General features: G+C 34.6%; 7 protein-coding genes across 9 annotated transcripts; 4 read left to right on the forward strand and 3 right to left on the reverse strand.

The window, feature by feature from the left end:
* Positions 1-2,624: 2,624 nt before the first annotated feature.
* On the forward strand, positions 2,625-2,921 carry LOC118348967 (calcium-binding protein KRP1-like). Its single transcript, XM_035691590.1, has one exon. It carries the CDS (start codon positions 2,625-2,627, stop codon positions 2,919-2,921), a length of 297 nt encoding a protein of 98 aa, XP_035547483.1.
* Positions 2,922-3,686: 765 nt separating this feature from the next.
* On the reverse strand, positions 3,687-9,433 carry LOC108997135 (nucleolar complex protein 2 homolog). Its single transcript, XM_018973279.2, has 13 exons — positions 9,131-9,433; positions 8,735-8,795; positions 8,379-8,487; positions 8,229-8,280; positions 8,039-8,130; positions 7,375-7,443; positions 6,576-7,082; positions 5,889-6,191; positions 5,408-5,731; positions 5,042-5,248; positions 4,720-4,809; positions 4,544-4,636; positions 3,687-4,032 (listed from the first exon to the last, which is right to left on the reverse strand). The coding sequence occupies exons 1-13, from the start codon at positions 9,237-9,239 to the stop codon at positions 3,862-3,864; spliced, it is 2,187 nt and encodes a 728-aa protein (XP_018828824.1). The 5' UTR covers positions 9,240-9,433; the 3' UTR covers positions 3,687-3,861.
* Positions 9,434-12,478: 3,045 nt separating this feature from the next.
* LOC108999687 (protein IQ-DOMAIN 1-like) lies at positions 12,479-17,610 on the forward strand. 3 transcript variants are annotated; one of them, XM_035692638.1, is made up of 6 exons: positions 12,479-12,836; positions 13,343-13,503; positions 13,606-13,938; positions 14,503-14,730; positions 15,212-15,331; positions 16,558-17,610. In XM_035692638.1, the coding sequence occupies exons 2-6, from the start codon at positions 13,432-13,434 to the stop codon at positions 17,281-17,283; spliced, it is 1,479 nt and encodes a 492-aa protein (XP_035548531.1). In that variant the 5' UTR covers positions 12,479-12,836; positions 13,343-13,431; the 3' UTR covers positions 17,284-17,610. The 3 variants fall into 3 exon arrangements, with proteins under 3 accessions (XP_035548531.1, XP_035548530.1, XP_035548532.1); XM_035692637.1 differs by having other exon boundaries at positions 13,415-13,503; XM_035692639.1 differs by lacking the exon at positions 12,479-12,836 and adding an exon at positions 13,162-13,309 and having other exon boundaries at positions 13,415-13,503.
* Positions 17,611-19,773: 2,163 nt separating this feature from the next.
* Positions 19,774-23,256, forward strand: LOC108997050 (mitochondrial import inner membrane translocase subunit TIM14-1). Its single transcript, XM_035691769.1, has 4 exons — positions 19,774-19,824; positions 20,844-21,022; positions 21,343-21,344; positions 22,783-23,256. The coding sequence occupies exons 1-4, from the start codon at positions 19,822-19,824 to the stop codon at positions 22,935-22,937; spliced, it is 339 nt and encodes a 112-aa protein (XP_035547662.1). The 5' UTR covers positions 19,774-19,821; the 3' UTR covers positions 22,938-23,256.
* A 1,577-nt stretch (positions 23,257-24,833) lies between these two features.
* Positions 24,834-34,184, forward strand: LOC109020687 (mitochondrial substrate carrier family protein C-like). The gene is made up of 7 exons (XM_035691576.1): positions 24,834-26,594; positions 29,892-30,309; positions 30,761-30,905; positions 31,095-31,210; positions 31,281-31,359; positions 32,511-32,744; positions 33,483-34,184. The coding sequence occupies exons 1-7, from the start codon at positions 25,472-25,474 to the stop codon at positions 33,831-33,833; spliced, it is 2,466 nt and encodes an 821-aa protein (XP_035547469.1). The 5' UTR covers positions 24,834-25,471; the 3' UTR covers positions 33,834-34,184.
* A 319-nt stretch (positions 34,185-34,503) lies between these two features.
* On the reverse strand, positions 34,504-37,143 carry LOC118348960 (ATP synthase subunit d, mitochondrial). The gene is made up of 5 exons (XM_035691577.1): positions 36,792-37,143; positions 35,963-36,044; positions 35,092-35,156; positions 34,910-34,996; positions 34,504-34,826 (listed from the first exon to the last, which is right to left on the reverse strand). The coding sequence occupies exons 1-5, from the start codon at positions 36,960-36,962 to the stop codon at positions 34,725-34,727; spliced, it is 507 nt and encodes a 168-aa protein (XP_035547470.1). The 5' UTR covers positions 36,963-37,143; the 3' UTR covers positions 34,504-34,724.
* Positions 37,144-46,821: 9,678 nt separating this feature from the next.
* Positions 46,822-48,343, reverse strand: LOC109020686 (LOB domain-containing protein 1-like). The gene is made up of 2 exons (XM_019003204.2): positions 47,938-48,343; positions 46,822-47,316 (listed from the first exon to the last, which is right to left on the reverse strand). Exons 1-2 carry the CDS (start codon positions 48,277-48,279, stop codon positions 46,975-46,977), a joined length of 684 nt encoding a protein of 227 aa, XP_018858749.1. The 5' UTR covers positions 48,280-48,343; the 3' UTR covers positions 46,822-46,974.
* Positions 48,344-72,089: the final 23,746 nt, after the last annotated feature.

The following is a 72,089-nucleotide window of genomic DNA, read 5'->3' on the forward strand; positions in this document are numbered from 1 at the left end:
TAATTAAGTGAGATGAAATATAAATCTGATATTTCCCCATCCCGACTTCTACCATTTTCCTATAAAAAAAATATATACAATTTGTCTCTATGCGTTCCAGCTTTGACAAATACTACATGATGCATGTGTTTTCTCAGCCTTTCAGAGCCTGCTTTTCTAGAAGCCCAAGCACAATCTAAGAGTACTGTTTTATAGCTGAATTTTTTTTTTCAATCTTTTGTTTCTTTTTCCTCTAGAAGCCATTCCCATCAACCGTCCTGGGGATCTTTTCTTTATTTATTTATAGCTCTTGTGCTCCATAGATTTATATACATGTGTAGTTCTTCGGGTCCATCAAATCGCCAAACCTTTTGGCTCTTGTGCTCCCGATATTTATATATATGGGTAGTTCTTCGGGTCCCTCAATCACCAAACTAGAAAGGATTATTTCAGATTTTTTCCTCTCATCCACTTGCTTCTCCTGCCACTCTTTCAGTTCCACGATGGTAGCTAAAGAACCTTACCAAGACCCAGTAGAAGAAAACACTGACTTGCAAGATCCATATGAGGCAGAAGAAACCCTCTCTCTCTGTGATCTTCCCATCTACAGCGATCCATCCGACCGGGATGACTACTCAAAAGACCAAGACCAAAGCTTGCCCCAAGACGACGATTTCTTTGAGTTCTTAAGCGAGGACTTCCCAGCCCCCACTTGTGCAGCAACAGCGCATAAGAACATCATCTTCTGCGGCAAACTTATCCCCTACAAAGAACTACCCGGCCCCGAAAAAACCCTGAATCATGAAAGCACAGATACAAAAGATTTCACACGAAGAAAGACTTTCTTTGATGGAAATCACTCTGTCGATTTCAACAAGAAAAAAAGTTCCTCAAAATACTCGAAGCTGCAATCGGATAAAGATTCGAACACCTTGTCATTGGCTTCGCCAAAAAGCCACGTTTATAAAACAAGGAAGTGCGATTTTGCAGTCGGGAAAGTATCATTAATAGCGTCTCCGGCGAAGTCACGGTGGTGTTTGTTTATGTTTGGGCTGACGAGGTTTCCCACAGAGATGGAGCTGAGAGATATCAGGACGAGACAGAGTCGAATGAGCAGTCAATCATCGATGTTTCGCTCGATTGATTTTGATGGAATGGTCAAAGCCAATGCCAATGGCGAGAGGAGGGGAGAGAAGGGATTGTGGAGGCGGCTAAGAAGAACTTTGGGAATGGGGTCCAAGCAGGGCGGAACAAGGAAATCTCATTTTGGTATAAAGTTATAAATTAATTAATTTTTATTAATTTTGATCTTATATAAAAAAAAAAAAAAAGAATATTTACAAATTAGATTTTTAAAGGGTTTTGGAATTTTGGGAGGGTTGTCCAAGAACCTTGATGGTTTTTATTATAAGAAATGATCTCTTCATAAATTTTAAAAATATATTATTTTATGAGAACTATTGCATATATAAAAAAAAATTATATAAAATAAACTCACAAACTGATGTGATTTTATAGAATCTGTTAGATCTATTTTATAATAAAAATAATTTTATAATCAGACGTACCACATCATTTTGTGAGTTTACTTTTGTATTAACGCATTTTCATTATTTTATTGATAAGTTGTAAATACATTGTAGTTGGGTTACATTCTATCAATGCAATTATAAAAACGTGCTTTGGTTGTATGTTTGAGATGTGTTGGTACTCGTTCGAATGTCTGCGAAGATTGATCACGTTCGTGACATCAATTCAAATGCATCGGTTCTATAGTAGATTCTATTTATTTTTAGAAAAATGCTACTTGCAAGCACATGGTGTAAACGACTTACAATTGGCATAGCCATGTCAGTGTTTTCATTTTCCTTCTCTCTTCGTGGTATGATTTGTACCTTAGTTGTCTTCCATGGCCTCTCATTCTTTGAAATCTCAACCCCTTCCTCATCCTACTCCTACCCTTTACACTTTCTTAATAATTTCATCCCAAATTAATAACTCTCTCTCTCTCTCTCTCTCTCTCTCTCTCTCTCTCTCTCTCTCTGTGTGCTATCAATAAACTGCAATGACATCTAGGGGTGGGCAGCGGGGCCCCCCGCCCCGCATCTAGGGCCCCTAGCGGGGGCGGGTGGCGGGGTTGCGCCCCCGCTTACATATATATAAATATAAATATATTATATACATATATAAACATAAATATATTTTTATATTTTACAAATTGTGTATATATAAATATATATTACAATTTATTACTTGTTCATAAAATATGTATTGATAAATTTAAAAGCTACATAGTTTTAAAATTAATACATTATAATTTACACAAAATATGTACTAGCAAATTTAAAAATTATATAGTTTTTAAATTATAGTCATATTTATAAAATTTAAATTTATAATTTGGGTCTAAAAATATATTTTTAATTATTTTTACACTTAGAAATAATTTTTAAATCGAATAAAATGTAGTATTTTTTTTAAGTAGAATGAGGTGGGGCGGATTCCCTGCCCACTAGGGCGGGGGACGGGGGTGAAAACCCCACCCCCCGCCCCGCATGGGGCGGGGTGTGGGGAAGGGGGGGCGGGTAGCACCCCTAATGGCATCCCAAAATTCGGAAAGCCAGTTCCAAGATTTCTTACCGACCATGGCCCACAAGCTTGGTGGGGACGGCTTCAATCTGTTGGTGGACGGCAACAAAAGGGTCATCACCTTCGATAGCCTCAAGAGGAACTCCGCTCTGCTGGGTTTGCACGACTTGAGAGATGAAGATATGCTTTCTATGTTAAAGGAAGGCGATCTCGACGATGATGGTGCCCTTAATCAGATGGAGTTTTGCGTCTTGATGTTCAGATTAAGCCCTAAGCTCATGGAAGAGTCCTACCCTTGTTTAGACGAAGCTTTAGAACATGAATTCCAACATCAGCGTTCTATCTCTCTTTAGAAATTTCGTTCTCTCTCCCTCTCCTCGCCTTCGATCGACCAGACCGATCCCTCTCCTTTCTCCTCCAACCGACCTCTCATTCTCTCTCGCCATTTCGTTTCTCTCTCCCTGTCCGTATAAGCAGACATCCACCATTCTAAACAAACTTCAATTACTATTTTTCTTTCTTACTTTTTAGTGTTTCTTTGTTTGCATTTGTGCATAAAGTAACTAAAAGACTGGATTTTGTTTTAACATTTTGGTACTTAGCATTGGATTTAAAGGAGTGAAGGCGAAGTCAAGGTTGAAAGAGCTCTCGATTTGAACCTATGAAGTTTCTCTAACTTTTCTTGATTCTGAGTTTAGGCTTTTGGACTAGCTCTTTGAGTGCAAGTGTCTGAAATGGAGGAACATCGAAAAGCACCCAAAGAGGGAGAGAGACATGGGTACTATCAACCAACCGATCTACTTTCTGTTTTATTTTTTTATTCCAAGTAAGACCCCGGTTACCTGCCGCTTGCACGCCCCGGTTGTACCCAGCATAACTATTATTTTTATCTATACCTAATATACCATTGGATTTAATAACCTCATAGATGATTAATGATTTCATTAATTAAAAAAAAAAAAAAACCCCGCATAGATGGAGCATGCTGTGGCCACCGTTAAAAAAACCTAAAGGTCCTTTCTAATATTAATGGGAGGTTGGCCAGAAACCCAGCAAGATATTCATCCTAGGTTGTGACCCCTTAGGATTTAATATCACAAAACAGAATCTAGAAGAGATTTCAGCAAACCTTACCTCTGCAAATATTAACATTGGCATTTGCATTTTAGTTTTACAATTAGAATTTCTAAATGCCTAAATTAGGCGTGTATCCAAAAATTTGTGAAAGATTGTCTTCTTGAGTCTCTCGTATAGAATAAAAAAGGAGGTCCCGGCTCGGGGATCAATTAATCCTCAAACTTTTAGTTTCTTACCATTCTTTGCATCTCCCTGGCCATCAATATGCTGATCTATTTTACTCTTCTTTCTTTTCTCTGAATTTCCGTTACGATTAACGCCCACATTGACCAAGCCATCTCCGGATGCTTTTGTATGTTCTTTTTTCACTTTTGCCGCTCCAGGAAACTGCAGCAAGTATTGTTGCCAAGCACAGTAACATCAGGGTGCATCGAAGAACAGTAATGGGATTTAACTAAGATTCTGTGTTTTCTTCCCAACTTTTTGAGAGTTTGTAACATGTAAATTGTGAACAAGTGAGAAAGTAGTTAATCACTAGAGAGGAAAACAGTCTCGCAGGTTTTGTGATGTAGAAGCAACACAAACAAAATGGAGCCATATTATGGCAGCGATTAAAACCCATTGCTAGAAAGAATAGCATACACAATCAGCTGATTCTAGTCACCCAAAGATCATGCATGTTATTCGCCTAGAGTTCACCTATATTTCCTGCCTCTAGCCCTAATGCCTATACAATCACTCAATCAATATATCATATGATAAGTTTTTTTTTTTTTTTCTTTAAACCCAATATCAAAAGGTAGCATATCCCATTCAGTAAAATGAATGAACAAGGAGAAAAAAAATGAGAACAAAGAGGGGCAAAGGGGAATACGAAAAAAGGTGAGACTTATCACACCTTTTCACTCAAAAACAGATTTCTAGAAGCAGCGTTGTCCATGATGCTTCTGTAATATTGTGTAAAGGGGAAGTTGCCATTATGCTTCTCCAGCTGCACATCAACCATTTAATATTTATTGAAGTAATTTGACTAATCCAATTCACAAAAACAAATATTTAGCAGTGTAAGGAAACCTGGAGGAACGATTCAACAGATTGTTGGTCTTTTGGTGAAAAAGCCACCTCATCTCTTTTCTTCTGCACAAACTCTACGTTCAGCTCAACCTACAGTACCAGAAAAGAGAGATACACAACTGCTTTTATTCGGTAGTTGGTAAACCACAAATCAAACACCAAAATTATCCAATCATTAGGTAATTGCCAAGGGCTACATGCATGGCAGCAACTTGATCCAAAAAGTGGGTGGGGCCTGGGAGAGAACTGCTACACCCGTAGTTAAATTTCTTTGTCAATTATAGACACCATACAAACTAAATTCTTATATCATAACTTGTACCTGATCAATAAAACGCTTCACCACACGCCTGAACCTCTCAATAGTAGTTATCTCATGAAACTTCCTAAGGTGGATGAGAGGAATAGTTGCCACTTCAGGAAAAGATATGTGGTAGCTCCATTGAGCAAAGTGCACTGAAAGCAGTTCAATGGCTGATGAAACGCACGCCTCTTGGAAGTTTTGTGATTTTAACCAATATTTTGGCAACTGTACAGATAACATCTAGTAATTATAACCAACATAAAGTAGTTTCTATTCTAGATGAGGATGTCAGAGACCGTATTAAACTACATGACGAAAAATGTATCATTGAAACCAAATCAGGAAGAATTGAGGGATAGAACTACATCAGTATTAATTCCTAACCTTGACAGCAGACGAAAATTTGAAGGCCTTCCCACGTTTTCCACCCTCCTTGCCAACTTTATATTCTAAAACATCCAATACCAAAGATGCAACAGGAATGAAAACCCCACTAGAACTGGAGAGATTATTCAGCCATTGGATGCATTTAATTCTCAAAGGTAGATATCTTGGTCCAGGAAACAGGAGAGCCACGCCATTTATGATTTGAATGAGCGTAAAAAGCAATGGCTGAAGATCGTAATCATGTATGCAGGCTGCAATAAACATCACCCAGAGATCAATACAATTAGTGTATTGCCAACTGCATATTTTCTTGAGTGCTTCCTGACAATCAACAACAAAAAGCAAAGCATCAGAAAAGCTCCCCCCACATCATGATATCATAACTCATGATAAACTTCAGACACTCGTGAACAAGAGAAACAAGATAATATGTCTCTATCCAACAAGGCGCTGAAGAAAAAACATGCTCATTGCATACCTTCTTCTTCGTTTGCAGACCCTGCTGCAGTATTTTAGCAAGCTGCTTAATGCAAATCATTGCTCTACTAGATGATTTCTGTACATCTAGGGAGCACAGCTCAACCAAGGAGTTTCTCAGAAACTGAAAATGTTTAAGCAGGACTGAATCCACAAATTGACAGTGACCAATAAATGCTTTGTATGTTTTAACCAAACAAGTGTCAAAGCAACTGGAGCTAAAAGCAGAAGCCACATCTTTTATGATGAGAAAGGAGTGTGAGGAGAGAGAGCCTCCACCAGTTGCCCATAAATGAACTGAGATCTACATCAATTTTTCAAAAAGATAGTGAGTGAAACTTTACCATAGTATGAGACTTGCAAATAACAAAAAAATGCATAAACCAATAATACAATAACGTGGATATAACTACGCATCATAAGGATATTCAGATTTGCAGGACCCCATAAGTTCAAGGTATGGTTTAATTCTCTTTGTGTGAGTCCCTGTGGTATATTCAAACAATGTACGGCAATACAATGATCACTATAATTTAATAGCCATCCCATCATAATGTCCACTGATAAACATTCATATTTATGCTATGTAACACACACCCACACTCACACCCACACCCACACCCACACCCACACCCACACCCCAAGGGTTTTAAGAAATAACAGTATCTTATCATTTAAACCGAAGTACCTTAACCAATCTGTGCAGTAAAGAAGGAAAAGCAGCAAAATATATTATCGACGCTCTGAGCCGGGCTACAGAGAAGGCCAAAATCTCATGGTCTGTAACTTGATTCAAGAGATACAGCGTACTCCTCAAATAAGATTTGATTAGTGGCTTCAGAGCTTTCCATTTTGCCGTATTCTTCAACTCCAAAATTGTCTCCTTCCTGCAATTGGAGCTTGATATTCCAAGTAGCCCCCGAAATATATTATCACCCTCATGAAGCATGAACATCAACATCTCGCAGAAAGTTTCACTGTTCTGAATTATATGATATGAATTAGCACCAAAAACATCAGTTGATTTGGTTCCGTAGTGGCACACAGTCCGATATCCATTTATAAGACTAGTTAGTGCAGGCAAACTCTTCTGCTCTTTGGCAAGTTGACACCAAAATCTAAGGGCAGAGATAGTCAAAAACTTGCTCTCATTTGACTGCATGCTTTCGTTACTTGTCTCACCCTCATCAGAAAACTGTTACAAGCAAAAACATACTGAAAAGTTCTTTAAATAGAAAAAACAAATTACATTAGTGGAATGATCAGTGTGAGTTTGAAGACTTTCATTTCTAATAGACACATTCTCGTTTGATCATTCAGCTACATCAATAATTTTTTCAGGCCAATTGGGATCCACTAAACTCTAAACATTTTCTTTTCACCATTAAATTGTCTTAGACTGTAATGTATTTTCTTCATTAATTTTATTAATGAATACCCTCATCATAACTACGTAAATAACTTTTTCAGCATTATGAATGACTTACAGTCTCTTCATTTCTGAAAGGTTGAAGACCCTTATCATAGCTTTCCAGTAGCTTAGCAAAATCCGGATCCTAGGGAATTTTCAAGTGAAATGCTTCATTAAGCAACTTAATAAACAATTAATTAATTAACATATAAAATAGAAAAAATTAACATCAAAGGAATAACGAAAGAACAAAAGAAAATGGTCAAACAGTCCAAGATCTATCGCATATTTCACAAACTCTGATTTCAGAACAAAAGGAAAACACACAACATATAAGATAACGAGGTAAGAATATCGTGTTGATTCAACATCCCCGTAAACCCTATGATTCTCAAAATAACCAGGCATATATTTCCCACTTTCTGAAAATCTCATGATACAAAAAATAATTAAAAAATATTTTTTGTTTAGAAATTGTTATTAAATTAAAGGAAAGATCACACGTATGCCTGAAGCCAGAAATTTCCCAGTCTGCAATTTTTCTTTTTGGGGGTTGGGAAGGAAAGGGGGGATTCAATTAATCCCTTGGACATAAACGGTAGTGGAACCAACCAATCATTGAATTTCTCATTATGATACTTGAATATATCCAACCAATATAACAATCATAAACCGAAAGGAAAAAATTATTCAGCAATTATAAAAAATGTCTAAAAGAAAAAAAGTCAATACATTAATACCTTTTCCTTCAACCTGTTCAATTTTTTTGTCTTCTTTGCAAGATCTAAATGAATTTCCACGTTTTGCATTGATAAAGCACTACCTCTGTTGCCTGCATATAAATTCCATCAAAACACAAACCAAAGAGGCAAAGGGGAGAAAGAAAAAATGATACAGGATTTCTGTAACATCATGTAACACCGTCCTCACCTTCAAGATAATCCTCACTTCCACTTTCAATAACATATGTGCACTTTGAGTCCTGATTTTCCCATTTCAAAATTCAACAAAAATAAGCCCAATAAAAAGCCAAATCAATACTTCAACAAAAATCTAAGGGATAAAAATACGTTCCACAACCTCTGAGAGATATCCATCGCTCTCTGAATCATCTCCACTCACGTCACTGTCATCTTCACTAAATATTGCATCCAGGGATATATCTTCAATATCTCCACCTTCGGGCTTTCTGAGGAGAAAATGAATGGAAATTTCGACAACAGTTTCAAGATCAATTCGTGTGAACTTCTCATAATAGTTCTCTAAAGGATTTAAATGCCATGACGTAAAAAATTTAACAAGAAGAGAATAAGGGAAAAGTTACAAACCGCATTAAGTCTTAAGAGGAAAATTTGAGCATGTTAATTTCGAAAGAAAAAAAAAATTATTCGATGGCTGAAAATGAGAAAGTTGCATCAATTTCACTTTTTTTTCACCTTCCATTAGACAGCTCTATAGCGTCCCCTTCTTGGTCTTCAGCAGCATCGTGCCCATCTCCTACAGCAAGAACAGCACGAAAATCAACACAAAAAGCCCGCATAAATTAAATTTGATTGAGCAAACAGTCTCCATTAGTGGAAGAAATGGAAGTAAACGGATAATAATAACACGTAATGAATCAATTAATATACCCAAGTTCGAATTAGATGGTAATTGTTAAATAGTAAGGTCACCCACGGCGTTATTCATTCTAAGACCACAGGTTTAATAAGCCCTATATACTCTACATGTCAACCATTGATTTTAAGCATACATGCAGGCATATATAAGACACTTAAAACGTAGCATGAACTGAAGATGGAAACACATCTTTTAGAGAATAGAACCCGTACTTTTAGAAGTTCTCTTTTTGAACACAGACTTCAGCTTCCTCTTTCTTTTGAGCACAGACTGAAGATTTTTCTTGGCGAACTTCCTTGCCTTCTTGCCCAGTTTCCCCATTGCGTATAAATATCGAAAATATTCTCAACACCCACAACGGACTCAAATTTATAAGTATGTAGGTGAAGAAAAAGACCTGGGAAAATTCAAGTGCTGCGTGTTCGAAGCGTACATATGAGAGAATGGATTGAGCTTTGTCGGAGTAAAGGATTGAGCCGTTGCCTCGCACTCGTCTCTGCTACCGGTCACGTAACTGAGCAAAACCCTAATTGGAGATTGAATTGGGCCTGCGGATCCAATTAAAATTAATGCTTTGTAGCCCTTCTCTTCTTGGGGGCCCATTTCGGTATAATTCGAAATCTTAAGTGGTTTTTATGGTTTGTAATGCCCTTAAGGTTGTGTTTGGATGTTGAAGTGAATTGAGTTGAGATGATAAAATATTGTTAGAATATTATTTTTTAATATTATTATTATTTTAGAATTTAAAAAAGTTAAATTATTTATTATATTTTATATTAAGATTTGAAAAGGTTGTAATGATGAGTTGAGATTGATTTAGTAACCAAACACATCCTAAATGCGCGTAATTCAAGGGCTAGTTTGGAGACTATAAATATCTCAGTTATTTTCATATATTCTTATAATTTTTTTTAAATATCATCCAAATACAGTATATTTTTTAAAACTCAATAAAAAATTATAACTAAAATCATTTATTACTATTTACAGATATTCTGAAATATTATAAGTGTACAAATGAAACCTTAGTTTAATTTCATATGATTTACTAGTTAAAATGGGTAGAACATAATAAGCAAAGGTATAAAAAAAGATAAGTCGGACAGCTGAATATGTTAATTTATGGTCCATTAATAAGATCATGTGTCTTGTTGAATCTGTTAATTTATTAAACTTGTCATTAAATTACAATAGAAGCCTTACACAATATTCCTATTGAGTGAAAAAGATAAAAATAAGTATATGATATATGACTGCTAAATATAATTTTTCTTTAAATTACTGCTCCCTCTCCACTCTCTAGCACTCGAGTTTATATTTACTATTAGGCTGGACAACAAGATGGCACCTCGCCTTTCGACATTTATTTGTAGGTTCTTCTATAGGGATTGAAGAAATGGTGCATTTCGTCACTGTGTTTATTCGGTTCACTTAACATTTTCCTTATTTGTATCCTAAAACATGGTTAATTTGATGAACAAACGTAACGGGGCGTACAAAATTGAAACCCAACATATGAACGAATATTGTAAAAATATAAAAATAAAAAGACTCACAAAGAGAAGTTGCTATTTTTTTTTTAACATTTTATATCCTTTTTTTTTCAACCATCTGAGATCGACATTTAAAAACTATAGCAACTGCCAACAGCTTTAATCTGGGTCATGTGAAGTGATTTTAGATATTTTATAAATAATAATAAAATATTAAATAATAATAAAATATTTTAAAAATACTCTTCCATCTAAACTAGCCCTTAATGGGACGGGACTAATCTATTGCTTGCGGGAGCAATGTCGCCCTTTCATTTTATTGATGAGCCCATGGTACATACCAACCCATTAAACGGACCTTTCTTGCGAGAATGTAAATTAAGTAATTATTTAAATTTAAAGATAAATTGAGATGAGTTATGAATAATAATAAAATGAGTTATGAATAATAATAAGATTTATAAATTATAATTATTAAATAATAATAAATAATAGTGAGATGAATTGAGATAAAATATAAGTACAAATTAGTTAGAGTAAAAAATATATTTAAAAAAAATAAATAAATAAAATACGTGTCTCAACTTTCGAGATGGTCACGTGAGAGTACCCTAAAAGAATAGTTTTTGTTTTTAGTTTTTAGTATTTTTTAAAAGGAAAATGCTGGAGCTCCCGCTGGGGCTCCCGCTGGGAGCTCCCGCTGGAGCTCCAGTGTATTTTTTAATGTGTATTTTTTAATTCTTTTTTTATATAGATGTTTTTAATGATTTTAAATATTTTTAAAAAATAAAAAAATTTATAATATTATTAAATAATATTTGCTTAATCATGAAGTAAAATATAAAATATTTTTTTATGATTTTTTATTTTACTTCGTGATTAAGGAAGTATTTTTAAATAATTTTTTTTTTACTTCTTGATTAAGAAAGTATTTTTAATGATATTTTAAATTTATTTTATTTTTAAAAAAATATTAAAAAATAAAAAAAATTTATATAAAAAATAACTTAAAAAAAAAACACATACAATTTCTAATACAGCCCCCAGCGGGAGCCCCAGCGGGGGCTGTAGCACTATCCTTTTTAAAAAGGAGGTAACATGTGATGTAATAAATGCAACCACCAAACACATGCCCTGCTCTTTTTTTTAATGTCAGGAAATATTGTTGTTGTACCTTAGGGGTTGCCTAAAACGAGGTGGAGAAGGAGAGCGGTATCTTGTCTCTTGACTCTTTGTTTGCGATATAGGTTTTTGAATTAAGAACTAATTAAGTAACGACTATTGCCAAAAAAAAAAAACAAACTCACGAGGCAACTCCTAACTTACTATTATAAGAGAATGATTTTATTTAATGAGAAACGATAATTGCAGAGTCGTGAGTATGTAAGTATCACATAATTATTTAAAAAAATATATATATATTTATATAAAAAAATTAATTTTTTAATAATAAATACTGTTTTTTATAAATTTACTGTATGATATTTGTGTTATATAATATTACTTATATTTAATTGATCGAATTTTTTTTCGTCATTTTTATTACTATTTTGCAAGATAGTTTGAGAGGTCTTGTATTTAGCCTTTAGGTCAGTCGGACCCACCTGTGGGCCCTGAAATCATCCCTCTGTTCGGAGCAAAGCCTAATCGATGGGGCCCTCCGGCCCTCCTCATAGTCAGACCAGATGTTTAAAGAAGGGGTGCCGCCCCATTTTGACCGCTGGGCTTACCGCCCAGCGTAAAATTTTTTTTTTTTTTTTTCCTTTTCACATTTTTTTATATATTTAAATATATTTAAAAAATAAAAAAATATATTAATATATTTAAAATCACTTTCTTAATTATTAAATAAAAAAAAAAAAATTTAACCAGCGATCAAAAGAGTTGTCACTTTGGAGAGGCAAAGTAGTGATCCCTTAAAGAAGACTTTGAAAACACAGGATCAATAGACGCCGAACGTATTTACGTGACAGTTTGCGATTGGCTGAAGAGTGAAACTACCACCTGAACACGTTACGGGCACATCATTATCCTTAAATAACTACCCATTGTACTTGTTTTCCAAGAAAGCAAACCCAAAAGAAACCAATAACAAAAACAGCAAAGGCCTTGTCCTTTTTCCAGTCGATTTGTTGCTCTATTTGCCGTTGCTTTGAGATCTTATAATAGCAAGCACAACCTGTTGCCTGTTGGCCCACCCTCGCCAACCTCCGCCAAGCTGTTATTATTCCAGTACCACAGTTGAAATATTTCTTCGGGAAGATCTGGTCCCCCTTTCCCTCCTGTCTCTCTGTCTCTCTCTCTTCTTTCACTCTTTGTTCACAGAGGACGCGTGTTCATCATCAAGTCCTCTGGATGTTTTCTTTTTCCTAGCGGAAAAGAGAGAGTTCCTTAATCAGTCGAGATCCCGGAACTCCTTGCAGAGGTATTAGAATGTTTTGTACTGTTTCCGCGTTTGGTTATGGTATATTTGTCTATTTTTGTACTCATTTACGCGGGTTCTGTGCGTGTATCTCTGTAAGTGGGCGCGTCTCAAAATGATCATAAATTGGATAATTTGATCTGGGTTTTGTTGTTTTCTGTAAAAATCTTTTGCCACTCTGGCTTTTGGGTCTTGCACCATTTGTTGGGTTGCAGTATTTAATTGGTGGAAAGTTTACGTTTTTCTTCGTTTGACTGGATGGTTCTTAATGTTAACTATTTTTTTATTTTTATTTTTCCTCTCCCTCTCATTAATGGCTTTTCATTGGCGTTGGTCAGATCTGCGTCCTGTAGTTTTAACATCCTTTTAAGTCTTCACTTTCCTAAGGCTTTATCTCCTAGGTTTTGGTTGTTTCTTTGTACAAGTTGATGAATCAACTTTCTTTTTTTGTTTTTTTGATGGAAGTATAAATTCATGTACGTGTCATATATTGTTCGTTTGAATTGCAGTGGGTTTGAGAAACTTGGTTCATTTGAACTCCTGAGGGACTAAAACTTTATACTTGCTTTGCTTTCCCTAAGGTGAATGAGCAGAGAGAATGGAGAAGAAAGGGAGCTGGTTTTATGCGGTGAAGGCAGCTCTCTGTTCTCATCCCAAAAAGAAAGAGAAGGTTTTAATGGTTTTTTATCCATGTTTATTGCGATCAGATTTGTTTTCAATTATTTTAACAAAGATTAGATTGCAATTAAACTACTTTCTATCTGTTTTGCAGAAAACCCATAAACCAAAGAAAAGTTGTTTTGGGAAGCTCAAGAAACGGGCTCCAGTTTCTTCATCCAAAGAAACTGCATTGACTATTCCCGCTCCTCCTCTTGCCATTCCTACTTCTCCTCCCGTTGAAGATGTGAAGTTAACAGAAACTGAGCATGAACAGAATAAGCATGCATATTCGGTGGCGATTGCCACTGCCGTGGCTGCAGAGGCAGCCGTTGCAGCTGCTCAGGCTGCTGCAGAGGTTGTACGTCTTACTAGTGTTACCTGTTCCTCTGGAAGATTGGAGGAAGTTGCAGCTATCAAGATTCAGACTGAATTTCGTGGGTACTTGGTATGGGTTCTTCTCGCATAGACCACAAGGGTTTGTATATATCATATCGCATTTTAGTGATGATGCTTAAATTACTATTCATCTGAAATGAGAGGTTTTATTTCCCACATGTATGAGCGACTTCTTTATTAGTTTTGGCAAATGCGGAGCAATTGTGACCGCTTATGTGCATAATTTATGGTTACTTAAGTTGTTTTCCCCTGTCACTGTTCCATGGTCATTTATTTGGCACGAGTGCTTGGGAATACATTAAGTGTTATATGTTTCATTTAATTTGAGCAGATTTTAACATATTGCATTTAATGGCAATGGTCTTGGTACTGAATTGATTTCCTTTTCTGGGAAAAGATTTATAGTTTGTGGTGTCGACCCTACATTTGTGTCAATACCTACAAATAAGGTTACGTTTTATATTCTCATCAAATGTTCCTAACATTTTGAAAAGGCATTCTTTTATGTTTCAGGGAGCTAGTATGTAGTGATTTGCAACCATAAACTCCAAAATATTGCATATGTAAAAAAAATCTGCATATATAAATTGGTTTTTACTACTGGGTCTCTCAGGCAAGGAGGGCATTGCGGGCTTTAAGGGGGTTGGTGAGACTGAAATCATTGATACAAGGGCAATCTGTCAAACACCAAGCAGCTACCACATTAAAATACATGCAGACACTTGCTCATGTACAGTTTCAGATTCGCACAAGGAGAACGAGAATGTCAGAGGAGAACCAGGCTCTCCAACGGCTTCTCCAACAGAAAAGTGAGAAAGAGCTTGAGAAGTTGAGAAACTCTGTACGGGCTCCCACCCTACACTTTTTTTTTTTTTTATGGAACTGTAGTGCAGAATCACGGGTTTACTGAATACGTAACTCAACTGTTGTTTTCCCACATAGGCTTTGCCTTATGGTTCGTGGTTTACTTGCCTTTTTATGAGTGAGTTTGTGTTGTCCTTTCTTTTTTGGCTTGTGTTTGGATTGATCAAATGGCATGTGATTTTGGTCAAAATTTGGAGTACGATTATGCTTTTTACATTTTTTCACCTGACTTCCCAACTTTAAGGCTTTCGTCTTCTCAATCTTTGGTTGTTTTAGGTGTTTTTTCACTCTCTACAAGACACGATATTTATACAGTGGATTTTTTTCATTAGGCAATATTTGTTATTCATTTTTATATAATAGAAGCCTTTTCTTTTGATCTTTAAAGGAACTTCTCCATTCTTGCCTTTTATTGTGATTTTTATTGCACGGCTCCAAGTGTAACACTTCTGAAACAGATGGTAGAAGACTGGGATGATAGCACACAATCTAAGGAGCAGGTAGAAGTGAAACTACAGAGCAGGCAAGAAGCTGCTATACGAAGAGAAAGGGCGTTGGCTTATGCATTCTCGCATCAGGTAGGTACTCTTCTTCTTATCATGATTGTCAACTCTGGAAATCTAATTTCAACTTTGATGAATCAAATTCTTATTGACTGTGACCAGTAAAGGGCACAGGTGATCTAAATGTATTTTAGGCTACCAAGGACAGGAAAATTCCAAAGAATTTGTCATGTCTTGTACTTCCTGCCTTTATTGTTCTCTTTCTTATTCTTTTGCCTTCTAGTTGTTAATCCTTTAAAAGATTTTTTTTTTTATATGTAAAAACCCTCTAAAAGAAGTTGAGCTTACAAGTTATATAGGTTTTGCAGTTGTTTTGGTTGTCCTTGATGGTTTGATTTAGGAAATAATGTCAGATTTTCCAAGTCTCTCATGCTTGTGGCAAAAGTTTAATGATGAGTTGTTGGGTCCACTCGTGCATGTATAAAGGGTTTTGTAAGTCCCATGTAACCTCAAGATGTATTGCTTTTTTGGCTTGGTAATTTGCGTCACCACTCAAGATGCATCAATTTATTATTCTTAGGATCTACTTTTGTTGCTTCCTTAAAAATGGTTCCCTTGGGATCTTATTGTTCATCTTATTTCTATAGACTGACAAAGATTTTGATCATGATGATGATAATTCAATGTTAAACAAGTAATTTGTCTCTTACATATGGTCAATTAACTTGAGTGCTTCTCCTTTCATGGGAGATTTAAATTCTTCTACCAACTCCAATGGTGAGTAAACTAAATGGGAAGTTGCCTTTTAAACTATAGACCTATCAGCACGAGAGTGATGTTCGTTTTCTATTAACTTCCTGAAGGACCAGAACTGCATCTGTTCACGAGGTTCAAGTGTTCTGGTGATCTTGGTATTACCAGGCTTTGTAGTAAAATAGAGCTTTTCACTGATCCATGGCCACAATGATTACATGTTTTCTGCAGTGTATTTTACTGGTGAATGTTGAAGAGTAAATGCTCTTGTTATCATCTTCTATCGAATGCCATATGGAAAAGTTAAAAAATCATTTCAAGTCAATTTTTGTTGGAGGAGCAACTAACTTTAGAATTGGGTGTGTTGTGGAGATGACTAAAATTGTGCCTCTCATTCCTCTCATTGTATGTTTTTAAAATAAAAAACATAGAGGCTTGTCTGAAGTGCTATATATACTTGCATTCCACACTCACAAAAGTATTAATTTTCCAATCTGAATTCAAACTATATTATGGGGGCTAAACTGCATGTTAATTTTTCCAAACAGCGAATCTTGGCGAATTCCTCAAAATCTGCAAACTCGACATTTATGGATCCGAACAATCCTCATTGGGGTTGGGGTTGGTTAGAGCGTTGGATGGCGGCCCGTCCATGGGAGAGCCAAAGTACAATGGATCACAGTGACCGTGTATCTGTAAAAAGCGCTGCAAGCCGTGTCATTTCTGTTGGAGAAATCACCAAAGCTTATTCTCGTCGCGATCTTAGCCAAGATAATAAGCCTTCCCCTACTGGCCAAAAATCAAGCCGACCACACAGTCGACAATCCACTTCAACTCCCCCTTCTATGGCACCATCTTTGTCATCAGTAACTGGGAGGAGAAAGCTACAAAGCCCCAAGGGTAGTGGCTGGAGTGGGGACGATGATATGAGAAGTATGCTTAGTGTCCAATCAGATCGCTGCCGGAGGCACAGCATTGGAGGTTTATCAATGAGGGATGATGAGAGCCTTACGAGCTCACCTGCAGTTCCAAGTTACATGGCACCAACACAATCGGCGAAGGCCAGGTTGCGGCTGTCAAGTCCATTAGGATCAGAGAAAAATGGGACACCAGAGAAGGGATCAGCAAGTTCTGTAAAGAAGCGGCTCTCATTCTCAGCCTCCCCAGGTGGATCAAGAATGCATTCTAGTCCTCCTGGTAAGGTGCATTCTACTCCCGGTAAGGACATTGGAGCAGCTTCAGCAGATAACGTTAACAATGATGGGAGCAGGTAGTACGGGGGGACAATAAAATTGTGAGTTTAGGCCGAGTGCAAATGAAGAAGATTGAATAAAACACGAGTTGCAACTTTTGAACTTTCATCATCTCATTCTCCAGCGACTGCTTTCTGTTATTGGTGCGAAGGAAGAAGAATGAATAAAAAAAGAGCGTTACTCTTGTTCTCACTCAATATCTTTTTCTTCTGCTGAAAATTTGCTCTTGTTAGGTGTCATGCATCATTATGATTTATGGGATTGGTTTGGGAATGATTATAGTCTTTGGCAACAAATTCTCGCATCTGTTGTCGTTGTCCTCTGAGAATTAATTTTCTTTCATTTTCATGCTTCTGTTTCATTTACATTACGTTTCTTGAGATTGTGACACAAAACTGTTTCACCATGTTCGTGTCATTGACATGCTGTATGGTTTCCAGCATCCCTACTAAAATGATGGAATAAAGCATAAATTGGACGATTTTTTATTTTTCTAATTGTTCGTCTTAAATATTTTACATATTTTAAGGAAGAAAGACAAGTTTTTTATATTTTTGTTTAGAGGAGTGTTATATCTACAAAGAGATTATATAAAAGTAAATTTATAAATTGACGTAGTTCTATGTAAGTCATCAGATCTGCATGACAATAAAAGTATTTTCTAATTTGATAGATCATATCAAGACACATCAATTTATAAAATGATTTTTATGTAATCATTTTATAATTTGAATATTTTTACAAGTTCTTATGCGGCATAGTATTACTGTACTATCGGTCATCGGTCGGAGCCAGACCGGAATTATTTCACCTAACAAAAAAAATAGGCTTAGTTTATTTTTTAGATGAGATTAACCGTAACTCATTTCTACACTGTAGATGAAAGCGACATTTTCCTCTTCTTTGAAAGCGACAATAATCAAAGAATACGGACACTATTCACAATTCAAAAAAAAAAACTGTATGACAATTTTCCATGGCCTGCATGGTCAAGGCTAGCGGCATTGGCTACAGTGCCAATGGTGCCAAATTAAAAACCGGAGTTTCTTGGCGCCAGATACGTGCAGTATTCCGTTTTTACTGTAACATAAACAGTATAAAATATTGGTGGGTCCCATTTATTTTATAACTTTTCATAAAAATATATCTAAAATCATCTTAACATCTAAATATATTTTAAACTCACTTTAAGTGGACCCCACTAAACTCATTTAACAATCTCAATTCATTACTATTCATAAAAAACTCAACTCATCTCAACTCCTCTCAACATCCAAACGCAACCTAAATAAGTTGAATTGAGATTAAAATTAAAAATTAAATATAATATTTTTATATAATATTTTTTTTAATATTTTTTTTTGTTTTAAAATTTAAAAAAGTTGAATTATTTATTTTATTTTATATGAAAATTTACAAAATTTGTAATGATTAAGGCTGTATTTGGATAGCCAACATACCTCAACACTTTTCAAGTATTATTGTACTATTAGAAATACTCCACATGCCAAACGTAATGAATCATCTTCGTATCAAAGTCTTTCCAAAAATTACTATAATATTTATTACTATAATATATAAATAAAAAATAAAATCACTATAATATATAAATAAAAAATAAAATCACTATAATATTTATCATTATTATATATAAATAAAAAATTAAAATCACTATAATATTTATCACTATTATATATTAATAAAAAATAAAATCACTATAATATATAAATAAAAAATAACATTACTATAATATTTATCACTATTATATATATGAAAATAAAATCATTATAATATTTATCTCTATTATATATAAATTAAAAATAAAATCATTATAATATTTATCTCCATTATATATAAATTAAAAATAAAATTATTATAATATTTATCATTAGTATATATAAAAATAAAATAAAATTGCTATAATATTTATTAATATTAAAAAATCACTATAATAAAATCACTATAATATTTATTATTAAAAATAAAATTATTATAATATTTATGGAATCTATATCTTTTTCAACTATTTATCTAAAAGTTAACAACTCAATATATTTCACACATCCAAATAATTCAAAATACTCTTAATAAAATCTATAAACTCACTCTAATTTCTACTCATAATTATTCATAAATATTTTCAATACTTTTTAAATATTCTCACTATCTAAACGTATCATAAATAACATACAATAAATTGAGAAGAATTGTGAACGAAACTAAGGCCTTGTTTGTTTTGAGAAAACATCTCATCTAATCTAATCATTACAACTTTTCTAACTTTTAATATAAAATAAAATAAAAAATTTAATTTTTTAAATTTTAAAATAAAAATAATATTAAAAAATATATTCTAATAATATTTTATTTAATTTTTTAACTTTAATCTCATCTCATCTTCAAAAACAAACGGGACTTAAAAGTAGCGCATACGTCGCTCAGAGAAAAAAAAACGAAAAAGAAAAAAATTAACGAAGCACGACGTTCAACTTCCCTTCCATCCCCAAAATCCCGAATGAGACGCCGGAACTCTGCTTCATATTCCGATGTCACACCGAAATGGTAAGCAACGGACTCTCATTTCTCGTTTCAATATTTTCACAATTTGTTCTGACTTCGAGCTTTGTTTGTTGCTGTGTGCGCGCGTGTTTGTTTAGCTTTTCTGTGTCAGTTTAATATATTACGGGTACGCAAGGGAAACGGATTTACACTCGGGCTCTGCCAATCAAACACTCCCTTGGGCTGGGAATCTACATGTTGATCCCAATCAGAAAATTGTTACCCCGAAATGGTGCTGTTTGAGGAGTTTTATCGAACTAGTAATAAACGGTATTGGGATGTTAAATTGAACTGTACAATTGTTTTCTATGTGTAATTGACCAGCCGTGGAGAATTGTGCTTTGGCTTATTATCTTGATTTGGGTATATTCGAGAAAAAAAAGGACACTGGTAGTGTTGTTTGATAAAGATTCGCATGTGCAAAGCTAGTTCTTTAATAAGATTCATACATTCGTAAGTTAAGAGTATTATCCATTTGGTTCACTACTCGAGAAATGAAAATCACAAAAAAATAATGAATGCTTTGAGTAGTGAGGCATGGGAAACCTTTGGTAATCGTTTGAAGGGATATTTTGTACGGTTCATATGGTGGTTCCGAGGTCTTTGGCTAGTGCTAATATAGTTTGAAGATCCCGGTAATTACTCTGGTCAGAGCTTCCCTTATTTGTTAATAGACCATTCTTTGCGTTTCACATATTGGGACATGATGGGGCTCCTAAAAAGCCTGATGGGGCTCCTAAAATGCCTGTCTTTTTTCCATTCATACAGTGTATTATTTCTTTCAGTGAAATGGAAGAAACACTCCTTTGTCATGATCTGGAGCATGGCATTTGGATGAACTGGGGCGCTTCCAAGTTGGAAGGAGTTGGACCTGAACTTGTTTAATTGTATTTGAGCTGCGTAAAACCTTTCTATCAGTTGCAACTTAAGTCTTTGTATTGCTCAAGTTGAGAACTAATTTATTACTTGATGTCCTTGTATTGCTCAAGTTTAGAACTAATTTATAACTTGATCTTTATCAGGCTACACCGTTTCTAGCTGGGCTTGCAGTAGCTGCTGCTGCTCTTGCTGGTAGATATGGAATCCAGGCTTGGCAAACATTTAAGGCACGCCCACCAAAACCCAGAATGCGCAAATTCTATGAAGGTGGTTTCCAGCCAACAATGACGAAAAGGGAAGCAGCTCTTATTCTTGGTATTAGGTAATTATCACTTCTTTCTTGCAACTGGATATGTAAGGACAACCTTATTGCCCATCTATGCTCACAGCCATGTAACTACAACTGCCATGTTCTAGATCATTATGGCTGGTGTTTATTGCTGTTGTAATATTTAGGACTAAGCTGATCCATCAGCAGAAAAATGAAGAGAAAGTATTGATGTCATATTTTAAAACCAACATGCATGGCAGGATTTGTCTGAACAAAAATCCCTTAAAGAGTTTTTTTAAGCCATGTTTTATGCTTTTTGTAGTCTGTGAAGAAATATTGTCTTTGTTAATTCAAGGTGGAGCGTATTTCAGAGGTATTTCACTCATGAAGTTTTTTCTTTTTCTTTTTTGTTTTACTTATCATAGGTTTTGCAAAAAGAATTATTGTGATGTCAATTTGTTTCTGTTAAAGGTTATACTTCTCTGCTCACTCCCCCGCCCTGTTCCTTTGTAATTATTGTGTGTAAGCTAGCTTCAAAGATTGGCAACATATATACTTGAGACTTAGAGGAAAGAAAAAGGGTTGCATGAATCATGTTGAGTGCACTAAGCCTTGTTTGTTTTCAGAAAATATCTCATCTCATCTAATCATTACAATTTTATCAACTTCCAATATACAAAATAAAATAAATAATTCAATTTTTTCAAATTTCAAAACAAAAATAATATTAAAAAATATATTCTAACAATATTTTATTCAACTTTTTAACTTTAATCTCAACTCATCTCATCTCATTTGCGAAAACAAATGAGGCAAAGGGCAGATTCAAAAATTTTGTTAGTTTTTTTTATCAGTAAATAATAATTTTATTAAAATAGGCAAAGCCAAGTATATGGGACATATACAAGAGCCACACCTATGCATGAGTATTTAAAGATACAAGGAAATCATGTACGTTCATGCCATTAAAGTCTATTACAATTGATCAATGAAATAAAGTATGAAGAAATAAAGTTATAATCTCGTCTATTGTCCGTTCACGATTCTCAAAACTTCGCCATTCCTCTCCATCCATATGCACCACCATAGATAGGTCGGTATCATCTTCCGCATAGTTGCAATTTGAGTGTTACCTCGGATGCCTTGCCAGCTAGCCAAAAAATCCACAACCCTTCCTCTCCAAAAATTTTGTTAGTTGAGACGAATTTCTAAACTGTTACTTAACATGGATAAAGTAATTACTTGGATTAAGTGAATACATCAAAAGTGAGAACTCTAGTTGTAGTAATCGGGTAAAGACGAACTTATGAAATTCATAATTTTGTAAACTTAACAAGGCTAGAATGTCATTTTTTTGATTGCCTGTTAGAATGTTGTAGTTAGAAAAAGTCCTAAGATTTACCCTCAAAAGACTTGGAGAGCTAAGATCAAGTTTTGGCAGTTTAAGGATCTGATTATATTAGTTGTTTTTATCTGGGCTATGGGTCATAAACATGCTGGAACTGACATGTTATGGGATTCAGTTCTGTAGTTCCATTTTATATTAAGGATTGTTCAAGATCCAAGAACGGGCTTCCCATTTTTTAATGTTACAAAAAGTTACTGTTGTGACTCAGTCAGGCAATCTTAGTAACTAATGCTGCTGATCTCATGCTATATATTGGTTTGTTTTACCTTTGGCACCTCCTTTTTTTATTGCCACTTCCTGTTTTGTTCAAAGCCTAGTTTTATTTACCCATCCTATTACGAATTTGTTTTTCTACCTTTTGTATTGGATGAAAACCATTATTCTTTCATATGGTTTAACGGAGAGAATGCAACCCCAGACAAGGTCAAAGAAGCACATAGAAGAGTCATGGTCGCCAACCATCCTGATGCAGCTGGTAGCCATTACCTAGCTTCCAAAATTAATGAAGCTAAAGATGTGATGCTTGGAAAGACAAAGAGTAGTGGATCTGCGTTCTAATCCTATTGAAAGATTCTTTGATTTTGCAATCCAACGAACGAAAATCGTCCTTTCCTTTCATTCATAATCTTTAACTTTTAAAGGTCATGCTTGCCCATGAACCTTTGTGCCTATTTTGAGGTCCAGGATTGGAATTCCCAGATATTGCTTGTCGTCATTCTTCTGCCTTTCACTGAAGAGCTAGATTACTCCCTAATCTCTGTATCCTCATCGATTGTCAGCCATATATGCTTGTAAGATAATTCAGAGATTAATTTATCATGTTCCGCAGCATAATATGGAAGAAAACTAGACAATTCAAAATTTGGCGAGGATTGCATATATGCTGCCTTCTAATTAGAGCTTAATTTTAATGGATGTCAACTATATTACCTATTTTTCATCGGCGTCGTTTGTTTTCACTGATCAGCTGAGATGAAATGAATTGAGATTAAAGTTAAAAATTGAATAAAATATTATAAGAATATATATTTTTATATTATTTTGTTTTGAGATTTGAAAAAATTGAATTATTTCTTTTATTTTGTATAGAAATTTAAAAAAATTGTAACGATGAAATGATATGAGATGAAATGTGATAAGTTGAGAGAAATTATGAAAACAAATGAGACAATATCAAACTTGTTCTTTTTATTTTTCTTTTTATTTTTTTGGAAATGGAAAGCAATCTGAATTATTTTGTGAGAATCTGGATTCTGGTGTAAGATAATGGATTTTGAACGTTTTATTTTGTTCAGTTCTATTATAGCAATAAGCAAATAGTTCGTAGCCATATCTTTTTCTTTTATTATTTATGGAATGAAGCATCTTATTTTCCCAATCACAAAGCAAGCAACGACCATGTGGAAATGAAATAAGAATCTCAAGCAATGACTTGGATCCGACAAAATGCATGTATATCGAATATAATAAATATTAAAATAGGCAAAAAAAGAGTATTTATATGTATATGTCTATACAAGATGTGCTGTCACCTGAAAGAGAATAATTAAAAATAAAAAACAGTGGGACTGAAAACAATGGGCTCTCGTTTTTACTCGTGTAAGCAGCACAAGCCGCATGAATGAAACATGTCAGTCCATAATAGCCCCTCTCAAGGAGAACGAAAGCTAATCGATCGGATGCTATTATTTTTTAAAGACATCAAGATAAGACCCAAATGAACTTACTTTGGCAAATAAATCCTGAACACCGAATCATCTATCCGTTAATACGACTGTCCGTATCACGAAAAATGAGTAATATCGTATAATTAAAGATAATAAAATTTAAAACAACATTATTATTTCAAATCCGTCCTTAAACCATTGGACTCCTTCCTAATGGCATGAGATTCCTTGCTTTTCAGTTCTGTGACATTGCTAATGCCCTTTTGTAAACGGACGGGACGTTTATTATTTTTGAGCTCTTTTGGTTGTTTTCTTATTTTGAGCTCTTTTGGTTGTTTCCTTTCCTCGTTCCGTTGACTAAAAACACATCCAAAAATAAAAAAAAACTGTTTGAGCATTGTCAATAGCACCCACTCTATATTAATATAATAAGCTATACTATGCATCAACCGGAAGTCGCAGCACACTTCACAAATATTTTTTTATTTTTTTATTTTTTCATTCAATGCATAAAGTGTGCAATAGACTGATATTTATATTTTCTCTAATATAATAGTGTTTGGATAAACACTGCCATCTTTTTCTCTTTATTTATTTATTTATTTTTTATGAAAAAACAAAGGAAAGCAACTTGGAAGGAATTGCAGTATCCATATACGAGAGTCGAAGGATCCGACAGTCCGAGTCCATTAGGCCTTGCGGCGTCTGCTTCTATCCATTTAGGATTCAAAATATTCATTATCCAAAGAAAATAATATAATTTCTTATTCTTATTATTGTCTGTTTGAAAAAAAATGAATGGCCTTTCCGTTGTGCAAGGCGCCGCTTCTTCTTCTTCTTCCTCAGCCAGTTGTCTGCCACCCGTAATCTCTCGGCCTGAAACCGAAACAACCACGCGCGCGCACCCACTCACAGAGTCCAATTTAACACTCTCCAAAAGCTTCATCTAAATCCTAATCTATATAATCGTCTCCTTCTTCTTGTCTTTTCTTTCCAAACTCAGATTCCATACTAAGCTAACCTCTCTACACGCTATTAAATAACTCTCTCCCTCTTTCTCTCTCACTTTCAAGCTCTTTTGGCACACATAATTGAATGCTTTTTGCTCTTCAGCACGACGGATGTACAGTTTTCCTTCAATTCCCAGTCTATACACGGCTAGGGCTTTGCGGTCCAAGATTCATTTTCATCTGATCTCACCCGCTCGCTAGCTCTTGAAAATGTTCTGGTTCAGTTCATTAATCGTGTTTACTCTTTGTCATTGAAAATGAATGTTTATTTTATTGATAATTCATGCTAAATTTTAAGCAAGAAATTGGCGATTTCTGTGTGGGGATGTTTTTCTTTTGAATTGGTAACCATTGTTTGCGTTATTTGAATATATAATATTATATTGGAGCGGAAAAGTGTTAGGGTTGATCAGGAATGGTGGCCGCCAATGACCCAATGGAATCCTTTTTCAATTCAGTTCAAGTTGTGAAAGAAGCGCTTTCACCCCTTGAATTGGGCATCCGGAAAGCGGCGAAAGATCTAGAACATTGCTGGGGTGGAGGCCTTAAGAACAAGGGAAACAGTGTTGAGTTGGCTAACCAAGTAAGTGTTGATGATAGGAATTGCAAGGTTCAGATCTCTGGTGTGAAAAAGAAGAATGGCCAATGTGTTGTTGGTGATGAGAAAAAGAAGGGCTTGTCGATTAAGGTTCCGATTAAGGCCTTCTTGGGAATATTTTCGCCAAATTTGGGAAACGGGCATCTGGTCGAGGTTCCCGATAGAGGGTTGAAAGGGAGGGATTTGGGTAAGGAGGATGCTGGTTCTTGTATGAATTGCTTGCAGTTTGCAGTCACCTGGTCTTTGTTGCTGAATAGTTTCGTACAGGCGTTTCCCAGCCCATTCAAAACGGGTAAGAAGCGGTTTAAAAAACCCGGGGATGATGAAAACTTGTGTACGTGTATAAAACCTAAGGTTTCATGTGAACTGAAACAAAGGCACTCTAAGGGACCACACTTTGGAACATTTCAGAATCAAGAAAAACATGTATCGCCTGAGTGCTTTATTGGTTTTATTTTCGATCAGTTAATCCAGAACCTTCAGAAGTTTGATCAGGGTGCGCAAGAATATGATCATAAGAGTTATGATACTTCCCTGTCTTCCTCTTCCTCCCATCCTGATCATTTCAGGGCACTCACTAGTATCTTGGAGGGCCGAAAAGCAGATGTAAATAGCTTTTTAGGAAACTTGAGGTTTGCTAGAGTGGGAGGTGTGCCGTCGAGTGTAGTCGGGGTGACTTCTTCGGTAAATGAAGAGGGTGATGATAGTGTTGCGGCAGGGAACGGTGAAGAAGCCGGAGGCACCATACCGCAGAAGATGGCCAGTGGTATACTTAGCATTCCTCTATCAAATGTCGAGCGCTTGAGATCCACGTTGTCCACTGTTTCATTGACAGAACTAATTGAGCTTGTACCTCAGTTGGGGCGTACTACTAAAGATTATCCTGATAAGAAGAAACTTTTCTCTGTCCAGGATTTCTTTAGATACACAGAAGCAGAAGGTATGTTATTTTGAGTATCCTAATAAAAAAAAATGGAAGTTTCTTCAAATTTGGTTACACATTTGTTTCTGGGCGATATAAATTCATGACATAAGTTTACTTATATAAAAAAAAATTCATGACATGAGTCTTTTCATCCTGGTAGATGGGTCATCTTGTCCTTGTAGTTGTAAAAACATAATGCTATATTGTTGAAGAGATTACATATAAAATGCTGACCGATACTGATGTGTCTAGCCATTCTCGTGGAAGGTGGCATCCTGAAAAAATAAAAAGGGCAGCAATTTTGGTTCTTTTTGGAACGATGAATAATTGTTATTTTAATAGCAAGAACATTTGCGTTTGGGTTGATTGAAATCAAGATCCTGTTGCGTAGAGTATTAAGTTCCTTGCATGTTTTATTTCTCACATCCCTTATTTATCTGCAGTGGGTCATTGATCACGACATTATGTTGTTAGATATGTATTGATGAATATTGCAATTATGAGGTTAACATACCTGCATTGTAATTTTGTCTAGCATACCATGGCGGTATAATCAGTGACATCATATCAATGCATTGTCAATTTTGGGCTATTCTGGTTAGAAATGGAAATGGGATCTAAAAGTTCTTTCTGTCTACACAATGTTAGAAACATCACATGATCATAAAATTTACACTCCTGAAATTTCAGCAAGCCAACACAGTCAATCTGTGGATCAGCTGACCTGATCCAATTTAATTGTCATTCTATTCAACATAGGTAGATTTCTTATTGGTTTTCGCTACCTCCTTAGGTTCTTGTTCCCAAAATGGATCTCTGGCCTTGTTTAATTTATATAAAGGTGTGTGCATTGCTAAATTGTTGGTAATGTTGACTGGTGTTTTGTGTGGACAACGGTCGGTGAAATATAGGAGGTGCTTTATACAAAACCACATGGTATAAAGAATTATTTACAAAAACTTCTCAAAAGTTACTAATGGAAGTATAAATAGGATATACAAATTATCCATCACTTTGGGTGGAAGAAGAATAAACCATATTACTTTCTTAATACTATTTGAGAGTACAGTTTGTTTTTCTTTTCTTTTCAGTGTTGGGCGGGCATGTTGGTTATACACTCTTTCCGGCATTGGTTCATTTTTCTTAATACGATTTGAAGATACACCCCATTTATCTAAGTTTTTGGAGGATAAGATGCTTTGTGTAATGCAAGAAAGCAAATAAACCAAAATTGGTATGGTTTTTTTTGTGGCAATTATTAAAGCATCATTCCTTCCTATTAAGAAGGGATATATTTTTTTTGTTTAGACATTGATTAACATTTTTAGTCAAAGCGTATTGATTTTTATAAAGTTATTATTCTGCTAATGCAAGTCGGCCAGTAAGCAAGTCAGCAGAGAACTATGTTAAATTAAAGAACGTGATTGATGCAGTTCAATAGAAATAATAAGATAATGCGCTGGAAATAATCAAATAATCTGTATGGGAGAAATTAATATTAGTACAAGCATTAAAAGTTGAACCAAAGCTACTTGTTTTTCCTTCATTATTATTTTTTATAGGTAATCAAGAAGTTTTATTCATAGAAGTAGGCAAAGAACTTCTCTCTGTTCTGCGCCATTCGAGAATAACCTAATTGGAGTTTACAATAGAAAGTAGAAAATCATGGACAATAGAAGTTTTTCCTTTATTATTATAGCACGAAATCAGAGATGACAATAATAGAGAAGACCCCTGATGATATTGGATAATGTTGTTTTTTTGGTAGTTAAACATGTACTTCATGACTCGGAAAGTTCCTTTATTTTTTAGTCTAGTCCTATACCATAGGAAATATTTTTTATTTTTTGTTAGGTTAATTTCCTAAATAGCACTTTTGAGTAGTGACAGACAAATAAATGCTTGGCAGTAGTTTCTTTATAGCACGTTCTCTGGATTTGAGTGGTAGGACTACGATATCTGGTTTTGCATCTTGAGGACTTCCAGGAGGATTGATGCTATTTTCACCTAGGGGTGACTGCAAAGAGACTTTTGTTCTTGCATTGGTTAGCTGGCGAAGATTCATTTCCTTTGATAGCAGAACTAGCTGGTTTTAAACAGTAAGATGCTTGATGTCTGAGTCCTGTTAATATCTTAGAAAATAACTAACACTTCTGAGTGAAGACAAAAAAAGGATGTTTCTATATAAATGAGTTAAACTACCTATTGAATAGAAAACTGATTATGCCCGAGTCACGACAATGAATAACTGTTGTTTCCTGCTACTTTAGTCAACATGACCCTTGATAGATGTGGTTTATTAGTAGCTTGTTTGTCCTGACCTTAAGGCTGTGTGTGGTTTTTAGGATTAGGCTCAGTAGGATTTACACCTTTTGGAAGGAGGGACACTTACTTCAAGGTTTGGCTACCCCAAGAAGACAGAAAATCAGGAGGGCGGGGGAGCAGGGTTATTATCTTATAAGAAGATACAAAATCTGGAATAGATACAAGTGTTTGCTTTGGATATGAATCATTTCACTTAGGCTGTGCATTGGTTACTTTATCTGGGGGACTAAGTACGCATTGGGTTTAATTTTCAAAAATGTTCCCCTTTTGCATCTAGTCCTAAAATCAGATAAACCTCAAGTGAAAAATTGGATGCTTGGGAAAAAAGTAAAGACTTTATGCAAATTTGGTCTATTCACAGGGGTTGCTTCCAATAGTTCTTGAATGTAACATGGGTCAGGAACAGAAGTGGGGCTGAGAGTTGTGAGCTGCTTATTGGATGCAGTACAATTGGGGTGTCTTCTTTACAATGCTTAACTAGATTGGGGGTTTTGTAAAGGTTTTTAATTGAATTGCTATGCATACTCTCTCGTTTTAAATTGTTGAGCTTCATATCCTGTATGATTTAGGTTGATATCGTGTTTTGAAAAATGCCCAGAAAGGAATAGATACAGGGAAATCATTTAGGTGGCCAAAAGTGGTGACATGGAAGTTGACCATACTCAAAGGATTCTGTGTTAAACGTATTTTGCCAAGCTCCTAATGAATTTTGGTAATACGTGGATTTGATGATCCACCAAAACAGGCATTATATTAGTTATGAATTACTGTATTTAATAAGAGGCACTTTTATACCTATTTCCTTTCATAGCCCAACATGATTTACATCTCTAGTTCTGACTTTCGGGATTTCCTAACCTTATTTCCTTTCGATAGCTGTTGATATTATGTATATTTCCTGCTGTATCATCCTCTTTAACCATTAATAATAATCTTATCTTATGTTTTTAAAAATATACACCTATCTTAAGCTGCACAATCTTACAGGAAGGAGGTTTTTTGAGGAGTTGGATAGGGATGGCGATGGCCAAGTAACTTTGGAAGACCTTGAAGTAGCATTTCGAAAGAGAAAATTGCCCCGAGGATATGCTCATGAGTTTATGCGCCGCACTAGAAGTCACTTATTTTCAAAGTCAGTTGGTTGGAAACAGTTTTTGTCCTTGATGGAACAGAAGGAACCAACCATTCTTCGTGCATACACTTCTCTCTGTCTGAGCAATTCTGGGACACTGCAAAAGAGTGAAATTTTGGCATCGCTGAAAAATGCAGGGCTTCCGGCAAATGAAGACAATGCTGTTGCTATGATGCGATTTCTGAAAGCAGACACAGAAGGACCTATTTCTTATGGCCATTTTCGAAACTTTATGCTTCTTCTTCCTTCTGATCGGCTTCAAGATGATCCTCGGTAAGGTCAATTTGATTATCTCAAGAGAGTTTTCAGCACCTGAGTTAGTTTTCAGCATGTGTTCATATGAATTTTTCTGTTGATTTGCCCTTGTTCAAGCAGAAGTATGAATTGGTTATCAAATCTATAGTCTGACTCATAATAGTTGAATGACTGATGTTTTGTTCATTTACACAAAATTTTGTTATATTTGCTCTTTTATATGTTTGGTGTCTTGAAACTGTTACAGTTTTATCATTTTCTTGCTGTTCAATATATAGTTTATGGAGACTGAAACTATGGAATAAGATTAGAGAGGAGGCGGAAACAATTAAACATCCATAGGATATACAGTATAGCTATTTTATTCCTGATAGGACTACCATTTCAGATTTTTCTGAATAAGTAAAGGACTACTAAGTCAGAAATATTTCAGAAATTACTAGGTTCTAACTGATTGTAATACGTACAGGAGTATCTGGTTTGAAGCTGCAACTGTTGTTGCTGTCGCACCCCCTGTAGAAATACCAGCTGGAAGTGTTTTAAGATCTGCATTGGCAGGAGGCCTTTCTTGCGCACTTTCTTGTGCTTTAATGCATCCTGTCGATACAATAAAGGCAAATTCTTTTGCTTAATGATTTGTGGTCATGCCTTGGAAGTTGGCACTTCTGGCCAAACTTCAGTCATGTACTGTATATTTAATTTTAAGGACTATTCCCGTGTACTTGCATTTATTAGTTTTCTACAACTGAGATGTTGTTGGTATAGGTTCCTTTATTAAAATAATTGGACTTTGGGGTTTTCAGACTCAGGTACAAGCATCAACGCTGACATTTCCTGAAATCATTTCAAAGCTTCCACAGATTGGAGCTCGGGGGTTATATAGGGGTTCAATCCCTGCAATCCTTGGACAATTTTCAAGGTTATCTTGACTTTTTCTTCTCCCTTTAAATTCTTGTTCTTTTGGCTGATGTGTTCACTTGACATTGCAGTCACGGTCTGCGAACTGGAATATTTGAAGCAAGTAAACTTGTTTTAATAAATATTGCTCCAACAGTCCCAGACATTCAGGTAATGGTTATCTTTGTAACTTTGACTATTACAGAACTCTCTCTCTCTCTCTCTCTCTCTCCCCCCAATACAGTTTAAAAGAAAAAAGTTTTTGAGAATTACTTTGTTGTTAATGCAAGGGACTAGCAACATGAGTCCATTTTATAAATGGTAGAGTGACCTCTTCTTAAGCGTGATATGTCCATTCAGTCCCGTCATTCAGCTCCCAGTTAGTCATTTAAGAGTTACTGGAGGTTGACTTAACTCTTTTAGTGTACAATTGTCATCAATTTGTTGTTTCGTAGGTATTGAAACACCTTGAGATGGACTGTTATTTGACATAGTTCTACTTCTTACGGATCAAAAAGGTTGTTCTACTTCTTAATGGTCTTTAGAGTGTGTATTTGACTCAAAGAAAATGCGTAATTTGTGGTGTTCCCCATTTATGAGAGCATTCTTGTCCTAGTTTAAATCTCCTTCAGAAGATGATTGGTTTGACCCATAAAGCATATGTTCTAGAACTATCTTTATCTTAATAAACTGACTTTTGAAGCAATTGTATTGCTTGGGATTATTGATTATTCGAAGCACATCTTTACATGTTTCTTCAACTTATGTGGATGTCATTTATGCCGTCAATATTATAGGCTTTTATAAAGTTTTTTTGATAGGTAATCTAGAAATTTTATTCATAGAAGTAGGCAAAGCCCAAGTACACAAGGAGTATACATGAGATTATAGGCTTATATAAAGTTAAGGAGCTCTACTTTTAAAGCATAATAATAAGATTGGATTAAAAATAATATTTTGTTGAACAAAGGTAGAAGAAGTAAAGTGCCACCATAAAAATTCCATCCAGTTAGTTTCTACATCCTGAAAATGTTGATGCACGTTGAAATGGTGACCGTGCCGTCATCATGGTGCTTGAACTTCGATTTTGCAACTATTGGAAGCAGGCTCTCTTTCTGTGTGCATGCATGGCACTTAGAACATAATCAAGACTAGGATTACACATGCTATAAGACTTTTCATGGCAAATATTCCTTCAGAGGAGGAATTCTGGTTTATGTGAGAGGTGATTGATGTACTTACAAAAAATTCTCCTGACTCGTTTATAATGATATTGTTTTAATTGATAAATAAAAAAGTTACCATGCTCCCATGTTGTGTAGGTCCAATCTCTATCATCATTCTGTAGCACATTTTTGGGAACAGCAGTGAGGATCCCCTGCGAGGTATTAAAACAGCGGTTGCAGGCTGGCATTTTTGATAATGTGGGAGAGGCTCTTGTTGGGACTTGGCAACAAGATGGTCTTAAAGGTTTCTTTCGTGGGACTGGCGCCACTCTTTGTCGGGAGGTTCCATTCTATGTTGCTGGCATGGGGCTTTATGCTGAATCCAAAAAGGTGTGGAGTTTAGTCATAGCTGGTTTTTTTATTCACCTGCAAACTAATGCTGCGGGTGCAGAGATGCCAGGATTATCTTTTGTTTATAGGGTTTGTTCGTTGTAAACTTCTTACTATATCTGTGGCTGAAGGGATTCCACTGAACCCAGAAAATGACCAATTCTTATTTACATTGGTACTGTAGAATGATTGGAGGGTTATACAAGAAATGAAGCTACATGAAAACGTGACTGATGGAAACTTAAGAAGTAATATCCCCAAATGTGTTTATATAGATCCCCATTTATACTCCTCCAGGCTTTACCTTGACCTAAAAGTAAGAAAATTAATTTGCTGTGGACACCAGATTTCAACCGAGATGATGGAGAAGTCTCTAATGCTGTTCATAAATGGTTGTGCTGTTGATAATTGATGACGAAGCAGAAAAGCTCTTGAATGCTTTGAGATGATATTATGTCAAAGATATTTGGCGTGACCAGATTTCTGTTTTATTTGTTGATTTGAATTTGGCATGCTTCTGAGGGACCATATGAAAGTCAATTGGCTAGTTTAGAAATTTGTCAAATCCTGTTGAACGTATCCCATATATAACTGCTATCCTACATCTAACCACTATGCAGATGTTTTCATGTCGTGTGTGTTGTATCTCATTTTTGTAAAAGACGATTGCCATGCTTGAGTGAGATGTTGAATATTCAATGTATTGACTACTACGTTGGTCTTTGTATGCTTTTGAAGGTTGTGCAACAACTCCTGGGGCGGGATCTGGAACCCTGGGAAACAATTGCTGTTGGAGCTTTATCTGGTGGGCTAGCCGCTGTTGTCACTACACCCTTTGATGTGATGAAGACTAGAATGATGACTGCTCCACAAGGTCGATCTATATCAATGTCAATGGTAGCCTTCTCTATCCTCCGCCATGAGGGACCCCTGGGCTTATTTAAGGGAGCAGTACCCAGGTTCTTCTGGATTGCTCCTCTGGGGGCCATGAACTTTGCAGGTTACGAGCTTGCTAGGAAGGCTATGGACAAAAATGAGGAGCTAGCAGGCGAGCAGCTGTATCAGAAGAAGGTGGCGAGTTCTGAATAAAGTTTTGAAGCAAGAACAGTAGTATACAGCCTTTTCAATTTTTGCGTCATGGTAACAAGTTTCATGCTGCAGGGAAGTTTTGAGTTTGTTTCTTTGGTTGTTTCAAACCTTTTGGCCTGCTTCTTGGTGGCGCAAACAGGATTTTATTCTATTCTGTATCTTGGTTACAGTTCCTGCAATTCTGTACATTTGTTGTGCAGTTAATCTATCCCTAACCCGTCCGTTTCAATTTCAGTTCTCTGTATGATTAAGTGTACATATCTGTCATTTCTGGAGCTTTATGATATGACCATATATGTCACCATTAATGTACCTACCTGGCATTCGTGAAGAACTAGAAATTTTTGGTGATGCATGGTGTTTGATCTTGAAAGCAGAGCAGGTTGACCACAAAACAGGACGAGTTTACATGCGAATATATGTGATTTCGATGAACCATCTTTTGAAGCCGTAATTTGTCCATTGATTAAATGCTACATGGCCGTACTATTCCATACTCGGCCATATACAAGTAATCCCAAGAGGAATAGCCAACCAGGTTGGCCTCAAAATTGCTTTTCGGCATTTCTGATGGGTCAGATGAGATTGAAAGACGTGGCTAATTTGCCCGGACTACATCTAAAACATTTTGTAATCATGGAGATGACTAGAAATCTTGACCCTTTACTCATCTTGCAGATTCAAATCCACCTTTTATACGAATCAAAATGAAGATCTCTGCACCGTACAAAGAAAACCCTATTTTTGACATGGTTTTGCCAAAGCTCAAATCCTCAAACCACAAGCAACCAGGTTACAGAGTATAAAAGACGGTTATATTTATTACTCAACAAACATGAGCTGAGAGAATTTTGAGAAATTGTGCTGAACTGAAACAAGTTGGTGGAAGAATCAATAACCCCAGTAATCATTACGGATTTCATCATCGAACTTTTTCTTCAGCTCGGGATGCTTCTCAAAGTATTCGTTTGCAGTCATGGTGCTAATCTTTTTCTGTTGACATAAATGGAAAGCAGTGAGAAATACATCAAATTTTGCGAGACTGAAGATGCTAAGAACAGTTCTTTTTCTATTACCTTCATCTCTTGTACTTCAACAACTTCCTTTTCCAAACGCTCAGACTCCTTCAAGGATTTCTCTTCTGCTTCTTTCAATTCCACCAACTGTATATAAAGTCAACATTCATACTTATAAGACGCTAATATTTGTAGAGAGAGGAAGAGGGTGTGAAGCAATTTGATCTTGTTTAAGTTCTCACCAGTGCATCGAATTTAGGCTTGTACTGAGGAGTTACTGTGTCTACATACTTGGGGATCTGTATGCCTGCAAATTTGAAACAGTTTTTGTCATGAGTAAATTTGAAACAATTGAAAATTGGAATATGGATTAATAAAAACTCAAGAAAAGTTAACCATTTTTATTAAAAGGTGATTTCAAATAGACATGAAGTAAGACAGTATCTAGTGGGACAAATCATTTGGTATCTGGTATTTGAGACCAGATAAAAAAAAATAGATTTAGTTACAAATCAATTCCTGCTGCCTATATTCCAGATTCAGAAAATCTCTCAAGAAAGTCCTGTGTACTTAGGCTATGCCTATATCTATCATCAATAATATTCTTATTTATTGATCAAAAAGAAAATCTCTCAAGAAAAAACTTGCCTCATGGTAAACCTATAAGTCCCTTTGGAGTTTGATGCAGATAATAGTTTACTCAACACAGTAAGTGCGGTAATCAACATTACTTATCAATCCCACTAATCAGAATTTTAATTAAGTTCAAGAAGGTTTCTCTGCTAATCTGGCAGTGATAATCAGCATCGTTAACAGACTTGCTTTGTGAATGAAAAAAAAGGGGGCCTCATACATATTCCCTAACATAGCCTATCGATTAACAAGCATAAGCTGTTTACAGCCAATTTGAGCTACAGTTACAAGAATCCTCATTTACTTTCCTTCCTTTTTGCAGAGGCGTATGCAAAGAGTTAAGCTAAAAGCAAAAATCAATATACGGTACACCTTCATTGTATAAGAACTCTAAGGATGATGCAACTCTAATAACAGAAAGGAGCCCCATAAAACTGACATACATGGTGGGTGCATTCACCGGTGAGTTAGAAAACATACTGTCGTAAGCCTCTTTGTACATATCCACCAAGCGAGACCCAATTCCTTTTCTATAGTACTCCCAATCTATGGGTTCAGGTTCCTGCATGAACCAAGGATCAATAATTCATAATCAATAGTTAGTAACATAAAAAATACAAGCCAATAAATTACCATTTCTCATTGACAACGATCAATCTGAATGAAGCCACTTTTTTATATATAAATTTAAAGCCACACATAAAACACTCCTGTGAACTCCTACATGTCATACTTTTCAAGCATGCTCCTTCTTTGAAACATGGAGCATTAGACGTAGCACTGCAGTCTACTATTATTTAATTGTAGCTCCCAGTCATTAGGCATTGTCAAGCCAGCATTTTGTTTTCTTTGACACCAAAAGTGGCAATGTTTGCGTTCCATAAACTTTCCAACGTTTTATTTAACTACATTTCTAACCAATCAAACAGAACGCAACAAAAGTCACAAAGAATAAAAATAAATGAACCCACATTTTTCGTTCTATTTCCCAGAACTGTATTTCACCAAACCTTAACCAATCACAGATTATGCCGCTCTTACTTTCTAACATGAACCACCTGACCCGATGCAACAAAAATAATTAAAGGAACTGAACAGACCCTCAACGAATCAAATTTATCAACCCTAGGTACAGTAAATCCAAGTCTTCCGACAAAACACAACTCAGAGAAATCTCTGATGCATCATAAAGAAAATATACTTAACGATAAAATTAAAAAGGAATCAACCTAGAAATGACAAAGATCTAACGGAAATTACATAGATACCCAGAAGAGAGATAAATGGAGGTTGATGGTTGTGTTTGGACCTGACTGAATTTGGTCTGGAGGGTGGAGTTGACCTCGTCAAATGCGCGGCGGAGAGTGGCGAATTCTTTGCGAGCCTCATCGGTGACCAGAAGCTTCGCCATCCCGTCCCAGTCTATGGCCCTTGACGCCTTCAGTGCCACATCGGCGACTTTCTTACCCGCTCCGCTCATTTTCTTGCTCACTTTCTCGGAAAATCTCAGAGCTTAACAGACGGTTTGCGCTGCCAGATACCTATCCCTGATATTGATGCCCTTTTGTTGATGGTGGAGGAATGGCTGTGCTCTATTATGAATCGGGCTGCAAATATGAGTCTCCGTCCATTTTAGATTGGGTAGGATGGATGGTCTGGTTGAGTCCAGCCCAACAAATTGTGGGCTACTTATAACAGAAGGAAACAAAAATTATATTATCAACCTCCATAATTATTTTGATAAAAACATATCTATATTTTATTATAATTGTGGACTACATAAGTGCCGCATAGTCGCTTTGAAAAAAATAGATTTATTATTAAAAAAATTAATTTTTTCATGTGGATCTTATATTTATTCATTTTTTTCAAAATAATTACACGACGTTTGAACACTCATGACTGTAATTATAATTTCTTATTCTAATAATGATTTTGTAAATTAATTAGTTGAAATGTTACCACGTCAATATTATCATTTTTTAAATATAGTAATGTCGAGGTGATAATTATTGAGTAAACACAAATTGTAAATTCTATCATTGTAAAATTATAACCATTTATTATGAAAGCAATATTAATGATTTTAATATTTTTTTACATCCTAGACTATCGGATAGTAATTCTAAAACATAAAATATATTATTTGAACAAGCCATACAAAGTTAAACTAATTTCTCTTTTAGGTTTTGAGCAACAATTTCATACTCAATCATGTGATTGGTAAGGTAATAACCTTAAACATGAGCATGAACAAAATATTGGTTTTGAGTAGAGAACAATGGTAACAGGTGTTTGAGTGGCTGGGCTTGGAATGTACAAGGATGTTGCTTAATGGGCCTGCTGGACCCAATCTTAGATCCAACGTTAATTGAAATGTAAGGATCGAGTTCAGGCCTTGGACCCAAGACTTGTGGCCCATGGCTGAGTACTAAAGAGCAATGTTATACAACCTCTTCAATCTCTGCATACTATATTTTTTTAAATTTTTTAATTTTTTTTTTGAGTTTATTTTTTTTAAATTAATTCAATTCTTCTACTCATTATTCATATATTAAATATTTGATAAAAAAAAAATTTAAAAATGTGGTGTGTGGAGGTTGTATGAATAGTAGAAGGTTGTGTAGATTTTTTCGATACTAAATATACTTAAGGACTTATCATGAAGATGTAATTTTTTATATGAGTAACAATAGGTATAAGTCTTAAATAGATAAATTTTCCGTAAATCCTTTATAAAAAAGTGAGTCTCACTACAAAGGAATGATTTTTTTTACACATTTTCAAGGTTCATTTTTTTACAAAAGCTTGTGCAAGAATTGTCTATTTGAGATTCGTACAAATCATTTATCTTTTTATATATAAATTTATTCTTAACCTAATTCCTCAATCATATATGCATTTATCAAAACAAGCTAGCACGTGTATGTGTGTCACAATCATGACTTCAAGCATGCATCTATCGGGTATATCTCTTCTTCGATCTCTCCGAAAGAATAAAACCGTTCATCTGATCTCTAGCTAGCTAGAATATATATTTTGATGGATCGTTTTGGCATGATCGCTGGCTGTCTAGCTGTCCACTTAGGGTATGTTTGGGAAGTGAGAATATTTAAGAAGTGTTGAGAATATTTGTAAATAGTTATGAATAGAGATTGTAGTGAGTTTGTGGGTCCCATTGAGAGTATTTTGAGTTGTTTGGACGTGTAAAGTATGTTGAGTTATTGACTTTTAAATAGATAGTTGAAAAAGGTGTGAGTCCTATAAATAGATAGTGATTTTATTTTTAGTAATAAATATTATAGTGATTTTATTATAGTGATTTTTTAATATTAATAAATATTGTAGTGATTTTATTTTATTTTTATATATAATAATGATAAATATTATAATGATTTTATTTTTAATTTCTAAATAATAGTGATAAATATTATAATGATTTTATTTTCATATATATAATAGTGATAAATATTATAGTAGTGTCATTTTTTATTTATATATTATAGTGATTTTATTTTTTTATTTATATATAATAGTGATAAATATTAGAGTGATTTTATTTTTTATTTATATATTAGAGTGATTTTATTTTTTATTTATATATTATAGTGATAAATATTATAGTGATTTTTGGAAAGACTTTGATACGAAGATGGTTTATTGCGTTTGGCATGTAGAGTATTTTTAATAGTACGATAATACTTGGAAAGTGTTGAGGTATGTTGGCTACCCAAACACAGCCTTAGTCTGCATACACATTCGGTGATTAATCATAAACTATACATTAAAGATCTGTGGGTTGAAAATTCTTGGGATAATGACCAGTTGGTGGAATTAGTAGGAGCTGTTAAGGCAATTGAGATTTGTCGAAGCATTGTTGCGGGTCGAGAGGGTGATGACATTCTGGTGTGGATGCTGAGTAGAGATGGCAGTTTTTCGTCTGCGAGTGCACGAGACTTAATCAGAGTTAAAGATTCTACAATGCAGGGTCTAAATTGGATTTGGCACGAGCTATTATCAAAGAAGATGTCAATTTGTGTTTGGAAGGCCAAATTCAACTGCTTGCCGATGGATGAAAATATCATTTCGGTGGGAATACCTCTTGCTTCTAAATGTGATTGTTGTATCTCTGGATATAGTGAAACGAGGGACCATGTGTTAAGCTCTAACGAGTTTGTGGAACATGTGTGGGGTTTGCGGAGTTGGGTTTGGGTATCCCAATTTACGACATTCTTCATGGTAAGGGGTGGGCAGCGGGGCCCCGCACCCCACTGCCTCGCCCCTATCCTCCCCACCCCACATCTAGGGCCCCTAGAGGGGGCGGGTGGCAAGGAGTGTCCAACCCGACCCTGGCTCCGGCCCTGCTCCCGCTCACATTTATATATATATATATATATATAAACATAAATATATATTTATGTTTTACAAATTGTATATATATAAATATATATTACAATTTGTTAGATTTGTTCACAAAACATGCATTGGCAATTTAAAAATTACATAGTTTAAAAATTAATATACTATAATTTACACAAAATATGCACTAGTAAATTTAAAAATTACATAGTTTTTAAATTATAATTATATTTACAAAATTTAAATTTATAATCTGGGTCTAAAAATGTATTTTTAATTACTTTTAGATTTATAAATAATTTTTAAACCAAGTCAAATGTAATTTTTTTTAAGTAGACAGAAGTGGGGCAGATTGTAAATCAGCCCCGCACCCTGGGGGCAGGGGACGGGGGTTAAAACCCCAACCCTCACCCCATGCGGGGTGGGTAGCACCCATACTTCATGGTGGACTAGGGTCTCTCAATGGTTCTCCTATGCATTTTATTTATTTGTTTTGGCATCTTGGGTTTGTGTGGGTTGATTTGTTTCCATGGTTTTCCTCCATTTTAAGTGAACTATTTTTTCAATAAAGTTTTTATTTACTAAAATAAAAGAAGAAACAATATATATTTTGATATTTCGTATGTGGTACTGATGATCATCACCACAAATGATCATACTATGAATTCTTAAAACTAGCCGACAACCCAAAAAAAAAAAAAAAAAAAAATCTTAAAGCCGACAAGTTACAACCCAAAAGACTCTCAGAATGCCCTTAATTAGTCAGTCAATATAAAATTAAATGACAACATATATATATATATATATATATGTTGTACTTTAATTAGTCAGTCAATATAAAATCTTAAAATCGTACTTCTTTGACGGTGCATGCATAAATGACAACATAAATATATATACATATGGTCGGTATTTAACGTCTAAGCCTAAAAGCTGGCCCACTAAAAAGTCGTGTATATATTCACGTTTTCACAATATATAATATGAAACTTAATTTATAATGACCATAAAGCTGGTAATACTGGAAGCTTCGTTTAACATGTTTTTCTGCGTTTAGATTGGTATTCATGAGAAAGCTGGAAATTAAAAAGCTACTCCCGCATTAAGATCAAAGTACCGATCACATGCATGATGCAGCTAAAGACAAGATCGATCAGGCAAACGTGCATTGTCTTTTGGAGAATATACAACGACAATGGCACGGTCGCCAGCAAACGTCAAAAACTAGATATTTGATCACAGCAACATGCTGCTAGTTGCATGGACCGGAAGCGCTTGTGAGTACTGACGACGGCGACATTGAAACTTGCTAGGAAAATGGTAATTACAAGACAAAACTAATTCTTGTTTGTCAAAGTACTACATGATGATTTTCGACCCTTAATATGCATATATGTGAACGGGTTATCAATCTTGTGGACTTGTGTGCATCTGATCTGGTTTCGTTGTTTGTGAGTAATATTAATGCATGTTCTAAAGATAGCAACTAAAGTACAACCCGGCCCACATATTTTGGTCTTTGGTCTTCATTGATTATTTCTTTCTTTCTTTCTTTTTTTTCTCCTCCTCACAAATTAGTTGGTCCAAGTTACCCCAACGTGGGTATGTTCAGGAAAAGTTTTTAAGTGTGGCTTAATCATGGCTTAGCAAAGAAAAAGGCCTTCGCCGATTGTCGGTCAAGTACGTAAATGCTACCGACAGCAACTGATCTCTTAGTGTATATTTTAAAAGTAAGAAAACAAAGGGATTGATTGGTGCCAAAAAATTGGCTCTCACTCAATTTTTATAAGTGGAGACAGCTTAAAGATGGTTTTTGAATAGTCTGATAAACAGACTATTAACCTGCAGCTAGAAGCCACAGTACAAATGGGTGTGTTGCAATGTGTTGGTTTGGACTGGCTGGAAGGAACCATCACATCTACTTTTACTTGATCATCGGTTAGAAAAAGTGAGAACATAATGTAGCAACCAAAATCTGAGACGAATCGCCAGCCAGGGGCAACCACTGGCTGTGGCGGCGCGTGCAATACACGCGCCACACCTGGAGAGGGTTGAAAGGACGGAATGGGAAGATCCGACTTCGCTGATCCTGAAGGTGTCGCGTGTGGCGGCAGAAAGCTTCCGAGGCGTGGCGATGAGTGAAACTCGCTCACAGTATAGACCGCGCGTGAGGTTTATGCTCCACTCGAATGGGCAAATTTCTTCTGCCGTCTTGAAGATCGGCACCTTGGGAGGCTGATGGCGGGGCGCGTTTCAGACTTTGCTCGTCGAAAAGCAGCAGATCTCTTAATGTATAGTTGTGAATCACATGCATAAAATCTAATATGGGAGCCCCCCCTAGCTGCATACCCTTAATACATAATTTGGCATTTGAACGTCAAGTTTGTAGTACCATTCAAACGTGATTATGGGATGAAATTCAATCGTCTCAAAAAAAATATTCTGTTCGAACAAAATCGAACGGTTTTGCTCAAGTTCATCTCAAAAGTTATTTTTTGTGATGAAATTGATATATTTGTCCTAACATATCTTTTGAGATACTGTTATTGGAACGAGTTTGTAATGATTTTCTTTCATTTCAAGAAATAGTTTGGAATGAAATCGCAATTTTTTGAGACAAAAATTTTCATCCTAAAAAATCACTTTTGTTGTAGTGAAATACATGTGTTTTTATTTAAAGGAGTTTCTTATTTTTTGGGGGATTAATTATAAGTGATCTTGAAACTATTTATTTATAAGTTAAATTAATTAAGCAGCCACTGGATCGACGTAAAATATATAAATGCATGTGCAGGTTATGATAATAATTAATCGGGAGGAAACAAAACGGTTGGAGTGATTTACAATTTAGAATTTGACCTTTGAGTTTTCACTTTTCAACGTCACTTTTTGGAGGGATGTGACAAAGGATACTCTTGATGGGCCAGACGTTTGTTAGAACAGCAGTTCCTTTAGCCGGGAATATAACTGATCTTCAGATTCGATCGCATGGTCCATGTATATATATAAAATATTTCACATCGACCTACCAGCAGATTAATTATGAAATGTCGTTCAAGATCAAGGATCGATGAAACTTCAACCGATAATTGATAGAAGAAGATCTAGAGATTCCCCCATCAATTTTTATGAATTTATAAGAAGGGAATTAAATTGATTAACACATCATGTCGAGTATTACTTAATTGAATTCATGCTAAGATGCGATTTAGAAATTTATAATAACATTGATCTTCTCATAATTAAGATTATAAATTTTATGTTTTGTTTAACCTCAAATATTTGTTAATTAATTAAAGTGCATGATATGTTTATATATGATCTCAGGGTTCTAAAAAAAGGTTTGAAATTATAATAACAATATATATATATATATATATATATCTTCCTATATCTTAAAAGAGGTTATGTTGATATGAATAGTAATATGAACAATAAAAAGGGCTTTTTTTTTTTTTCTTGCATGTTTGTTTTGTTTCTTTTTAATTTGAAGAGACAGAGAGAGAGTTGGAGAAATGGGTTAGTGCGTGCGAATGACAGTGTGCGACGGAGAGAGAAAGTGAGGTTTGTGGTGGCTGGGTCTGCTAGAGGTTGTCGCTGGTGTGAGGTGGTGGAGGTGCGGTGGCCTGGGTGGCCGCGTACGGCTGCGGAAGTGTGGGTGAAACCCATTTCGGTTGGGTTTCCGCGGGAGAGAGCCAGCCGCGCGTGGCGGACATCCGTTGTTGCTACCTTGGTCGCCGGCGTGAGGGAGAGTCCCTGGTGGTGGTCGTGAGGCTGGGTGGCCGTGTACGGAGGCGCACGTTGACACAAATGGGAGAAACCTATTTCGGTTGGGTTACCGCGAGGGAGAGAGAGGTCACGCGTGGGGGATATCGACGATGGCTGGGTTGGTAGTCGGCGTGAGGGGGACTCCCGATGGTGGCGGTGAGGCTGGTCGGCGCATAGCAGCGCCGGGCTGGGTTGAAGGAGAATGGGCCGTAGGCAATAATCGGGCCAGAGGAGAGAGAGAGAGAGAGAGAGAGAGAGAGAGAGAGAGAGAGAGAGAGTGAGAGAGTGAGGAAAAAAAATTAATAAAATCACTATAATATTTATCATTATTATATATAAATAAAAAATAAAATCACTATAATATTTATCACCATTATATATAAAATTGAATAAAATCACTAAAATATTTATTAGTATTATGTAAAAAATATATTCTTTAAGATGGATCTGAAATATACTAAATTTTTTTAAAGATATTGTGCAGAAGTTACACACTTTAAAATTATAAAAGTAATTTCTTTTGTTAAAATTTAGAAATACAATTATAAGAATGTAAAAATATATTTTGTTAAAATTAACTTATGAACAAAGCTTAAACTTGTTTGTATAACATAAATTATAACATATTTTGTTTCCAAGTAGACTGTAAGACAATAATTCTTTAGGTTTTTTTCTAAGATATTTTAATTATAATATTGATTAGTTGTTTTAGAATATAATTTTAAAGGTGGCTTGACTTGAGTTGTTAAAATCATATATCGTTAAATGTAATGGATCAATATAAAAACAACAACTTTTTATCTTTTTATTTTATTCATATTTTCATATTCCTTATACCACACACCACACACTATATATAATTTTTTATTTTACTTTTTCTTTATCTTTTTTTCTTGCTAAATGTATGACGTATGAATGAAGAATAGAATAATTTATTTAGTATAAAAAAAAAATTATCAAGTGTGATGCGTGGTAATGATGAATAGAATCGGGCCAGAGGAGAGAGAAAGAAAGTGAGGAAAAAAAATACTATAATATTTATCACTATTATATATAAATAAAAAATAAAATCATTATAATATTTATCACTATTATATATAAAAATAAAATAAAATCATTAAAATATTTATCACTATTATGTAAAAAGTAGATTCTTTAAAGTGGATCTCAAATATACCAAATTTTTTTAAAGATATTGTGCATATTTTACACACTTTAAAATTATATAAATAATTTCTCTTGTTAAAATTTAGAGATATAATTATAAGACTGTAATATTTATCACTATAATAAATAATTTCTCTTGTTAAAATTTGTATATAAATAATTTCTCTTATTAAAACTCTGATTTAAACTAATTTAAAATTAAAATAATTAAAATATAAATAACATATCATACATAAACTTTGGGTTTTAAATCTCAACCATTCATCTTAAATTTTTAAATTTAATCTATCGGTAGAAGTTTAAATATTGATTTAAACTAACATAAAATAAATAATTAAAATATAAATATTATATCATACACTTAAAATTAAATTAAATTTATAAAATACTAATGTTTCATCATTAAATAAAAGATAAAGTCTTACTGAACATTTTTAAGAGGAAAAAACTATCTAATTAATTAAAATTTTTAATATAATTTAAATTTCATAATAAATAATGAACATAAATAAATAGTAATTTCACTCCTATGCATTAGACTATTTTAATATTTGAAATTATACTTTATATATCCCTAGCTATGATCACAATCTGATGATCATTTTCTGATGTAGCTAGCATTAATTCCGTTTTAAATTAAGCTCCATGCATGGCATGCATGCGACTTGCTCATGATGATATTGATCACGTGATTTCCCCATCATGTATATAAATAAATTATAAATATATTAGTCCTAATGATTAATATAATGAGTATTAATATATAAAATTAAAAAGTTTGGTAGTGGGAAACAAAATAGCTGAAGTGGTTAACAACATATTTGACCTTGAGATTTGAATATGCCAATCTTTTGGCGAATGTGATAAAGGGGATCATCCATCTGGAGACCCAAGCTGGGCCACATGCACCTACGTACCTCTAGCTGTTAAAACTTATATCAATTTAAAACACTAATTAATTATGAGGACATGATGTATTAATGATCAAAATTAATTATTGTAAAAAGTATGTATATATCGGTCAAATTTCATTAGAAAAATCAATTAATTAATTACCAACTAATTATTATTGGCCGGGTCGACACGATGTTAAAATCCCATCAATTAACTTCAATAATATTTCTTGTACGTACGTGGTTGATTTGATGGGTTCCATGATCAATCTTTATCGATTGAGATTTGTCATGATCTCTCAATGCTAGCTCGCTCGATCTAAAAATGTGATGAGGTGTCCTGATTAACACATTAGCTAGGCCGGGGAAACTTCAAATGATAGAGATAGGCCGATCGAGCAAGCAGCAAAACGATAGGTCATCAGCTTAATTAAAACGCGTTTTAATTCTGGGCATCCATGCCCTTCCATTATGAGCCAAAACAAATGCGTTGCATGCTCTCAAAAGTCATAACAGATCATCAACACAATGGGCATTAATTTCTATATATATATATATATATATATATTTTTTTTTTTCACTTAATTTCCGGACTATTTTAGTGATCATGCCAATATACTTTCAACTTTTAAATTTATAAGTTTTTTTTTTTGGAAGTTCAATTTTAGCTGCGTGACTTTGAAATTTGCATACGATCTTTTTTAGTATATATATCAATATCTGCAAGTGCAAATTTTTCTTCGATGTGTAGCTACCTTTAAACTACCATCTGATCATCATCCTCAAATGTCGGTATATACGTACATATATATACCAGTACTAATCAGTCTATTGCTCACAAAAGTGCCAGTCTCAAATTAATTAAAGAGAGGGACAGTCTAGAAGAAGAAATTGGTCAAGAACTGGTTTGACAAGGAACTCTATAGCTCTTAAATATGATCCATTTCAGAAGATAAAGTTTGGTCTTAATTTGACTCGAGAATTAGCAGACCTATTAGCTAGGAGCTCGACGTACGTGACCTTGCAAAGTGGCCCTTTTTTACTAATTGGTGCGACGTTTCTTTTATACATATATATATATATATATATATATATATATATACACACTAGCAGCGCAGGTAAATGATTTCATCGCTTGTCAACATGCATGAATTATGACTACAGAAACAACATCGAACTGATCATGTATACCATATATATAATAAATTAATTTATTGCAAATCCTCTCGTATATTCCTCATCATGATCTTATCCCGATACTTGGCAGTCAAATAAAAGTTGATTAATTCTCTGGCGGCCTGTTGTTCATGTCCAAAGAGGTTCCCAAGCCGAGCCCAAATTGTTGTCGTCCGATGAAAAACAACTCGTGTCGGCGTAAGGTTGTAATTGCTGAACGCTCATGTACTCTTCCTGATGATTAGGTTGTGTCGACATTTCCATGCAAATAAAGGCAACCAAATTGGCTTGCTGGCATTGCATGTTGACGAGCTCAGCTTGCGCCTTGGCCAATTGTGCTTGCAGCTCGCTCACTTGGTTTTGAAGTTGACAAATCGCACCAGCACAACCGTAAACTGGGTCTCGAATCCTGGCATTTGCTTCATAAACCATGCTGCTCACTGCATCTGCTCTTTGATATTCCGGAAGTTCCTGAGAAGTTTTTGCGAATTTAATTGTTTGTGAGTTGGAAGAATCTAACCATGAAAGTTAATAATATATATATATATATATATATATTATATAAATATATAATATGATTGTCTGAAGGAGCACAAAAAATCATTGCTTTGTTACCTAACTTTGACCCCTCTGATCTACAAGTTATATATATATAAATATATATATATATTTATTTATTTATTGTTGCCTCAACTTTTTAAAGGTTGCATATATATGAGTGGCCATTATCCAAGCGCCAAAATTAAAGCGATCACCCAATTCAACTCCATGATTGTTATGAGATGGAAGCATGCTTTTAGTTAATTTGCTTTATTTAGAGAAGCTGAAAAGACCCACTTAATGGAGATTCAAAGAGAACCAGCCATATATATTTTCAGATATAAAAGCTACTCAGCTTACCTTACTTTATGTGGGGGAGGGGGGACTCAGAGGGTACTATCTAGGCCGTTCCGACTCATTTTTCACAGACCAAATTAATCCATGAGGTATAATGTAACGTTAAAACTAAAATAACTCAATTCGAGTGAATTTTTAAATCTTTAAGATATGTAATTGTTTAAAAGGAAAATACAGATCAACATAACCAAAAACCTGCAAAAACTTGATGATGTTGCTTGCTCCAAAAACCCTGTGAGCAATAGTGAACTTGAGTGGATGAGTTGGAGGAAAGTACGGAGCTAAAACACATTTCTCCCCGCAGCGGCGGCGAAGGATCTTGCAGGCAGCACATGGGCTAAGAACAATATTGGGGAGAGGAGAGGGAGAAAGAGTAGGAGGAGAAGAAGGCGAAGGAAAATTTGGAGAATATTTAGAAGGTGAAGACAAACTTGGAGAGAATTGGGAAGGTGAAATACTAGAAGAGGATGGAGAGCTGGAGAATGGAGTGGGAACAGTGATCGGTGGTGTTATGGGTTTTTGGCCCTTGTATTCCATTTTTGCAGGAAACAGAGAGAGAGAGACAGAGAAATGTGGTGAGAGAGCAAAGAAGAGGGAGAGTTTGCTTGAAATATATTGCAGAAAGCAAAGAGATATATATAGACGGAGGAAAAGCAAAGGGAAGAAAAGCAGCGTCAGTCTACGGTCATTTGTGTCCAATGTGATGTCAGCAGATAGTCTGAATACCTTGTACATATATCTGCGGCGACGACTTCTTTAATTTCTTATTATTTTTTATTTGCGTTTTTGTTAAAATATTTTCTCATTACTTAAAAAAAAAAAAAAAATACGAACATCATTATAATTTTTTTTTAATTTTTACATAAAATATCATAAATAATTTAATTTTTAAAATAATAATAATATTAAAAATTAATATTCTAATTAATAATATTTTATTCAACTAAAAAAATATTTTATTCTTATTAATAATATTCTAATTAATAAGTACTATATATATATATATCCTAATGTTTCCCATCTAAAACAATATTCCTGAAATAATCAGAGCAAGGTTTTTGCCTACTACTTATAAATAACGGTAAAAATGACAAACATATATGGAATGATGCATTTCATGATCTGATCCACCCGTTTGAGCATAATACATATACATGATGAAATTCCTTTGTTCTCCTGAAATCTCTATCAATTTTCAGAAGTAAATAATAGGAGGCTACAGATAGCTAGTCTATACTAGACGTACTGTGGTTTGGTTCACACCCCAAGTGAACTATACATATATAAAACGATAGATCGTTTTTAAAAGTAATTTGCAGCACTGTATATTATATATATATATATATATAGGTATATGAATTCTCTGACCAAAAACAAAATCTATGAATTTTTCTGGGTATATTTTGTTTTGGGACATATGCACACGTACATGCACTACAACAGAATGTGTATTTTGTGACAGAGGAAACTGTCACAAAAAAATGGCAAACCGTCACTAAACATATTTGGTGACGGTTTGAAACCGTCACCATGACCGTCACGTAAAGTGCGTCACAGAAAACATTTGGTGACGGTTTACTGTTCAACCGTCACAAAAAATATTTTTAGTGACGGTTGGAAGTGTTCCGTTCGGTACAACGTTCGAACGTTCCTTTTTTTGTGACGGTTATGAACTGTCACAGAAAATCACGTTCGGACGTAAAATTAAACGTTCGGACGTTATACCCGACCCGATTGGCGTTCGAATGAGAGAAGTTGACGTTTGTTGTATATCGTTCGAACGTATCATATTTACGTTCGCATGTTAATGCGTCCGAACGTTAATTACAATAAACGTTCGAATATTTGTTCGAACGTAAACGTAAATGTTCAAACGTAGCGCGTTTAATGTTCGGACGTTATTTCGAATGTAAACGAAGGAGCGTCCGAATGCAAGTTCTTTGTTCGAACGTTAGTCGGTTTAACGTTCGAACGATTCAATTGTATTTACGTTCGAACGTTTGTTACAGTGTGAACCAACGTTCGAACGATTTTTATTTACATTCGAACGTACAGATCAGAAATACTAATTTCATAAAATTTAAAAACAAAATACCAATGGTATCATATTACATACCCAATTAACAAGTAACAATGTCTTATAAAAGTACAAAATTAGATATTAAAACTAGTCAGAAATATTGATAAAATTTATTTCTTCTTTTTCCCTCGCCCACGGGGATTCTGTTGCAACGACATAACACGCTCCATTTGCACCATCATCTCTCGTTGCACTTGCTCTTGCACTTCACTGCGTATTCTTTCCTCCTGGTCTCTCTGTTGGTCCTGCAAACGCGTCTCTAAATGAGACTGTCGTTCTAAGAGAGACTCTAACTCTTGCTGTCTCGACCTCATATACTCATTCTCACGCCGTGCAGCTTCTAAATCTGCTGTAAGATTATTAATTTGTGAAGCCGATGAGGTTGAGGAGGATGAACATTTATGCTTGATAGATCGTCCCAAACCTCTTGCCATACTAGACTGCGGCCCGAGCACTTGGGTGAATATGTCTATGTCACTAGGAGAGGATTCCGCAGAAGTCGACTGCATCTCCAACATTTTGTTCTGCAATTTAAAAGGTAATGATCGTAAATAATTAGTAACGTATTAAAAGAAATAGAAATAAGAAATAAACTATTAAAATGTTCTATAAAAAATTTATTTAACAAAATTAACACTGCTTACATAATTATCTGCAGCGACAGGATCCATCCACTAACTATGCTCATTAGTGTGAGCAGCAGCATAGACATGAATGAGGGAAAAGTTTTCAGGATCATCACGTTTCTAACAAAGCGACAATATTAGCAATTTTAAAAAGATAATGTTAGTACTTATCAGAAAGAATATCAGGAAAATAAATGAATTCTATAATTTTTTAATTACCATTTTTTCAGCAAGACGGTGGAATGACCTTGAACCGGCACGATGGTGGACAGTCAGAACGGATCTATTCTGTGCATTTGTAGAACTCAAGTGCTACAAAATATATTAAAAATGTTAATTGTAATATGTATACATATAATGTATAAAACGAATATGAATGTAAATAATTAAAAGATATAAATGTAAAATACCTGATAATCTGGAGATGCGAAAAGATCACAACACTTTCTCCAATCATCTAACTTCATCTGCTGAAAAGGAGACTGCGCAGCCTCTTCCAACGTCTCAAACTTCTTGAAGTGGTCATGACATCGTCCTTTGTGACGTCGGAATAGTGTAGCCATCAACTCATTCACGGTTCTCAAATCCTCGCTACGGCCAAAGTCGAGGTCGAATTCATCCTAACAAGGGAATCAGGTAAAAAATATAATATATTAATCTAAGTGAAAAAAATGTACTGAAAAGTAAACTCACCAGCACACGACTTCGAATGTGCTCCTTAATCTCATTCGGAACATCTCGCCATGAGCGCACATAAAATGGAGCATAAGCTCGAACTACTGTGCCAATATAGGAGGAAAGCGCTGCTGCACTATCATCCACTCCTCCAGTGGAATTATCAGGAATTGTGACCTTCAGTTTACCGTGCCTTCTATTTTTTTCAAGAGAGATTCCACGTGTATAGCCACGACCGCGACGTGCAGATGCATCAACTACATGATAATAATAGATATACTATAATTATAATTATATAGTTATTGAGAAAAAATATTAACTATATATATAATTATCAACGACAATATTTCCTTACTGGTAGGTGTCGACTGGCTGTTGTTCTCTTCTGTGTTAGCTTGATCTTCAGGAACGGATTCCTCGAGTGGGGAGTCCTCAATGGATTCAGGACTTGGACTTGGCGGAGGCACATTTCTTCGTTGTCGTTTTGGCGGCATTCTTTAAAATAATTAATTATATCAAAGAAAATTAATTAGAAGAAATTATGAAAATTTAAGATATTTTATAGTCACCTATATAAATAAAATATTTAGTACTTTTACTCTTCAGATGAATTTTCCATAGTTGTTTCAGAATCTCCATCAATAACATCTTCATCATCATTATCCACCTCCTGCCCGGATTCTGATTCGTATTCATCTTCTGACTCGTCTTCTTCATCTTCCTCCAAACTGACTTGAATTGAATGATCATTTAATACAGACGGGTCGAGATGTACGGGTGGGACATCATCTCTACACAAGGGGAGCAACTCGAGTGCACCGAGGTCAACAAACAAGTTAATACCCTCTCCATCTTCCTGGTATGCCTCAACAATCGGATTGTCATCTTCATCTCCACTATTCTCGTAATCTGCACTCGTTCCTGCTTCATATATATTTCGAGGAACAAATTTTTGTACGACTCGCCAAGTTATCTCCCCACTATCTTCATCAGCACTTTTCATTGGATCAATCAAGTAATAGACTTGGGTAGCTTGACAAGCCAATACGAATGGATCATCTTCGTACCATTTAGATGCAGTATTGACACTCGTAAAGTGATTATCCCTATGTATCGAAACCCGACCACCGCCTAGATCCCACCAATCACATTTGAAGACATATGTTACAGACCCACCCAGATATTTCAATCCGATAATATCACGTATGACACCATAATAGTCAATATCATCTGTTCCATGACTCCCCTCGACCAACACACCACAGTTTTGAGTCTTTCTATTACGTTCACGGTCCAAAGTATGGAATCTATAACCTCGAACCGTGCATGCAGTATATCGAAGTGCTCTATTTGAGGGACCACGGGCCAATGCATACAATTCAGAAGAAATTGATCCGGGATCACGAGCACGTTGTTCCAAAATCTAAAAATTGAAATAGTATATATTTATTATTTTATTATCCAGAGTTAAAAATTTCACAATATAACATATATATAATTTTAGTTCATACACGTTCTTCAAACCATCCGGGAAATTCTTCCTCGTGTCTTGCCTCTATATTTTCTACGCCTTCCGTTCTAAGTTTGTCCATGTGGTCACTGTTATAACATATTGCAAAAGAAGTATATTTTGAGCACAACAATTCTAATTAATTTAAAGAAAACTATAATTATTCAAATAAATTAAATGACATACCTAAGATAATCATCAATCTCTCGGCAGTTATTTAGCACATACCACCGAACCTTACCCAACTCTCCATCAATTAAATCGTAACCTGTTTGTGCACCCAAGGGTCGTACATTCGGGAAAACACTGATAGCTCACGAGGAGGCGGAGTAGCAAGATCAGCATTTCGCTCTTGACGACTAAATCGTGTCTCAACACCACGAAGATATAGAGAGCAAAATGTTAACCATTCATCGTGTATATAAGCCTCTGCTATTGAACCCTCAGCTTTGGCTTTATTCCCAATAGTGCGCTTCAATCGACCCAAATATCTTTCAACTGGATACATCCAACGGAACTGCACCGGTCCACCCAGAAGTACCTCTCGCGGTAAATGTATTGCTAAATGGACCATGACATCAAAAAATGATGGTGGAAAGATCTGCTCGAATTTACATAGTATAGTAGCAATGTCTTCTTCCAATTTCGACAACACATCTCGATTTACTACCCGAGCGCACAAATCCTTGAAAAACATACATAGTTCAGATATGGCGACACGTACATTAGATGTCAGCTTCCCACGAATTCCCACAGGTAATAACTTCTGCAAAAATACGTGACAATCATGACTTTTCAATCCATTGATTTTCCAATCATCAGGACTCACGCATCTACCAATATTTGAAGCATAACCATCTGGCAACTTCACACCTTGCAACCATTTACAGAAATCAATCCTCTCCTCCCTCGTCATCGTAAAACATGCATGCGGCATGACCACCCTGTTGCCTTCCACCCGCAAATGCAGATTATGTTTAATTCTCATTCTCTCAAGATCTTTCCTCGTCTTGATCGTGTCTTTCGTCTTTTTGTTAATACTCATCAATGTACCCAGTATATTATCACAAATATTCTTCTCTATGTGCATTACATCCAAACTATGTCGCAACTTGCATGACGACCAATACGGCAAATCAAAAAAAATACTACGTTTTGTCCAATTCAATTCTGATACGGCTCGTTTTCTCTTGTTCTTTCCCCGACCTTTGCCAAAATTGTTCGCTCTAACATGTTGCAGTTGTTCCACTATCTCTTCTCCAGACAACTCTTTTGGTGCAATCCTATCCTCTACTCTCCCATCAAACTTGGCACATTCTCTTCTCCATGCATGATTTGCTGGTAAATAACGTCAATGACACATGAAACACAACTTCTGAGAAAATTTTAGCCACTCACTAGCAGTTTCTTTATTACACGTCGGACACGCTAACTTCCCTTTCGTACTCCAGCCGGAAAGATTCCCATACGCCGGAAAATCATTTATGGTCCACATTACCGCAGCATGCATCTGAAAAGATGTCGACTTAGATGCATCATAAGTTCTAACCCCTGTTTCCCATAACTCTTTCAGCTCTTCAATCAACGGCTGCATGAATACGTCAATATCATTCCCAAGTGATCTAGGGCCAGGGATGAGTAAAGTTAACAAAAACTTTGGCGCCTTCATGCACCTCCATGGTGGAAGATTGTACGGAATCAATACAACGGGCCAAGTGCTATAATTTGTACTCATATTCCCAAAAGGGTTGAATCCATCGGTTGTGAGTCCCAAGCGCACGTTCCGAGCTTCTAACCCGAACTCTGGATACTGATTATCGAAAGACTGCCACGCAAGTGAATCAGCTGGATGCCTCATATACCCGTCATTCTTAACTCTTTTCTCCTCGTGCCACCTCATATCATGAGCTGTTTTCTTACACATATATAGTCTTTGCAACCTAGGTTTCAAGGGAAAATACCGCAACACCTTAACCGGCACGTTTTTCTTACCTTTCCACCTCGACTCTCCACATACAGGACATGCTTGTTTCTCCTCGTTCTCATTCCAGAACAATACAAAATCATTCTTGCATGCATGTATGGACTTGTACTCAAATCCTAATCCCTTTCTCAACTGTTTCGCTTCATAAAAGTTCTTAATTAGGCAATGCAGACCCTTCGGGAAGCACCTCGTTAAATAAGTCCAATACCATGTTTATTGCTTTCGTCGACATCCCACACAATGATTTTATGTGAAACAACCGCACAATAAACGACATTTTGGAATGTTTTGTACAACCTGGGTAAAGCTCGCGCTTTGCATCTTCCCACAGTGAAGGAAAATTTTCACAATCAGTCCTTGATCCACCACTTGAGGCATTGTCGTTAACCTCATCCATAAACATCCCAGCTCCAATGTCACCAAACATCTCCTACATCTCATCATGCTCATAATCATCATCCATGTGCCGTAAATAATTGTGATGATCGACCAATACATCTGCTGACCCTTCATACGGCTCACCATGCAGTACCCATCGCGTATACCCCAGATCCATACCGTTCACAAATATATGACGCTCTACTTCATCCAATCCTATCGCACACAAATTTTTACACCCTCGACATGGACACTTAATGTAACCACGACTATCAGCAGAGGCCCGTGCAAAATCAATGAAAGTTCTTACTCCACATGCATAGGGTACGTAATCCTTTCCAAGTCTATCGTCCAGACGCATCCAATTTTTGTCCATTTCTAAAAACATCTAGATATTAATAACACGTACATTGAAAATTTACATGCATGTCTTGCCTCCAATTCTCATTACTTTTTTGATAAGGTAGTTGGTCATATCCCATTCGAGATTATATTCTCCATATTACACAAATCTCGTCACTCTACTAATTTCCACGTTAGTAGAAATTCCGGCAGCACCTCCCCATAATTCTCCAAGTATACATGTTCAAATATCGGGATTGTGACCCTACGAACAGTATACCCGAAGAACAATAGAAGAAGATACCGAAACTTCATATTAAACGTGGAAAGTAGCGAGTAACAAAAATGTGTAATACAGATAATATAATCTCAAACTGTCCACACTGGACAATTCAGGAATCAGTGGACACATAAATGTACACTGATTCCCAAACGGGTCTAAGGGTATTTATGCAATGTCACACGCATCTAGCAAAAAATCATACAACAATATCTCCATGTTGTTTAAATTAACAATGTCACCTTCAAGTAGTGTTATATTGTTAAACTAAAGAGGGATGGAAGATTATGTGACCCTACGTTTCGTGTCTTGTACACAACGAGAGAGAATAATCTTGAAGAAATGTTTAAATTTTAGTCTAATTACTTAACCGTCACAAACTGTCCGACCTTGACAACTCTCAAGGCCGAAGAGACTATGACAGTCAAGCAATTAAATTGAAATTTCAACATTTCTTCAAGATTATATTCCCTCGTTGTGTACAAGATCATTATTCTTAAAGTATAATTTTAATTGTTATACTTAATTTCAAAGGTTATACTATAATTTTAATTATTATAATTCTTAAAGAGTTACTTTTATGCTTGTTATTACTTATATATTAAATATTATTATAAATATTTAATTATCATACTTAAATTTCAATGGTCATACAATAATTTTAATTATTATAATTCTTAAAGAGTTATTTTTATGCTTGTTATTACTTAATTTCAAATATTATTATAAATATTTAATTATCATACTTAAATTTCAATGGTTATACAATAATTTTAATTATTATAATTCTTAAAGAGTTACTTTTATGCTTGTTATTACTTAATTTCAAATATTATTATCACAATTTTTTAAATCCATATCACAACATATTCACAATAACTCACAATATATTCACAAAATAACATGCCACATGTATTAACATATTTCTAAACTTGAGTAAGCAATAAACATGTATTAACAAAGCCTAATGACAATATATTTCTAATAATAAACACAATATTTCAAATTTATATCACAACATATTTAAAATAACTCACAAATTATTTACAAACTATACAAACAATAATTACAATATGATAAAAAGAGTTACTTTAAAATAACATGCCACATGTATTAACAAAGCTTAAGGACAATATATTTGTAACAATGTAAACATATTCATTCATATCATTCACAAATAATAATTTAAATATTTCAAGTCCATATCACAATAACTCACAATATATTCACAAAATAACATGCCACATGTATTAACATATTTCTAAACTTGAGTAAGCAATAAACATGTAGGGAAACAAAGCCTAATGACAATATATTTTTAATAATAAACACAATATTTCAAATTTATATCACAACATATTTAGAATAACTCACAAACTATTTACAAACTATACAAACAATAATCACAATATGATAAAGAGTAAGCATCAAATCACAACAACATATTGATAAAGTTTAGAAATATACCTAGCACTCACAATATCCTCTTACAAATCAAAATCTTCAAACTTCCCAAAACAAGCAATCCTTCAAAAAAATACAACACAAACTTATTAGAAATATTCTATAACAAAAACACATTCTATAAATATCATAAAATTTAAATAAAGACAAGAAATAAAAATATTATCTTACCAAAACTCAACTCTCTCTCACTCTCTAACTCAACTCTCTCTCACTCTAACTCTCTCTCTCTCTCTCTCTCTCTCTCTCTCTCTCTCTCTCTCTCTCTCTCTTTCTCTTTCTGTTGCGCGCACGGGAGAAGAAGAAATAATGGGCATCCTCCCGTGCGCGTACTGATTAAGTTCTAAAATTATTAGTTTAAACGTTCGAACGTTAACTTTAAACGTCCGAACGTTAATTCTAAAATTATTCCCGCCCAGAACGTTCGGACGTTTAAAATACACGTTCGAACGTACCCTTCTTATGATATAACATGAAATCTAGCGGGAAAGTTCCCGCACTTTCCTCATATATGTTCGAATGTATCACAATTTTTCGTTCGAACGTTCGTAGATTTATAGATAAACGTTCGAACATACTACTTAAACGTCCGAACGTACATTTCATGAAAGTGTTACCATATTTGAGCGGGAAATCTCCCGCACTAATTTAACTAACGTTCGAACGTTGACGGATTTGATGTTCGAACGTATAGTATAAACGTCCTTACGTCTAAATAATCACACAGATATTAAACATCGAGCGGGAAAATTCCCGCCTCTTAGTTTAACGTTCGAACGTTAACTTCAAACGTTCGAACGTAAGATTCCTACTATACTTAACTTATAGTATAATATATATACTACATTGTATAGTATTTTGTGCATAATATAATTTATATATTATGCACAAAATATGTGTTTTTCTAAATTACTATATATGTGTTTTTCTATATATTAATTATTTAAATTTTATACAACTATATCTTATATAATTAGTTAAACTCAATAATATACTAGTTAAATAATATATTTATACTATAATATATAGACTAAATTTACTAATAATAGTTTAGTATATGACTATATGTAAATATCATACTACTAAAAATTTACAATATTACTACCATGTTGTTCTAAATTACTAATGTATAAATATAATAGCATGTAATACTAATGTATATATAATATACTATAAACACTAAGATGCATAATAACATCAACATGTAATATTGTAATACATATACTAATGGATAAACACTAATCTATAAATTTATAATAACATATAATACTAATGTATAATAACTAAAGTATTATTCATATCAATTTTATATAACAATATCTTGTATTAATTATATTTTTTGACCTAATAAATTCTCAACATATTCATTTTGATAAATATATTAGTAATTCTAATATACATTAGTATAATAATTAGATTTATGGCCTAATACTAATACTATTAGTAAACCACTTTAAGCCTATATATAAATTACTATATAAAGCACTATAGTATTAATTACTAACACTATATTACTATGTGATACTATTAACTATAGTGATATATTAGTATTAGACATTAGTATACTAATACTATCAGTGACATAGCTAGTGTAATATAATAATATTTATACTAATACTATTATATAGTTATACTAAATTAAAATCACTATAGCAAATATTAATATATAGTTATGCTAATCGCTATAACTAATACTAATACTAATATAAACTACAGTTATAACTTATAGTATTATAACTTATACTAATATATTATATAGTTATACTAAATCACTATAACTAATACTAATATAGTTATACTAATCACTATAATAGTGATATAGTATTAATATCACTATTAGTATAATACTATAATATATAGTATTAATAATAACTAATACTATTATATAGTTATACTAAATTAAAATCACTATAGCAAATATTAATATATAGTTATGCTAATCACTATAACTAATATTAATACTAATATAGACTATAGTTATAACTTATAGTATTATAACTTATACTAATATATTATATAGTTACACTAAATCACTATAACTAATACTAATATAGTTATACTAATCACTATAATATATATAGTATTAATATCACTATAGTATAATACTATAATATATAGTATTAATAATAACTAATACTATTATATAGTTATACTAAATTAAAATCACTATAGCAAATATTAATATATAGTTATGCTAATCACTATAACTAATATTAATACTAATATAGACTATAGTTATAACTTATAGTATTATAACTTATACTAATATATTATATAGTTATACTAAATCACTATAACTAATACTAATATAGTTATACTAATCACTATAATAGTGATATAGTATTAATATCACTATTAGTATAATACTATAATATATAGTATTAATAATAACTAATACTAATATAATTATTAGTATAACTAATATTTATATATATTAATATATATATCAAGTATAAGAGATTAGAGATTTATATATATATATATATATCAAGTATATTAGTTTATTATTAATATTTCGGTGCTTTTTTTTTAATATTCATATATAATAATATATATCATATATTTTTTTTATAAATTTTCATATATATATAATATATAAAATAGATTTATATTAGTTAGTATACTACTATACAATACGGCGTCGTTTCTATTGCAATAAGACTTTCTTTTTAATTTTTGAATGCATGTTATTATGTTACTTGTTTTATTTAGTTGTATTTTTTGTTATAATCAAAAGTTTAATTAATTTAGATTGTAATGTTGAGAAAATTGAAATTTAAAAGCGCACAATTTTTTTTTTTAAAAAAAGTGGGTCAAATATGAAGTTAAAAAAGATAAAAAAAATAATAAAAAAATCCGACTCCGCTCCGACTCCGCTCCGACAAGTCGGAGTCGGAGTCGGAGCGGATTTTATATGTTTCGGAGTCGGAGTCGGAGGTTGGGCCCTCCGACTCCGAAAGTGTCGGTGCTTAGCCCTAACAACATGTATAAACATATTGCTAAACTTTATAAATATAACAAGCACTCACAAAAAAACCAATAATCTAATTGTCAATAATATTATATAACATCCTAATATATAACTTAAACATTTATAATATAATATATTATATTGACAAACGTTCGAACGTAATAATAAGTACGTTCGAACGTTCTATGTATATAAGGCCAAAACCGAACGTCGAAACGCATTTCCCTGCCCGTATCCATCGTCTTCTCCGTTATTTGCCGCCACGCCGCCGTCACCGCCGCCGTCAACTCCGCCACAACCGTCACTAAAAGGTAGGCATTCATCTTTTATGCAAATAACATGTATTTTATTGAGATTTAGATTGACATTTGGATTGAGTTTGGTTTAAAACCGGATAAATATTACCGGATTTTCAACTTCATTTTCCGGCCACCACGACCAGTCATTGGCCGAATAGTCACCGTAGAAATGTTTCTTGAAGTGTATACTTCATTTACATGGTGACATTTCGGCATTTAGACCCTTGTAGAGAAATTTTCGAGATTTCAATAATGGCTGAGTCGACTCAGCCATTCTGCGTCGAAACGTTCGAACGTTTCACCAAGACATTCGAACGTACGACGTTTAAATTACCGAGCCGTTACGGCTTCCACGTTCGAACGTTAATCGTCTTACATTCGGACGTGAATATTATTAAACGACATACGTTCGAACGTGAATATTTACTTTCGCACGTAAATCACATACGGTCGGACGTTTAATTATAACATCCGAACGTAGTGATTTTCTACATTATTCATGCTTCGACGTTCGGACGTTCATATTTACGTTCACACGTAAAACAAATACGTTCGAACTTAAATTCGAACGTATTTGTTTACTGCTTATGTTCGAACGTACATCTGTACATTCGAACGTATTTGTTTTACGTTTGAACGTAAATTTATTTACATTATTTTACGTGCGAACGTATAAATTAACGTCCGAACGTTTTTATCTTTAACGTTCGAACGTTAAAGATAAAACGTTCGAACGTTAATTCAGAGCATCTTAAAATTAATACAAAAAAATGCATTATTGTAAATAATTTTTTTTTCCTTTTCTATTTTCAGGATATGGCTCTTCCACTGCATACACGAAAACGAGGGAGGGAAGGAGCCACGTCGGACACTGCCCGTATCGGAGCTCGTACTGTTATGGTAGAGAGAGAGGTCTTAATTAATGAGTTCGACGAACTCTGTTGGCAGCAGACGAACCTAAGAGATGTTTTCCTCAGTAGAGGCTGGGGAAATATCTGCACATTGAGGGGGAAGGTATACCCCTCAATGGTTCAAGAATTCTATATGGGGATGTGTGACATGCCTCCGGATGCATCCTCTCACACCGTGACTGTACGCGGTGTTTCCATTGAGGTATCGGCAGATGTCATCGGCGAGCACCTCGGGATTCATCGAGGAGTTGAGACATTTACACACTCAACACCCCGTGAGGATGTAGGCACTTCTGCATCATCTACTGGCCGGGGATGTGAGCCAGCATCAGCCGATGATGCAGGCCAGTCAGAGGCTGAGGATACTGGCGTCGAGGCTCGGGATGATGACCGAGACGAGGATTTCTACATCCTCACCGGGAGGGATCGCATGCAGATCGAGCGGAAGAACGCCTTCAACCAGAACCATCTGCTGCATTTCTTCCGCATGTTGCACCTTATTGTTGCAACAAATGTCGATCCTGTGGCTCATAAAACCACATTTAGTCGGCTTCGGGCACAATTTTTGATACGAGTGGCACGTGGAGATCCTATAGATTTGCCACTGCACATTTTTGAGAGGATCCGTTACGAGGCGAGCATCGTCTCCACGGATAATCTCCCATATGGTGTCCTCATCAGCCGACTATTACTTGCACGGGGAGTGCCGACCCAGCCAGAGGAGCGGGTCAAAGATCAGATGAGCCCCCTCGACATGACCACGCATCGGCGTAGCATTGGACAGGCGAGGGGACGTCAGCCACCCCCTGTAGAGGATCTAGTTCCTCCGACGCAGCCTGAGCCAGGTCATGTCGGGAGTAGTAGTCAGCATACGCCGAGTACATCTGCAGGAGATGTGCGGCCTGCTTGGGTTGATGCGGTCATCTCACAGCTGACTGCGCATATTGATCATAAGATCGATCGATCGCTCGAGGCTATATCGGCGTCTGTTGCCGAACTCACCCATCGTGTAACTATCCTCAACGACAAGGTTGATACCTTGACTGAGGAAGTACGGAGTTCGACTTTTGCAGATAACGTTATCATCTGACTGTTGTTTACTACGTTCTATCAATTTTTGTATTTTATTTTTAATATTTGTAACGAAAAATATTATGAAATATTTTTATCGTTTTTTCCTTTCAATTTTTAATCTTCTTTGATGTTATAATTTTCAACTTTAATACTAAATCACTGCATTTCAAATATATATAAATCAATAATATATATTTATATATTACAAAGTGTGTATATATAAATATATACAATTCAATTTTTTAGACTTGTTCACAAATTATGCACAATAAAAATCACATAATTTTTAAATTAAAGTCATTTAATTTAAATTTACAATGAACGTTCGAATGTTATTACTTAACGTTCGAACATTGGTGCAAACATTTTACGTTCGAACGTAAAATTAATAACATTCGAACGGTTGCGCCAAAACATTTTACGTTCCAACGTAAACAGACATAACGTTCGAACGTATATGTGACGTTCGAACGCATATTTCCCATACGTTCGAATGTAAAAAAATCCCATTCTATCTTTAGTGACGGTTTCCAAAAACTGTCACAGAAAATGCCTTTTAGTGACGGTCTAGGGACTGTCACAATTTCCCAACCGTCACTAAAAAGCAATTGTGTTGTAGTGATGCATGTTTAATTCTGTATTGTAAAATGATAAACTTGAGCATTTGTCGATCGTCTTCTTTCAAAACCCAAGGTGCATGCAGGCAAACATTGTGGTAGCTAGGAATTACTAGGAAGTACGTAAGAGAACTAGTTTGGTTTGATCAGTAACAGGCCGTCGGTTCTGAAAATTTTATGAACTTTAATTAATTTGCTCATAATATCGATTATAATATATGTCGCAAAATGGACCCATCAACTTTCCGCGGACATCACAAAAACATTAATTTCATCCCATCCCTTCTTAATTCAATCTCAATTATTCATAATATACATGATATGATGAGTGTTTGTGTGTGTATATATATATTTCATATATGCCAAATTATAATTTATATGTACTTACGAAGATCAGATCATTATAACTAGATAACCTCACTATTAATGCTAAAAAATGCGCAGTTTGAAAGGGAAGAAAGATCCATTCTCGGGACGCGCTGAGTCGGTGGGCTAAGTCTCGATCGGTGTTGTTTGAAGCCCTCGATAGTGGTCCGATGTGGCTATACGATGTCGGTGCGTACATCCATGATGGTGAACAATATTTAAATACAGAAAAAATAAGGAGAGATGAACACACAGATTTACGTAATTCGGCACTAGACTTGTGTTCACAAGGGTTTGAGGATGTGAGATTCTACTATAATAAACTTGTTTACAGTCTCTCATAGCCTCTCATTTCTTACTATACAATAAGAGTTGTAGATCTATTTGTTAGAGAATAGGTTCTCTTTGAAACTCTCAGGTTGAAGCATAAGTGTCAAAGTCTCTGAAACCGTAAGCACTTTACCTTTTTTATCTGATCCTCTTTATACGTATCCTTCGATAGTGGTGAGAGATGTCTGTTTTACGTGTCTGACTCCCTATCTCTTTCCTATTTTTCTCCTGATACTTTCATGCCTACTGACATCCTTTTCCCCGTCCCTTCCCTTCTTGTCCCATTTTTTTTTTTTTTTTTTTTTATCTTCTTGTGATAACCTTTAATAGGCTGGACTTTAACGATGATTTTAAGCTTAGTATATTTATACCTTACCTTCACAGTACTTAATTATCAGGCGGCGCCCATTCAGAAGTTTCTGAATTAATGTTAGGTAATTTTCTATCATTGATAATCATTCAAACATAAGTAGGTATTTGTCTGCTCAGAAAATAAAATAATTAATTATTTGTCTCTACTCACTCTACTTTTCGATCTCTGCCATTGTCAAAACATATATACATCGATCCCGGGCGGCCATGAGACCTCTTGCGATCTGGTCATATAGATCATATATATAGCTAGCCCTTGTGCAGTTACAGTGCTTAATTAATTTGGTTCCGTCCTCGAGTTGATGATCTCCAGCTCGTTTTTAACATGAATTCAGAATTTCGATGCGCGCGCCATGCATGCACCCTTTCCAGTCTCCGGATTAAATAATGACATAACATGGTAGCTTACTACAAGATCCTGTGGGCTGCGGTCTTCCATCCTCTAATTATATATGCTACTCTTTTTTTATTCTAACAGTAATCACAGATAATTATTTGATAAAAAAAAAATGTGAAATTAATAGATGCCACAATTTTAATGATCGGATCTCAACAGTAGTACTACTTATATATATCTACTCATTACAATTTTTTTTTATTTTTTATTTTTTATAATGATCAGCGTACTTATAATGTAATCATGTGTACGTAATATTATTATTATTATATATTTAAGCTAAAAATGTATATAAATTCACTAAAGAAAAATAAGGTATGATCATTTCCCACTCGTACGTACATGATCATGACCTGATAAATCTTATATAGCTAGATATCAATTATTGTTCCAAAAGAATGACAGGTGGCTAATTTCATTATCAGAAAATAACTAATGATCAGATGCAGACCTTCTAGCAAACCGACTAGCTAGCTAGTACTAGTTATACGTAGCTGGCAAGCTAGCTAGCTAGGAGTAACATTAATATTTATTGTAAGCTTGGAATGAATTATATTACAACGCATTAATCATGCATGCCGTTAATTTCATGTAGTTTAGATCAGTTGTACATGATCGATGCATACATGATATATGCCATCTCAATTGAGACAGCAGGTATTGCAATCCACCGATATTTTTAACTGAACGACAGGACAGCTAGGGCCCAAGGGAGAAGAACGATCGAGTACTTGGGGGCGGAGATCCATCATGACCAAGCTTAATTGTACGTTTCGGTGAGAGACCGATCGAGTATTATAAAAAAAAATCGAGTATTTATGATGAAAATGATTATTTTTATAATAAAAATGAATATATTAATTTTTATCATAAATAAATTAATACAAATAAATATTTAATTTTCTTGTACTTCGACACGTACATTTTCAGTTAGGCAAGAATACCGATCAGAGGTTTTCCATTGTAAAAAGTCACGAAGAGTGTGACATTTAAAATAGACTTTTGTATTATATATTGTACGTACGACGTTATTTCTACGCTCGAAATGCGATTAATTCTATATCGACTTGGAAAAAATGGGTCTTTTAACATGGGTTTGTGGTGGAATTAGTTGGACTTTTTCTATAATTTCTTGCATCCGGTCACTAATATATATATATATATATATATATATATATATATAAAAGCAAATGCATCCCCTGGCCTCTTAAAGTGGTTAACATGCATGCATCATGTAAAGATATATGCAGCAAGCTCGAGCCGTGTTAATACACGTATGTTATATGTATCATGTATACATGCATGCATGTACAGCTAGATTAAAATGAGTCATGTACAGTAGTATACTAATATTCATGCATGCATTTTGGAGGTATGTATGTCATGAGTTAATTAAGCGCACACATGATCTACAGTTGAAATTATCTGTAAGTAATCGTACGTAAGCACGTATGTAAGCAACGCAACATCACAATTTTCCTAAAAAACAAGGCCATGTCATGTAAGCACTAACACAACCCAACATATATAATTTGGTTGATCTTTCTTAATTATCTTAAGTAATATTCACTACAAGAAAACTGTTTATTTGTGGCTAGTTATTTTTTACGAAAATAACTATTTACTGTTAAAATGAGTCTGTTTTCATCGTAAATAATTATTTTCGTTATAAATAATCCGTCACAAATATCTATTTTTCTTGTAGTGATTCTAAGTACTATATTAATATATATTAATGCTAGCTAATTAATGTTCATCCATATATATGTACATGATATCCTGTCATTGCTTCAAGAAGTCATATATGCATGCTAGCTAGCTAGAGTCATTTGCGTGTGGACCTTAACTTGTTAAAAGACATTGAATTATTAAGCAAGAAAAAAAGCTGCTACAGACAATATTGGTAGTACTACTGCATGCATGGGCCCTCGACGTTTTAATTAGTACTGATCCTGAGCAACATTAATAGTTATGTTCACTAAAAAGCTGGATTAATGGACTAATCAGCTTATGACAACGTCTGACAAGTGACAGCGCGCATTTTACAATATCATAATTAATTAAAGATATATATACTAATCGAGGGCCGTCATTATCAATAAACCAACAAAAGTTTACTTAGGTTTGTTAAATATAAGCACGATGTTTAATATTCCCTGTCCAGCTAAAATATTCTTGGATCAAAAGTCAAACAAATGGTAGAAATCGTACTTAATAGTGGAATTAAGGAATATTCTATATTGTAAATAAAGACAATGAACCCTAACCCTAATCGTGATCATCTAGTACTACTTTTTTGCGTAGGAATGCTTCAGTACTACATGAAGTAATTAAAGAACACCTAATTTATGGTTTTAACAAAGGCATATTGGTGAAACTAGCTGTATTTGTTTTCCCAATTAACTTTACAGAATAAATAATAATAATAATAATGATCAAGATGATCTAGCTAGCAAAACGCAATGACCCAATCGAGAAAAATCAAATATAATTAGAACATGCATGATAGAGTTGACAATAAATTAGTACATAAATCTCATGTATTTGATCAGGACGACTCGAAGATTCTAAACGTTCGTTCGTAAATTAGACTATTATGTATCAAGTACTCATATATATTCTTTCTAATATAATAATGCCACCCACAGAATTTGAGACACGAAGGCTAGAAGAGCATGAAACATTCTGCATCAATTGACTTCTTGTACTGCACGTACAACACACTCAATTAAGACGACACATACATAATTAGTAATGCAGGGTGTAATTTGTATTTTTAACAAGGATTTATTAAAAAAAAAAAATCAGATTAACTTTATCACGAAATAGTTCTAATCTTTTGGAAATTATTAATTTCGTATCATATCATGATTTGAAAAATATAACAGGAGTAATAATATTTAAGATTACAAAAAAAAAAAAAAAAATTAATAATATTGATACATCCATATTAATCCAAGAACTAGGTCATGTTCTTGTAGAGAAATTTAACAACAAATAGAAGCGGAATTACGACAATATGGTGACACTCCCGTGAGGGTATTTGTCCCACAAGTTGGTGATGAACAAAGGGAATTGAGTGCATTTGTTTGTGCACCAATGACCCCTATTTATAGGCCATCATGCACCGGTTGATAAAGGGTACATCCATTGGTTAACCAATGATAGCCCAAAGGTCACAACCTTAAGGAGTGACACATCCTATTGTGAAAAGGCACAACCATTGGTAAACCAATGGTAACCCAAAAGTCACATCCTTAAGAAGTGACACAACCTTTTGACTTAATCAAAAGGTTGTGTCTCTTGACACTTCCTTTAACATCACCCCTCATGGGAACCATCACCATGTTAGAGAATGTCATTCCAAGGGGTACACCGTTTGGTGATCACACCCCTTAGAATAACATCTCCCACTTGATCACACAAAAAGGTGATGATCCAGTTGAGTATTTTACCTTGGTATCAATATGAGCTTTCCACTACTCAACTCTCATATGCAACTCTTGCAGATTGGCGTCAGATCATGACAAGTCTCTACGTGCACATGTTTTTGTCATTACCTTATCTGACCGCACCCTTTACCATATGTGCTCCCACTGATCACATATTAGGGGTGACTACATTTCACTAAAAAAAATTTTAGTGAATGGCATCAATTCTCCGTGACCAGATCAACAATCCATACCTCTGTCACAATTGACGACTTCAGCCGAATACATAACACATGTATCGACCTGCGCTGAATTTTCGTTAAGTACTTCCTCTAGAGGCTATTCCTGAGGTTTTTCCCTAATCACCTTATCAACGACTTTGCAAATGATTAACCATTTACTTGGGTAATCAAATCACATTTCACTAAAACTTTAGTGAATGGCACTGAATTTTCGTTAAGTACTTACTCACCTGAGTTTTTCCTTAATCACCTTATCAGCGACTTTACCATGATCAACCTTTTACTTGATTAATCAATCTGCACTGAAATTTTATCAAGTACTCACCTTAAGGCCATTCCTGAGGTTTTTCTTGATCACCTTATCAGTGACTTTACAAATGACCAAAATTTTCATTTGGGTATCTCCATAACTCCAATTTTCTAGGCGTCCCCAGAATTTGCTGAGTTATACATGCTGACCATGAGATTGCTTCGCCTAGGTTTCTCTCAATCCCATTCTAGTCACATGTTCTCTGAATTTCTCCAGAGATAAACCTTTGGTCATTGGATCTGCTACCATCTCGGTCGAGGAAACGAAATTAACCTTGACCTCGCCTCTTTCCACTATATCTAAAATATAGTGATAATGCACATCAATGTGTTTTCCCTTGGAACTCTGTGTTCCACTTTTTATCAAAGAAATGGCAGACTGATTATCACAAAACACATTGATTGGTTCTGTGGATGTATCCAAATTTAAGCTTTCAACAAAACGTTTTATCCACACCGCATTACTCACTGCAGTACTACAAGCAATATATTCTGCTTCCATAGTAGACTTAGCAACACAGCCTTGTTTCTTACTTAACCAAGAAACTGTTGTTCCACCAAAAAGAAATATATATCCAGTTATAGATTTTCTATCATCTACATCACTTCCAAAATCAGCATCACTATAGCCGATTAATTCTAGATCACTGTTTCCAAAGCACAATTTCAAATTTTTGGTACCTTGTAAATATCTCAATATACGCTTAACTGCTTGCCAATGTTCTTTTCCTGGATTAGATTGAAATCTACTTACCAATCCAACTGCATGACAAATATCTGGTCTGGTACTTGTCATTGCATACATGAGGCTTCCCACAGCTTGAGCATAGGGAACTTTAAGCATTTCACTTATTTCATCCTCATCTTTTGGGCACATACTTTTATTTAAAGTATGAGCTTTGCAAACAGGCGTACTTAAAAATTTACAATTTTCCATACCAAATCTTTTAAGTACTTTTTCTAGATATTTCTCTTGATCTAAATACAATAGATTTGAATTTCTATCTCTAGAAATTCTTATACCAAGAACATAAGCAGCTTCACCCATGTCTTTCATTTCAAATTTAGATTTCAAGAATTCCTTTGTTGCATGCATCATATCTAGACAATTACTTGCCAGTAATATATCATCAACATACAATGATAATAATGTTAATTGATTATCATTTTTCCATATGTATACACAGTGATCTAGTAGACTCATTTCATATCTCATTTGCAAAATGGCTTGGTGAAATTTCAAGTACCACTGTCTTGAAGATTGCTTAAGTCCATACAGTGACTTTCTCAACCTGTAGACTTTCTCTTCATGTCCTTTAATTTGGAATCCTTCTGGTTGAATCATAAAGATATATTCTTTTAATTCACCATTGAGAAAAGCTGTTTTTACATCTAACTGATGTAATTCCAAATTCATCCTGGCAACAATGGACATGATGATCATTACGGATGTGAACTTCGCCACAGGCGAATATGTATCCACAAAGTCTACACCTGGTTGTTGAGTATATCCCTTGGCCACTAACCTTGCTTTGTACCTTTCCAAACTGCCATCAACTTTAAATTTTCTTCTGAGAACCCATTTACAGCCAATAGCTTTTCTATCTTTTGGAAGATCTGTTAACTCTCAAACATTATTTTTGTTTATTGATTATATTTCATCTTTCATGGCCTCAAGCCATTTATCTGAATCAATACTATTGACTGCCTCAGAAAAATTTTCAGGATCATTATCTAAATTTTCCAAACTGGTATTTAGTGCATAATGATCTTGAAATAATATTGATGGTCTTCTGGATCTTTTACTCCCACTGTTTCCAACATCAATGCCTGAAGATTGATTTTCATCTGACTTTCTTTTATTATTCTGGATTTGAATAATATCATTATTTTTATTGTCAGATTCTGTGGAGATCCGTTGATTCTCTAAATCATTTAATAAATCTATTTGATCAACAGGAGTAACAAGGTTCGTGTTTTCCAAGAAAACAGCATCCCTACTTTCTATCAATCCTTTTTCAGAATGATAAAATCTGTAGCCACTTCCGTTTTCTACATACCCAATAAACCTGCATTCTCAGGTTTTACTTTTTAATTTATCCCTTAGTGGCCTTGGGATAAGCACTTGTGCCTTACAACCCCACACTTTGAGCTTACTTAAGTCTGGTTTATGTCCCGTCCATAATTCGTAAGGTGTAAGAGGTTTCGCTTTAGTTTCAACTCTATTTAATATATATGCAGCAGTCGATAATGCTTCACCCCAAAAATGTATTGGTAGATCAGCATATGCCATCATCGAGCGCACCATATCCAATAGAGATCTATTTCTCCTTTCTGCAATGCCATTTTGTTGAGGTTTATATGGCATAGTATAAATATGTCTTATACCATTCAATTTGCAGAAATTGTCTAAAGCTTCAAATTCTCCTCCTCTATCACTGTTCAAACTTTTAATGGGTCTACCCAACTGGGTTTCTACTTCTAATTTAAATTTTTTAAATTTCTCAATTGCATCAGATTTATGCTTGAGTAAGTAGATATGTCCATATCTTGAATAATCATCAGTGAAAGTAATAAAGTACTTCATTCCTCTATGAGTTTTTGTTTTAAAAGGTCCACACACATCAGAATGTATAATTTCTAATAAATCCGTAAATTTCTAACTTTTTGAAAAAAATTTACTACTCATTTTTCCTTTGATACATGGTTTACATATATCAAAATTATCTAAGTTTATTTGTGGTATTAATCCACTTTTATACATTCTGATCATCTTATTTTTATTTATATGACCTAATCTTAAATGTCATAAATATGCACAATCTGTAGACACATTCAAATACTCAGAAATAGGTACTTTATTAATATCAACATTCAGTACATACATATTGTGATCTTTCACACCTTTCACCGACACATTTCCCTTACTAATTACAACGGTTCCAGACTTAAACTCAACTGTGTAGCCTTTCTGATCTAGTACAGGCACAGATACTAAATTTCTACGAATACTAGGTACATATAGAACATCACTAAGTAAAATAATGGAACCATTTACTTTGAATTTACATGTACCTTGCCCCAAGACATCGCAATATGTATTGTTGCCCATATATACTTTGTGCTCTCCAGTTTGTTTATCTTCAAGTTTGACAAACATATCTCTGTTCCTACATATATGTTTTGTCGCTGCAGAGTCAACCCACCATGAATCTGTCACTGGTTCCACTAGTATTACTTCTGAAATTGTCATCACAATTTCCTTGCTTTCTTGTGCTTTTCTTTTGTTAGGACATTGTGATTTGTAATGGCCCTTCTTTCCACACTTAAAACAGTTTTCAGAAAATGGTTTATTTTGTTTCCTTTTTAACCATTTCTTTTTCTTAAACTGTTTTTGCTTCATCTTATTCTGTGTAGAACGCTTGTCCTGAGCCATCAATAAATTGGATGATTCACTATCTTTATTCATTCTTTTCATCATTTCTCCTTCAAGTACTAAAAGTACTGGAAGTGATATCATTGTTACTTCATTTTCACTGTGTGTTAAAGAAGTAATAATGTGATCCCAAGATGAATGAAGACTATTTAGTATGGTTGTAACCAATGTTTTTAATTTCGTACCGTACCAGCCGATACGGCCGAAATTTTTCGTTTCGGCCGTCCGGCCGGTACAGGTACTAGATATATAC

Source organism: Juglans regia, chromosome 7 (genome assembly GCF_001411555.2).
Source record: "Juglans regia cultivar Chandler chromosome 7, Walnut 2.0, whole genome shotgun sequence".
In the NCBI taxonomy this organism is placed as follows: Eukaryota; Viridiplantae; Streptophyta; class Magnoliopsida; order Fagales; family Juglandaceae; genus Juglans; species Juglans regia.

Excerpts from the sequence above, each read along its gene's own strand:
- LOC118348967 (XM_035691590.1), top strand. The coding sequence starts at position 2,625 with ATGGCCCACAAGCTTGGTGGGGACGGCTTCAATCTGTTGGTGGACGGC.
- LOC108997135 (XM_018973279.2), bottom strand. The coding sequence starts at position 9,239 with ATGGGGAAACTGGGCAAGAAGGCAAGGAAGTTCGCCAAGAAAAATCTT. Across the intron at positions 5,732-5,888 it reads GTCTGCAAACGAAGAAGAAG|GAAGCACTCAAGAAAATATG; the intron begins GTATGCAATGAG and ends GTTGATTGTCAG. Across the intron at positions 4,033-4,543 it reads ATCTGTTTTTGAGTGAAAAG|TTTCCTGGAGCGGCAAAAGT; the intron begins GTGTGATAAGTC and ends TACTTGCTGCAG.
- LOC108999687 (XM_035692638.1), top strand. The coding sequence starts at position 13,432 with ATGGAGAAGAAAGGGAGCTGGTTTTATGCGGTGAAGGCAGCTCTCTGT. Across the intron at positions 14,731-15,211 it reads TTGAGAAGTTGAGAAACTCT|ATGGTAGAAGACTGGGATGA; the intron begins GTACGGGCTCCC and ends CTTCTGAAACAG. Across the intron at positions 15,332-16,557 it reads CTTATGCATTCTCGCATCAG|CGAATCTTGGCGAATTCCTC; the intron begins GTAGGTACTCTT and ends TTTTCCAAACAG.
- LOC109020687 (XM_035691576.1), top strand. The coding sequence starts at position 25,472 with ATGGTGGCCGCCAATGACCCAATGGAATCCTTTTTCAATTCAGTTCAA. Across the intron at positions 30,906-31,094 it reads ATCCTGTCGATACAATAAAG|ACTCAGGTACAAGCATCAAC; the intron begins GCAAATTCTTTT and ends TGGGGTTTTCAG. Across the intron at positions 32,745-33,482 it reads TTTATGCTGAATCCAAAAAG|GTTGTGCAACAACTCCTGGG; the intron begins GTGTGGAGTTTA and ends ATGCTTTTGAAG.
- LOC118348960 (XM_035691577.1), bottom strand. The coding sequence starts at position 36,962 with ATGAGCGGAGCGGGTAAGAAAGTCGCCGATGTGGCACTGAAGGCGTCA. Across the intron at positions 36,045-36,791 it reads TCCAGACCAAATTCAGTCAG|GAACCTGAACCCATAGATTG; the intron begins GTCCAAACACAA and ends TGGTTCATGCAG. Across the intron at positions 35,157-35,962 it reads GTACAAAGAGGCTTACGACA|GCATACAGATCCCCAAGTAT; the intron begins GTATGTTTTCTA and ends TCAAATTTGCAG.
- LOC109020686 (XM_019003204.2), bottom strand. The coding sequence starts at position 48,279 with ATGGAATACAAGGGCCAAAAACCCATAACACCACCGATCACTGTTCCC. Across the intron at positions 47,317-47,937 it reads ACATCATCAAGTTTTTGCAG|GAACTTCCGGAATATCAAAG; the intron begins GTTTTTGGTTAT and ends AAAACTTCTCAG.